Raw genomic sequence first — 64406 nt, 5'->3', positions numbered from 1 at the left:
CGAAAATAAAGACAAATAGAAAAGTAAAACCAGCTTAAAAAGCCCTCCATTTCCAGGGGTACCTGGTCTGGGAGATTGCGCCCCATGCGCACAGCCCTCCACAGTTTGGGAAATCCTCCCATGTTCCTCCTCAGCTTTCCCAGTATGCAACAGCTCTGCGGGGCCAGCCGGATAGAGAAATGCTTGTTTCTCAGATGGGGACACCGAGGCTCGGAGCGAGGTCGACATTGCCCAGGTCACCTGGCTGAAACCAAGGTACCCTGTCGGGTATCTGCTGGGACACGAGAAGGACTGAGAACCAGGGAGGAGCCCTGCAGAGCCGCCCCCGCAGGGATCCGCAGACGGAACCACTCAAGGTGTTACTCACGGCCAAGCCCATCTGGAAGCTATCGCGGCCCCTCGTCCTGGGCTGCAGAGGAGGGGTGGGCAGGGCCCCCGACTCTGGGTGCAGCTGTTCCTCATCAAGACTGGTGCTCCGGACCCGGCTCCAGCCCTGGAAATCTCATTTCCCAGCCGGGCCGGGCCACCCCCCCCAACAGCCACCCTCCCCACTGGGACCTGAGCAAGGTCCCCAGAACGGCAGGCGGTGGGTTTCCAGTTTCCGGCTCGAAGTGCCTTTACCTCTCCGAGTTTCAGGTTTCCCCGGTTGTAAGGATTCAAGAGGCCAGTTCATGCAGATGGCTTGGCACAGTTAGCACTCGACAGACACGAACTGCTGTGATCTTCTGATGTCCCTCCAGGCCGCACGGATAGGTGCCCAAATACCGTCAACAGCTCATGTGCCCAGCACTATCTGAAGCACTGAGCATAGACTAGCTCATCCAAACGTCACAACTGTCTGAGCTAGATGTTCCTATTGGTTCGGCTTTTCCGATAGCCCGGCTGAGACTCAGAGAGGTCGACTAACTTGCCCGCAGTCACACAGCCAGGGAAGGGCACAGCCAGGATTCGAACCTGGGCTACCTGTCTCTGGCAGCCCCGCTCCAAAGCCCTCCCTACCCTGCCTCTGTGGACCCGAACCTCTTCAGCCTGATTTCTGATTCCTGGGGGTGCCTGTGACGGTGGCCGTGGCCTCAAGTGCCCTCCGTGGTTTCCGTGGACGTGGCGGGACGAGCAGCAGGAGAGCCACGTGAGGGGATAGTGGGAGTCTGAAAGCCAAAGTCTTAGGGAGGGTCTGTCAAGGTGAGCCAGGCACTAGTCTAAGCGTGACATCTCCCATTACCACCCCCATTTTGCAGATGGAGAAATGGGAGCCTGAGGAGGGACCAGTGGGCTGCCCACCCCCTCACCCCCCCCACACCCAGCCTGAGCACCGGACCAGGAGCCTGAAGCCTGGCTGGTGATCCACTCTGGCCTCAGCTCCCTTGTCTGTAAGTCCGGTTCGAACTTGGATGAGGACAGCCAGCAGCCAGTGGCTGTTCAGCCAAGAAGGCTGGCAGCGATTAAGGCCCAGCCGCGTGTTTCAGACAAGGGCGCCTTCTGCATTTTCGTCAAGTGGGGCATCAGGAGACCTGCCCAGGGCGCTGCTCTCCGGTGGCCGGGGCAAGATGGGAGGGGGAGAAGGAGCATCCTCTCGGGAGAGCAGTGGGAAGGGGTAAGGATGGGATGGGAGCCAGGGTGAGGCGAGGAAGCACAAAGAATGTGGGGGAAGCAGGTCCCCTCCTGGACCCTGGTGAAGGCCAGGGGTAGCAGCTGGCCTTGGAGATCATCTCCATGTCCCCCACCCCGCCCCCTTCCCGCTCTCCCCAGGCTCTCCAAAAATTCTGCCCAAGTAGTCATTCAGGCCTCCGTGATGATTTCTGCTCCTGTCTTCTCCTCCCGTGGGAAGCCATCCTTTTCAAGGGAGGAAAGCTCGGGTCCCTGCTGAAGGGGGCCGGACCGGGAGAGCCACAAGGCAGAGAGGGATTGGGTCCATCCACGGGAGGGGACATCCAGCCCAGTCCCCAGCCCCGCTCCAGGCAGAGCATCGGTGAGGTCGGTGAATACTGTCCTTCGCGCTGGCCGAGGGGTAGAGGTTTAGGCAACAACGAAGCCAAGCTGAAAGCCGGAAGGGGCCTCGGGACAGATACCGGGTCAATGCTAACAGCAACAGTAACAAAAGCAATCAAATGGTAAAATGATGGTGATGGCTGTGACCGCTAGCAGTTATGAGCACCAGCTGCGTGCGGTACCTCTGGTCCACACCATAACCCCGGGACTGGGCCATCTTCACTGTGCAGATGAGGAAACTGAGGCACAGGAGGTTAAGTAGCTTGTCCAAGGACAGCGAGCTGGAAAGCAGGGGAGCCAGACCAGCCCCTTCCTCAAACAGAAGAGAAAAGGGAGGCCCAGAGACGGGCCGGGACCAGCCCCAGGTCACACAGCAAATTCGAGGCAGGGCAGGGGCTGCACGGGGCCCTTTCTCTCAGCGCTGTCTGTCCCTTGCCTCTGCTCCACGTCAGGCTCTCCAGGAGGGCAAGGGTGTGCCTCCGTCCTTCCAAGGGCCTGTGGACTCAAGCCTGGGCCTCATTCTCCCAAGGGATACAGCCTCCCCTTGTGCCAAAGAAAAGAGAGCGACGAGACGAGCGAGGAGAAGCACGGGAGTTAAATTTGGGCTGAGACCCTGTCTTCTTTCCTCCTTTGGACACTCTGTCCTGGTGCCCTCAGAACTGGCGCCCGGATGAATCCTGGTAAGGAAGTCCTCCACCCCTCCCGCCATTGCCCACCCAAACCTGTCCTTTGTCCCATCCCGGTCCCCTCTGCAGCCCTCACGCCCCGCCCCTCCCCCCTGCCCTGCCCTGCTCCGTTCCCGGATGACAAGCTCATTCCAGCTGCGGCACCTTTGTACTCACACTTGGCACATGCTATGCCCTCTGCCAGGAGCAGCCTTCGTCAGACCCTCGTGTGGCTCACTCCTTCCCCTCTCAGCTCAGCGTCAGGGGGGGTTCCTCCGACACCCCAATTCAAGGCACCACCCGGTCCCCTGGCCCACCCGCAGCTTCCTGATTTATCGCCTTCACGTTACTGGTCCTCATCTGAACCCCTCGTGTTTATGTGCCCACGTGTCCGGTGCCCACGTTCCCCGCTGGAACATCAGCTCCATGAGGCTGGGGATTTCCTCCTCCTCTGTTGGCCGCTGTGCCTGCAGCCCCCACCGTGATGCCGGGCGCATAGTGACATATGAAGGCACAGCCAAGAAACGGCAGAGGTTGTTCTCAGGGAAAGGCTGTTCCCCCAAAGATTCTGCCCTCGGGTCGCCTGGGTGGCCCAGTCCGTTAGACCGCGCGACTTCAGCTCAGGTCATGATCTCACGGTCTGTGGGTTCGAGCCCTGCGTCGGGCTCTGTGCTGACAGCTCGGAGCCTGGAGCCTGCTTCGGATGCTGTGTCTCCCTCTCTCTCTGCCCCTCCCCTGCTCATGCACTCTCTTTCTCTCTCTCTCTCTCTCTCATAAATAAACATTAAAAAAAAAAAAAGATTCCACCCTTTGGGAAGCATCCTCAGTTTTCTCATCCGTAAAATGAGGCCGAAACCAGCAGTGCCTTCCTGGCTGGGTCATCATGAGGAGTCGGTGAGAGAGACCAGGCCTCTGCAGGGATCAGCCCAGTGCCTGCCAAGTGGTAAGTGCTCTTGAATATTAGCAGCAACTCGCATTATTATTATTGCTTGTTAAACCATTTTGACAGAGAGAGAGAGAGAGAGAACGCACGTGCAAGTGCGGGGAAGGGCAGAGAGAGACGGAGAGAGAGAATCTGAAGCAGGCTCCAGGCTCAGCCTGGAGCCCGACGTGGGGCTCGATCTCACAACCCACTGTGAGATCACGATCTGAGCCAGAATCAAGAGTCAGACGCTTAACCGACGGAGCCACCCAGGCGCCCCCGTTAGGATTATTGTTGTTATTAGTCTCTTACCCTGACCCCAGGATTGATGTCACGGCCGCCGTCCGGTGGTCCAATGAGGAGGGCTCCAGGACGGTATCCTCACCCCCCACCGTCTGCCTTTGCTGACGCCCATATGGAGTGCCTTCCCTGACCGGACATCCCTTACCCATCCTGTGAGCCACCCCCGGGCAGTGGTTAATTTAGGGCAACGTTAGCAAGCCCAAAAGGTGAACGCACCCAACACCATAGAAGTTCGCTCCTCGCTCACCCAAAGTCCGACACAGGGGCGCTCAGGAAGCGAGAGGCTCGCTTCTCAAGCAATGATCCCAAGACCCAAGCTCCTTCCATCCCACAGCCCCGCCATCTTGCCCTGTGGCTCCGAGACCTCTATGCCTGTGTGCGCCAAGCCCAGGGAAGAGGGAGGTGTGCCGTGGAGTGGAACTCAGTCACGTGACCACTCCTACCCGCCAGGGAGGCTGAGGACTATGGCCCAGCCACACGTCTGGGTTTGCTCACCACCAGGTGGTTCACTCCTCAGGTGGGAGCCGACTTTCTACCTGGGATCCTCGGATCGTCCGGGAAGGGTTTGCAGAGAAGGTGTGGGCCAGACGCTTGGCCCGCTCTTTCTTGCACCGTCCTCCCCCGTGGAGGGTCCTTGTGTCCCCTCTGTTAGAGACGCAGGCGTAGGGAACCAAGATAACAGTCTGAAGCCGCCCACCTGCTTGACGGGTCGGAGGTGGGTTCCAACTCAAACCTGTGCGGAGCCAAAGTCTTACAGGAGAGGAGAGGACGGAGAAGGGGGAGGAGAGGTCTGTCTTCCTGTTCAGGGCGGCGAGGACTGAGAGGTGACAGGATGAGCTTAGGCAAGCTCGTGGCCTCAAGGACCCTGTGCACACTGCATTTAAAGCAGTCTTTGCGGCTTGTCCCCGATGCCCAGGAAGGTCCCCTAGCTGGACAGTTACCCGAGCCTCCCCTCCGCCTCCCCCGTGAAAAGCCCAAACAGTGAACAAGGCAAATGACAATGTGATGCCTCCGCAGGGTTTTCGTGGGGACTTGACAGAGATGTGTAGAAGCAGGAATGCTTTCGGCTACAAGTAACGCAAGAGTGAATGCCTGGGCTTAAACAGCAGAGGCTTATTTTTCTCTCTTAGGAAGGAGTCCAAAGATGGGGGTTCAGCAGCTTGCCCGGGTTAGGGATGATGACCCCCACCCCACCACACCCCCCGCTCCCTCATGGTTTGCAAGACTCTCCACCACCATGCTGTGTTCAAGACGAGATGAAGTGAGGAGGGGGGCAGCTCCAGCCACAGCCGGAACGAAACTCTCCTGCCGGACGACTTTAGTTTGTCTCCTCAGCTAGCGCTGGGTCAGGAGTCCCCCTTCCCCGGCTGTAGAAGAGCCTGGAAATTTCGGTCAGTATTTGGCCAATTGCGGGAGGAGGCTGATGCAAATGGGCGCTGGATTAGGCAACCCCAAGGCCTGCATTAGGACATTCTTTTTGCCCTCAAGACTTGGTTCTTTGAGGCTAATGGGGAGGGGAAGGGAGGGGAGGGCAGGCATTAAAGGCAACCTCTTGCCACCATGACTTGAGAGGTCCTCTGGTCATGGAGCCAATTCTACGATGTTGCTTGAGATCCTAGATCCAGCAGTGCCTGAAGGCTGATCTTCTTGGATATAGCTCATACATGAGCAAATAATAATAATAATAAACTGTTCCATTTATATTTTACATTTTCTGTAACTATAAAACATTAAATACAACTATATATTGTATTAAATACTTTGTGGAGTATCTTATATATAAAATGTCTATAATTTTATTTTATACAAAGCTATAGATATAGATTTTTGTTTGGGCCCCCCTAGGCCGGACTGAACTTCTTTCTCTTGAGCAAGAGGGGCCTCATGGAAGAGGAAATAGAACTCAGCTTAGTATGGGGCCGTCCAGGTTCCCATCCTGCTGCTGCCACGAGTTTGATTTGGGGGCGAGGCATCTCACCCTATGATTCATCTGCAAAATGGGCTCTTGTGAGGACCGAGCCAGATGTGAGATGCGAAAGGTCCTATCACGGCGTAGGCCCTCCACACACACTCACTGCCTCCCTCCTTCCTTCCGCTCACGTACGTGAAGTTTGAAGAAGCCAGACGCAGACTCCCCAGTGATGGCTTGCTGTGGCTTTGGTCAAAACCTCTCCTTCCTTTATGCCGAGTGCTCTTTGAGGCCAAGGACGGTGTCTGATTTATTTCCATATCCACAGCTCACAGACCATAGGTGCTCAGGAAACGTCTGAGTTAGGGCGTAGAGCACTTCACTCATCCACTTGAGTACTTATTGAGCACCTTCTGTGTGCCAGGTACGTTTTAGGCAACGGGGATGTGAATGGCTTGGAGACCGTCAGTGCCCTCAGGGGCTCACAATCTAATGGGAGAGACAGAGAGCACACAGGCACCTTTAAAACACAATGTCAGGTAGTCAAAGCACCACGAAGAAACCACAGTGGGGAAGGGGATAGAGTTTATTTTACAGGGTGCCCAGGGAAGACCTCTCTGAGGGCAGGTGTTTGAGCCTAGCTAGAATGCTAAGAAGGTGGCCACCGGGGGGAACAGTGATCCAGACGGAGGGAACAGCAAATACAAAGACCCTCAGCTCAGGCTGGCCTTACGTGACCCGTGTGTGGGAAATGCCTGAATAAATGAATGAGCCGAATATAGCAACTCCTAGGCCAAGAACATTCCTCTCACACCAGTGTGAAATGAAAAAATACCCCACTTAGAAAACTAGGCCGATTTGAGATTTTTCTGTCACCCGTCGAACTTCATCTTGCTGCCAACCCTCTGCGAAAGGTTTCTGCCAAGGATGTGAAATCGGGGGCGGGGGGGCAGGTAGGGAAACATGCTTGCCCTCCAGAACTTCCAGGCTTGGCCTTCTTGCCTCTACCTGCCCCATCAGCTCCACGGGGCACTAGGCCTTGGGCTCTGGCTTCCCATCCCCTTCCTCATCGATGCCCCCATGGCCCCTGTGGGGCAGGGACTATGTATGATCTCGGCTTCCAAAGGCAGACGCTGAGCTCAAGAAGGTGAAGTGGCTGGCCCAGGATCTCTCGGTGGGAAGGAGGAATGAGCCCCGGAGGTCCAAGGCCACACCCCGGCGAGCCTGGCGCCCCTCCCCCACCGTCAGTGTGCGCAGCCGTGCACCCTTGGGAGCTCAGAGTCTGCTCAGTGAGGGCCCAGGCCTCGGTGTCCCCGCATCTTCAATTCACTGCTAGTTTTGCCTGTCCCACCTGTGGGACCTGGAGCCCATCCCGTGGCTTTGCTGACACTCCGTTGTCCCAACCCGCAAAAAGGGCGCCAGAACACCTTGTCGCTCGTGTGGTCCCGGAGGCAGCGGCCTGGCCTTGGGGTGAGTCCTTGCTCAATGGCCCTTGTAGCAGCAACAGGAAGAATAGTGACAATTCATGCCCCGGATTAAGCCCTTGCTCTGAGCGCTAAGGATGATGTGTGTTGGTCTGAGATCATCCCCCAGCAACTGCATGAAGTAGGCCGATGCCATATTAAACCCATTTTGCAGATGAGGAAACTGAGGCTCAGAGAGGCCGGATGCAACTAACTCCAGAGTCTGTTTCCCACACCTCTCTATCTCCCTGCCAATGTCACGATTACTGGAGAGAGGGTGCTGCAGAGAGGGGGTCAGAAACGGCCTCTTGAAGGAGATCCCCCTGCTCACCACCTCCTGGTCAGCTGCTGCCCCCACCCCCCATCACAAAGGCAGCAGCATCACAGGGCCAATGAACTTGTGAAAAGCAGGTTTCTGGCCAAGGGCAGCTGCCAAGTTTACCTGAGCCGGAGGCAGGAAGCTCCGTGTCAGGAAGTACAACATACCCTTGGGCGTGAGGAAGGCCTCAGACAAAAGGGATTTGAATTGGGCTGTTCAGAGGTCTGGACAGGTTTCTAAGGGAAAGTTTCAGTTTTCAGTGTGGGGCGGTGGGGGAGGCCAGGGCCTAGGAGAGGGGGGGTGAGGCGGGGTCTCCTGTGGCCAAGATGACCAAACACCTGTGGCTTGCAGTCCAGGCTGGGCTCCCCCTGCTCTCAACCCCAGCTCCCGCACCAGGAGGGAAAGTCATTCATGCGAGGCGAACAGAGCTGGAAGAGACTGTGCAGCCAGCAAAGTGTTCCTTCTCCATGGCCCTTCCCTGCTCCGGGCCTTTGCCTGTGCCATGACCCTGGGCCTGAGTGACTCCGCACCACCCCTGAGGGCCACCTCAAACGGTCCTTTACCAAGGAAGGGTCTCCTGACCCTGACTGGCTTAAGACCCTGTTACACTGGCCCATGGTTCCCTGGAGCCCCCTTCCCAGCATTTGTCACACTGGAATTCATCTTCTGTCTACTGTTTGCTTGGTATCCTTTTCTTGCCCTAAAATGTAAGCCCACAGGATAGTACTTCTTCTTCTCTATTGCTGAATTCATAGGGTGGAGCACAGTGCTGATCACATAGACAGGTGCTGGATGCGTGGATGGGTGTGTGGATGGGTGCTTGGGTGCATGGATGGGTGTGTGGATGGGTGCATGGGTGCGTGGATGGATGAATGGGTGCATGGATGGGTGCTTGGGTGCGTGGATGGGCACGTGGATGGATGGATGGATGGATGGGTGCATGGATGGGTGCGTGGATGGGTGCTTGGGTGGTGGATGGATGCTTGGGTGTGTGGATGGGTGCATGGATGGGTGCATGGGTGAATGGATGGGTGCATGGATGGATGAATGGGTGCATGGATGGGTGCATGGATGGATAAATGGGTGCATGAATGGGTGCATGGATGGGTGCATGGGTGAATGGATGGGTGCATGGATGGATGAATGGGTGCGTGGATGGGTGCATGGATGGATGAATGGGTGCATGGATGGGTGCATGGATGGATGAATGGGTGCATGGATGGGTGCATGGATGGATGAATGGGTGCATGGATGGGTGCATGGGTGCATAGGTGCATGGATGGATGAATGGGTGCGTGGATGAGTGCATGGATGGATGCATGGATGCACGGATGGGTGCGTGGATGAATTCTCAGTAGATGGAGAGAGGATGCTAAGAACGCTTAAGGAAACTTACCCTTCTTTATGATTATTAAAAGTTACAATCATTACTGTCATGTACTATGATCTTTTGGGGTCTCTCCCTGAATCACTTCTAATGCTCACAAGGGACCGCACAATGAGGCAGGTGGTGATTCTTACTTGGTGAGGAGGTATAATGACTTGGACCTAGTCTTACAGGCAGGCAGTGGTCTGACACTTTGGTGATCACCAAGAGTCAACCATTTCCCTGAGACCTGATGTTGTTGTTGGTGTTTTAAAGTTTTTATTTCTTTATTTTGAGGGAGAGAGAGAGGGAGAGAGGGAGAATCCCAAGCAGGCTCCACACGGACCGCGTAGAGCCGACGTGGGGCTTGAACCCACAGAACCTCAAGATCATGACCTGCTCCAAAATCAAGAGTCGGATCGTTTAACTGACTGAGGGGCCCCAGATCTGTTATTGTTTTAATCAGTTTAATCTGTTATTGTCGTACTGAATACAATATAATTCATCCATTTTATGTTTATAATTTGTTGCATTGTAACAAATTTAACACACCCGTGTAGCTACCCCTCTGGTCTGGCAGAGAACGCTGGCTTCCGTCACCCTCCAAAAACTTCCTTTGTGTCTCTTCCCAGTCAAACCCTTCCCTTCAGCTTCCCGGCCCAGGTACCCACTGGTCTGCCCTCTGTCATTATAGATTAGATTTGCCTCTTCTAGAGTTTCGTATGATGGAACCACTCAGGAGGAACTCGTTTGCTTCCTTTACTTAGTATAAGGTTTTGAGACTCCTCTATGTTGTTCTTTGCATCTATCACTCACTCCTTTTTACGGCTGAGTAGTATTCCATCCACTTTGTTTATCCATTCACCTGTCAATGGGCATTTGGGTTGTTTCCTGTTTGGGGCAATTAGGAACAACGCTGTTCATAAGAATGTGCACACACATACAGGTGGACGTACATCTTTCATTTCTTTTCGATAAATACCTAGGAAGAGAATCACTGAGTTGTATGGTAAATATACGTTTAATTTCATAAGACACTGCCACATGGGTTTCCAAAATGGCTGTAGCATTCTGTATTCCCACCCGCCACGAATGAGAGTTTTAGTTGCTTCGAATCCTCACGGTACTCGTTGTCAATCTTTCTTATCATAGTCATTTCAGTGAATGTTGCTATCTCACTGCTTTTACATCTCCCTGACGACCAGTGATTCTGAATACCTTTTCGTGTGCTTCTGTGGCATTTCTGTCTTTTCTTATTTTTTTTTAATTTTTTAATGTTTATTTTTTGAGAGACAGAGACATGGCACGGGTGGGGGAGGGGCAGAGAGAGAGGGAGACACAGAATCCGAAGCGGGCTCCAGGCGCTGAGCTGTCAGCACAGAGCCCGACGCGGGGCTCGAACCCACCAACCGTGAGATCATGACCTGAGCCGAAGTTGGATGCTCAGCCGACTGAGTCACCCAGACGCCCCTTCTGTCTTTTCTTTTGGTGAGAATTGATTCACAATTTTTGCCCTTGTTTTTATTGGGTAATTTGAGAGCTTCTCTATATATCGTGGATAGAAGTCCTTGGTTAGATATGCATATTTTTTAAAGATTTTTATTATTTTTTTTCAACTTTTTTTTTGGGGGGAGGACAGAGAGAGACAGAGCATGAACGGGGGAGGGGCAGAGAGAGAGGGAGACACAGAATCGGAAACAGGCTCCAGGCTCTGAACCATCAGCCCAGAGCCCAACGCGGGGCTCGAACTCACGGACCGCGAGATCGTGACCTGGCTGAAGTCGGACGCTAACCGACTGCGCCACCCAGGCGCCCCGAGATTTTTATTATTTTTAAGTAATGTCTACATCCAACATGAGGCTCAAACTCACAACTCCGAGACCAAGAGTAGCACGCTCCTCAGACGGAGCCAGTCAGGGGCCCCTAGATACGTTTTGCAGACATTTTCTCCTAGTCTGTGACTTGCCTTCTCATTATCTTTTTTTTTTTTAATATAATTTATTGTCAAGTTGGCTAACATACAGTGTATACAGTGTGATCTTGGTTTTGGGGGTAGATTCCCATGATTCATCGCTCCCATACAACACCCAGTGTGTATCCCAACAAGTGCCCTCCTCACTGCCCATCACCCGTTTCCCCCCCTCCCCCGCTCACCTCCCATCAACCCTCAGTTTGTTCTCTGCGTTTAAGAGCCTTCTCATTATCTTAATCGTGCCTTTGGAAGAATAAAGGCCATACATCTCGATGAAGTTCAATTTGCCAGTATTTTCTCTTACGATTTCTGTATTGTGTCCTCTCTGAGAAATCTTGGCTAAAGCTGGTTTTTTTTTAATTTTTTTAATGTTTATTTATTTTTGAGACAGAGAGAGACAGAGCATGAATGGGGGAGGGGCAGAGAGAGAGGGAGACACAGAATCGGAAGCAGGCTCCAGGCTCTGGGCTGTCAGCACAGAGCCCGACGCGGGGCTCGAGCCCATGAACCGTGAGATCATGACCTGAGCCGAAGTCGGACGCTTAACCGACTGAGCCAACCAGGCGCCCCTAAAGCTTTTTTTTTTTTAACTCAACAACATATCACAAATCTCTTCCCCCTGCAATTTCATTTTTAATAGCGCCTTGATTTTCCAGCCCATGAACTTGGGTACTTGGGACTTGGTTTCCCATTCCCCTTCTGGAAGAGGAGTCCAGGCAGAAGGCCACTAAATCTTCAAGGCTGGACCTGTGGGGCCTCCTTCCGGTCTCTGTCCAAATTCCACCTTCTCGGTAAAGCCAAACACACATCCACGTGGCCATCCTGCTCAGTGTCTATCCCTCCAGCCCTGCCAGCCTGCCAGGGGGCCATTTGGTTCCCTGTGCTTCCCCAGGGCTTTAGAGGAAAGTGCCAGGGCACGTGGTTGGAACCCAATAAAGTAGAGGTAAACAATAAAGAACAAAAATGAGTGAAACGATATTGCACGTGGAGCGCTGGGCATTGAGCCTGGTGCATGCAGAGTGTCACTAAACGACACCGGGGTGACCGAAAGAGGTCGCCGTGGTCGACTGTTGCATCAGCCAAGGTACAGTCAGGGTATTCGTTTCCTGGGGCTGCCGTCACCAAGTCCGGAAGACTGGGTGGCTCACAACAACAGAAATGGATTCTCTCACAGCTCCGGAGGCATCGGCGTGGGCATGTGCCTTCTGAGACTCTGGGTAGAAGGCTCCCTTGGCCCTCCCTGGTTTCTGGTGATCGCTCCCAATCTTGCAGCTCCTTGGCTCGTGCCTGCATTGCTCCCATCCCTGCCTCTGTCCTCACATGGCACTCTGCCCTCGAATCGTCATGCCTTCCTCCTGCAAGGACACCAGGCGTGTTGGATGGTCTCAGCTTAACTAATTACCCTTTCTCCAGACAAGGCCGCATTCTGGGGGTTAGGATTTCCGCATGTGTTTGGGGGAACAGAGCTCAACCCAGAACAGTGGGGCTCTGCTGCTGTGACAACGGCCAGCACGATACAAGACGGAAAGTTTTTTCTTTCTCATGCATCTAGTCCAACGTGAGTCATCAGGGAAGCCCATCGAAACTTCACGGGGGACCCAGAATTTCGGGACCACGTGAGGTTGCCGCGCTCTTAGCACAGAGCTCCGGGTTCTCTGCGGTAGGGGAGGGAAGCACACGGCGCCACGCGACCGTTCTTCAAAGTTAACCGTTCACGGGGCACCTGTGTGGCGCAGTCGGTTAAGCGTCCGACTTCAGCCAGGTCACGATCTCGCGGTCAGTGAGTTCGAGCCCCGCGTCAGGCTCTGGGCTGATGGCTCGGAGCCTGGAGCCTGTTTCCGATTCTGTGTCTCCCTCTCTCCCTGCCCCTCCCCCGTTCATGCTCTGTCTCTCTCTGTCCCCAAAATAAATAAAAAACGTTGAAAAAAAATTAAAAAAAAAGTTACCGTTCACATTTGAGTGGTCAAAGTGAGTCACGTGGCCATGCCTGACTTCAAGAAGGAGTGTCTGCAGGGACCAGAGACCTGGAATCCAAGCACTAGAGATCTTCACACAACTGCCATTACATACTTGAGTCCGCACGATTATGTTTACATTTAAATGCTGATAGTTCCAGAAAACCTGAAGGATGAGTCCACTTGGGATACGGAGGGACGGTAGGGAGAACCAAGGGGAAACAGGATGAGTCACAAGTCACATTGCGACCACCAGGATGTGAAAGGGGATCCCCTGGATATTGAGTCCTGCCTGGGATGCTGACATAACATCTCCTTGCATCTTCGCAATGACTTTGAGGGATAAATAGCCCAACGTTCGTAGCAATTAGCTGAGCGAAAGAAAAGAGCCGACCTGAAGCTGCATCAGCTCTTCCTGTGTAACAAACCATTCTCGAGCTTCAGCGGCTTCAAGCAGCAAACCTGGATTATTCCCCATCTTTCGGTGGGTCGACTAGATGATTCTTCTCCTTTGGGCTGGGTGGTCCAGGATGGCCTGACCAGGCATCCGCGGTTGCTCCCACGTCAGCTGGAATGCCAGGATGACACGACCACCTGGGTCTCATCACCCCGCAGGCTAGCAAGGCTTGTTCCCACCCGGGTCCCCCAGGGTCCCAGGTGAGCCAGAGAGCAAGCCCCAGCCCACGGCCCCTTTCCAGCTGCCTCACATGGGAAAGGGTTGCATTGGCCAAAGCAAGTCACATGGGCAAACCCAGATTCAAGGGGCGGAGAAATAGACTCCGCCTCTTTGTGGGAGGAGCTGCAAAGTCACATTGCAAAGGAGCGTGCTCCCTCCCGGGGTGGGAGGAATCTACGGTCAGTTTTGCAATCTACCGTGAAAACAAAGCCCAGTGTCCCAACAACAAGGAATCGGTTAAGAAAATCCTGGCAGCGCTCCAGCAGCGGCTTTTGCTACCATTAAACATGTACTTATAAGAGAAATGTCTGCAGAGGAAAGTCGTTCATACTGTGCTGTTAGGTAGGAAAAGCCGGCTATAAAACAGGAGTATCATTTCACAGCCCTCGGATTCTACAGAGTGAAGCCTGATGACACCAAGGGGTGGCAAGAGTGTGGAGCAGAGAAACCCTCATGTCCTGCGAGCGGGGAGGTAACCTGGTGCAGCGGATTGAAAGCACAATTTGGCGATCTCTTCGTAGGCACACGGGCTGGTGGATAAGATAGCGGCAGGAGACTGGTTAGGAGTGACAGAGAATTGAATGGACCCACATGTCCATCCGCCAAGGGCTGGGGAAATAAAAAGTGATACAATTCTAGGCTGCAAAGCTGCATAGCAGTGAAAAGAAAATGACCTAGTCACAAGATCTGTATGTGTAATTTAATTTGGATAGATCTGGAAACCATAAGGTGCAGGCGGAAGACTACGTACATCTTACTGCCATATATTTTAATTCTGAAGGCACAGAAAGAGTGTATATTATTTCTGGACACGTATATATGTGCTGTCAGCACGGAGTCAGATGCGAGGCTCGAACTCAGAAACCGTGGGATTATGACCTGAGCGGAAATCAAGACCCAGACGCTTAACCGCCTGAGCCACCGAGGCGCCCTAATATTTTACTTCTTTACAAAATCCAGAACTGGGGCGCCTGGGTGGCTCAGGCGGTTAAGCGTCCGACTTCAGCTCAGGTCACGATCTCGCGGTCCGTGAGTTCGAGCCCGGCGTCGGGCTCTGGGCTGATGGCTCAGAGCCTGGAGCCTGCTTCAGATTCTGTGTCTCCCTCTCTCTCTGACCCTCCCCCGTTCATGCTCTGTCTCTCTCTGTCTCAAAAATAAATAAACGTTAAAAAAATTTAAAAAAAATAAAAAATAAAAAATCCGGAACAAACACGCAAAATGCTGGCATGTGCCCACTCGGAGTGATGGATAGATGGGGTTGTATTATATTACCCTGTGCACGTTTCTGGTTTGTTTTTTCAAAAGATAAATCCAAAATAAGTAAAATACAATGAAACACAATTTAAAGAAGATTCCAGTGTGTGTGTGTGTGTGTGTGTGTGTGTGTGTGTGCGTGTGTCTGTGCTAGAAAACCCACCCCCAAAATACACGCATCTATGTGGAGAGGGAAATGGTAAGTGGGAAATACTCCAAAACGTGAGCCATGGTTTTTGCCTCTAGCTGATGACAGCACAAGCTGTTTATTTTTTTCCTTTTGCTGACATGTATTTTCTGACTTTTCTATAAAGGACGTGCTGTGCTTGTCTGGTAAAAACAAACAAAATATATAGGGGCCTGTTGGTTCTCTGGGTCACAGGCTTTTCTGGACCTCCGCGGGGTCCCAGGTTCAAAAATAGATCTGCCCTCTGACCTGGCAGGCTCATTCTTCACATCCTGGAGCGAGTGCCAGACGCGGGCTCAGAGGCAGCCTGAGAAAAGAGGGGCAGGGTGGTGGCCCCGGCTGAGCAGCGCGGCCACAAGGAGGCCTGTCCTCTACCCTGGGCCCGTCAGCCTCTGGGGCGGCCGAACCAGGACACTCCCCTTGTTCAGAGGGGAAACTGAGGCCCGGGTGGTTGCCCCCGGGAGGGACAAGCGTTGCTAACCGCAGATGTAGCTGTATGTGACCCCATCTTGCCAGGACCACGCTAGGTGACTTTGGACAAATCCTGAAACATGTCTGGGCCAATTTCTTTGGCCGCCTCAATGGAAATAATCCATAAATATATATATTTAAAGTTTATTTATTTTGAGACAGAGAGAGAGAAAGGACGGGAGAGGGACAGAGAGAGAGGGAGAGAGAGAATCCCAAGCAGGCTCCTCACTGTCAGAGCAGAGCCCGATGCTGGGCTCGAACTCACAAACCCCGAAATCGGGAGTCGGCCGCTCTGAGCCATCAGAGGGTCTAAAGGACATTTTCATGCCAAGAGATGCTGGAACGATAGCAAGGATGATAACAGCTACCAACGCTTGGGCACTGACGTGCCAATTACTTAAACGGCGTTTTCTCATCCTACTCCTGCAGCTGCTGTCGAATGGAGTCGAGTCAAGCCGTCCCCACTGAACCCGGCCAAAATTGTACATATATGAGGGGCGCCTGGGTGACTCGGCCGGTTAAGCATCTGACTCTTGACTTAGGCTCAAGGTCATGATCTCGCGGTTTGCGGAATTGAGCTCCGCGTCAGGCTCTGCGACGACAGTACAGACAGAGCCTGCTTGGGATTCTCTCTCTCTCCCTCTCTCTCTCTCTCTCTGCCCCTCCCCTGCTCTCACACACACACGCTCTGTCTCTCTCAAAATTAAGTCACTGTAAAAAAATGTACATATGTGAATAAAATCGCACTGCCATTGTTTAAAACCGCGAAGTGTTAGCCGCGTGGTTAGAAACTGCTGGTAACTGGAACACAGCCTCGGCCCCGCCCCCAGACCACCCCCACCTTGCTAAGGAGGGACTGTTCTCCCTTTTCAAAGATGGGGAAACGGAGTCTCTCAAACAAAAGTGGAATCAAGATCCAGTGCCAGGAGTGAGGGGCTCGTAACTGATAGGCCTGGGCCACAGGAGTGACCTCAAAACCCAGCCTCAGGTCCCTACCGATTCATCAGTTGTGTTGTGGTTCTGGGTCCGGGGTGGCAGAAAGTGGAGGCAGGAAGCAGTTGACAAACAGACCATTGTCTTGAGTGGAAAGTCTTACAGAGACACCGCGATTCTTGCTGCACGAGATTCGCCCCCCCCACCCCTAGGGACGCTGACAGGCCGCCCCCGAGGTAGCCAGCAGCCCCCGAGCCCCCTGCCAGGACTTGCCGCACTGCCATAGTGGCCCCCACGAGGCGCCCAGGTGATGTCCTCGGGGCTGTGCACAGCACAGTGCGAGAGGCTTCAGGGGCGCCCCCAGGCTGCCCCGCTTGCCACCCTCGGTTATCACCCTGGGCGTTGACATGCAGGGAGCAGAAAAGGAAGGGGGCTGGGAAAGAGCTGGGTTGTGGGGATGAGGCCCAGAGTGGGAGACTCAGGCTAGTGGCTTTATCTTCTTCGGATCCAAGCCCTCGGGGAGCCCCAATTCGGCACGTGATTCTCCAGGAATGATCTCGTTCCCCCTGTCTTTGTTCCCAGGAGCGGGAAGATCAGTGTTTCCAGGAAAAGAGATTCCAGGGCTCGACTTGGGGCAAGTTGCCTCCTCCTCTGGGTGTGTTTTCTCACAAACTAAATGGGAGGTAAGGACGGGGGGGGGGGGGGGGGGGGCGGGGGGGGGGGCAATGGCGGCAGAGGAAACCAGTTCACTGGGCGAGTGGCCAGCACCTGCCTCCTTCTAGTCCCTCTACCCTAGAGTCCCTTGAGAAGCACCCTACCCCTCCCTCAATTCCTTTCGGTCCCATGAGGTTGACCCCACCCAAGGGCACCAGGGCTGGGCACATGGCCCAGCCTGACCAACCAGAGCATCTCAACCCTCTGGCTACAGTATTTGGTTCAGGAATGTCTGTGTGACCCAAGCCAGAACTTTCCCAAGAGCTATCAGGAAAGGGGCATTCTGCCTCAGGGCAGAGGGATTGCTAAGTTGAGAGACTGGAACCGTTGCCACCAATGACGGGGGTAAAGGTGGTGGGAACTGTCAGAGGATTAAGCCAACAGGAAAACAAGGGCTTAGAGCTGAGGAAGAAGAAAAAAGGAGGATTCCTAATAACATCTGAGCATCTGGATCCAGCTATGCCTGAAACTAGAAACCCCTGCGCTTTTCAGTTACGTCGGCCAACAAGTTCTCTTTTTGCCTAAGCCATTTGAGCAAAAGCCAAATTCTCCAGGTGGGCTGAAGGATTTTCTCCATGCTCTGGCTCCATGCTGACGACAGGTTAGCAGAGGGAAAATAAACTGGGGAGAGGGGGTGGTTGTTTCACATATTTGGAGACAAGACCCAAATAGACATACCCGAGACAGAAACTTCCTGTTGCCCCTGCCCTGGAAAGAGTGACTTCCTTAGCCTCCACTTTGGGACTCCAGATCCAGCCCCCACCCTAGAGTGGTGACTATTCATTCAACAAACGCTCGTGAGAGCCCACTATGAACCTGACCCTAGGCCAGGCAACAGACACAGAAATGGAAAGGTGGTCAGTGACCTGGAAGGGTTTTCAGACTAGAGGGGGACAAAAGTCTGCAAACAAGCCTTCATAATGCAGGGTGACGCTATGACGGGGGACACACAGGCAAGGAGCATGGGGATCCCAGAGTTAGAGGGCCTATTCCTACTGACGTAGGGAGGCCATGAAGGAAGGCTTCCCGGAGGAGGTGGTGAAGCCTGAGATAAGACCCAAAAGACAGGCAGAAGGAAAACCAGCGACTAAAGGTGGAAAGGATTGTCCAAGCAGAGGCAACCTGGAGAGTGACGGCGGGGACATGATGACATTACTGGGCTGCCATGGGTGGAGCACTTAGCATGTGCCAGGCTCCGTGTTAAGTCTTTTGCGGGGATCAGCTTTTTCGTCCTTTTGACAACCCTATCGGGTTACTAGCATCCACCCCATTTGACGGGAGCAGAAACTGAGCGACAGGCAGATTAAGCACACGTTTGGAGGCGAGAAAGCCAACATTCCAACCGAGACAGGCTGGCTCTGAAATGTCCAGAATAGCGAAGAGGGGGCAGGGGGAGAGAGAGTTACAGGATCACACTGGAAAAGCAAGTGTGATTGGTGGGGGAGGAGAGGGGGTGCGGGGGGGCAGGGGTTACGGGAGGCTCCTGTCCCCCGGCGAGACTGGCTACCTAGTTTGAGGGGTCCAGCGCAGAACGAAAGTGCCAGATCCTTCGTTCAGAATTTCCTAAGAATCTCCAGACAGTGACAGCAGAACATTACACAGAACATTACCCTTCCAAGCGTGGGCCCTGTGTGACCGCTGGGGTCACACGCCCACGAAGCCAGCCCTGCTCCCGGGTTTCCGTCCCGGGTGCCTGGCGAAGATTGGGCGGTTACCAGTGACCGAAGAGTCCAGAAGTCCGTTTGGGGCACCGTGGGGGGGAATAGAAAATGGGGAGTTCGGTTTGAGGCCTTGAGGTCCAAGTCCAGAAGGTGGATGGCTCGGGGTCTGGCGCTCACAGGTGAGGTGGGGGCCACGGGTCTGCGCGCAGTGCGCCCAGGATACCAAAGGCCCCTCCGGCTACAAAGTTCCGTGCTGCCTTCAGCAGCAGCACTTGCCAACGGACCCCAGATGATGTCTTTCCGGTTCCCTTTCCGGGTCCTGCCACCAGCTCCCTCCTGCAGCCACCCTGGCACCAGCTGCTTCTCCCGGGGATGGCTGGCTCCCATTTTCCTGAGGGCTGGGGGTTCCTTTTGTAAACCCTCGGCCTCCAGGCTAGATTTGTGTCCAACCTCCCTCAGACACCGGCCTTGGGGACCTGTGTTGAAAGATCCTCAGCAGCCTGGCAGTGTGTAAGCTTTCCCTGGAGCTCACCTCTGCGAGATCTCCGGGAGACGCGGGTAGGGTCTGTTGCACGCTCTCACCGTGAGGAGGAATCTGCAGCCCAAAGCGGTCAGCCACCTGCCCCCATGTCCGTGTCAGCCGGGCTTGCTGTGTCAGCGCAGCCCCGCGGAGGCTCCCTAGCGTCCCAGCCTCCTGCTCCACGTCGGCCGGACCCGGAGAACCCGGCCCAAGCACTGCCTTCATTCATTCACTCACCCTGTTCCTTTATTCGGCAGATTATTTCCTAAGAACATACTACGTGACAAACACTGGGGGCGAACAGAGAGAGATGAGTGGTTAGTGACGCAAGTAATTAACTTCTTAGCACCTTGAGAAGGGCTAACACAAAGGGTGGGACGGTGAAAGGGGGCGGTGAAAGGGGGCTCAGGGGCCGGGGTGGGGAGCGTGTGGCAGTCCCCTTGGCTGTAGCGTTTCCCAGCTGTGGCTATATCAATGCACCTCCTGTCCTGTGTGCTCTTCTTGGGACAGTGACCTCCGTCGAAGGGTGTGGTCTATGTTCCCTGCCTTGAACTGGACAGACACCGATAGAATACGCCAGAAGCTCCGCTCAATGACTTACCCAAGCCTAGGTCTTGTAGTGCAATGTGACTTCCACCTGGCCCTCTGGGGACAAGCGCCTTTGTAGCCCTGAGTGGCCCTGTCATGCTTTGGGTCATGAGAGACCCAAGCAGACGGCCCAGCTGAGCTGGTCCTGAATTCCTGACCCATAGAAACCCTGAGAGGTAATAAATGTTTGGGTTTTTTTTTTTTTTTTGACGTTTATTTATTATTGAGAGACAGAGAGACACAGAGCATGAGCAGGGGAGGGGTAGAGAGAGGGGGAGACACAGACTCTGAAGCAGGCTCCAGGCTCTGAGCTGTCAGCACAGAGCCCGACGCGGGGCTCGAACTCACAAACTGCGAGATCATGACCTGAGCCGCAAGTCAGTCGCTTAACTGACTGAGCCACCCAGGCACCCCCCCCCCCAGTTGTTATTTTTGTTTTAAGCCACTGAGTGTTGGTGTAATTGGTTGAGGGCCACAGTAACTGGAACACTGCTGAAAGGTGGGGGTGAGGGTGGGTGGACAGAGACAGCAGCATGTGCAAAGGCCCCGAGGTGAGAAGGAAGCACTGAAATGAAGGTGCAGAGGCTGCCAGGGCCATCTCCCAAGCTTTCCAGACTCTTCCTTTGATCCTACCCACATTTCTCCAGTAAACAGGTAATCCTGTTTCCTCTTCTGTACAGAGATCCATGAGCGTAATAAGGGGACCATGGGAAGAAAGTTACATCTCATGCAGTCATTCATTCTCTCCATCAGGAAGATTAAATGCACGAGCCTGCCCTCCTGCCCCAGCTCCAGGCCACGCATCTCCACGCTGTGTGACTTCGGGCAAACCACTCTCCTGCTCTGTAAAATGGGGATGATCGCGGCACCGGCCTTGTTGGGCTCGCACCGCGGGGCTCCACCAACACAAGACAGTCGCCCTGCACTCTGGGCTCGCCGGTGCCAGACGCCAGGATAAACCCGTGGCCGGCATTGACATGCGTCTTCCTCGCAAGGTCGGGGGTGGTGTGACCCCATTTACAGCCGAGACAACTGAGGCAGAGGTGGGCAAGCAGGGTCTGGAGCATGCAGGAAGTTCAGCGAATGCTGGTGGCTGATAACCAGCTGCCTTTCCTTTTCCTGCCAAAGCCCCACACACCTGGTTTAATGTCCTCAGTCCCCCGGATGCGCCCCTGGTTCCCCCTGCCCCCAAGCAGCCTGCCCCATTCAAAACTCCCTAGGATTTGGGAAAACAAAGGGGAAAAAACAATAGCAAACAGCTGGGGTGGGGGGGCGGTCCACTCTGGGAAAAGCAGCAGAGAAAGGCGGAAGGCGGTGCCCTGGAGAGAGATGCAGCCACTGCTGGGTACCTCTTGCCCTCCCCCACCCCCCCACCCCCGCCACGTCCCCACAAAACAAGTCTTGTCCTGCTCTCATGGGCGGTACATGCTGGTGGGTTGGGGGAGGGGAAGTACACAGTAACTATGACGCTGATAACAGCTATAGAAAGTATTTATGTAGCACTCACCCTCCGCCATCCCTGCTCAAACTCACTTAATTTTCACACTCTGTGAAGTGGGTGGTGTTATTTTCCTCGGTTGGCCAAGGGGAAACAGAAGCACAGAGAGGTTAAGCGACTCGCCCAAAGTCACACAGCTGGTCTAGCCAGGATTTAAACCAGGAAACAGGTAAACAAGCGAATCAGAAGGTCCTCAGTTTCCAGGCTGAGGACTCACATACATTCAAGAGATGGGGTCTACCCCGCTGGGGCAGGATGTGGACGCATAACATCGTCAGCCGGCCACCCAGGAGCCGGGGCGGGGGAGTCAGCCACCTCTGACCCCAGGGCTAGGAGAGACACTCTTCACCAGAAGGTATTCTCCAACCAATCCATTTCCTCCCCTCCAGCCAGAGGCAGTCCTAGAACAGTGTGCCCCGGGACAGGACAACCCCTCATTGCTGTCACATCTGCTGAGCAGGGCCACCCCAGGGCACAACATCCCCCAGGCCCCACGGGAGAAGGGAGGAAGGGAGCCAGCTCCCTGCGGGGCGCGCCGACATCCCTGGCCTCGCAAGGATTTTCTCTTTCTCTAGAAACAGATTGGACTCTCTGCCTCCTTCCAAGCCTCACCCCTCTGCCCCCCTCCTTTTGCTCTCTCCGGGGGTCACTTTGCTCATGTTCCAATGTTCCAAGCACTAACATGGAATCGGAGTGCGTGTGTGTGGGGGGGGGGGGGAAGGTAGAGGGGGAGAGGGAAGGGGAAGGGGGGCTGAAACTTGAGATCCCAGCCTTGGGGGCGGGGCGGGGGGGGGGGGTTGGAGAGAGACAGAGAGACAGACAGAGACAGGAAGAGAGGGTTCACCCGGGTTTGGTTTTCCGAAGCAGGCAGCTTTGGGGGTTTGGTGTTTGTGTGTGTGTGTGTGTGTGTGTGTGTGTGTGTGTGTGTGTTGTTTTCTTTCTCACAGGGAGGCCAGGCCTCCCCTGGATAGCAGATAACTCAGAGGCGAGGCCAAGCGGGGAGAGCAGGCCCGGTGCACGGGGACCTGCAGCCTCGGGCAGGAGTGAGGAGGAAGGAAGGGAAAGGGTTAGGGGGTGTCTGCGGGGGCGGGGAGCAGAGGCGGTGGGAGGAAGCCGCAAGTATAAATAGCTGCCCTGGCCAGAGCTCGGCCAAAACAGGGGTTTGCAGCTGCGGAGGCTCGGTGGTGGGCAGGCATCCCGGCCCGGAGCCGCCGGGCGGAGCGCCGGGGTGGGGGGGCCCCTGACCCGACACCCCTCACCATCGCCGCATCTCCGGATGCTCTCCCGGCCAGCCATGCTGTTGGGCGGCCTCCTCCTCGCCGCGGCCGCCGTGACTGTGGCCCAGCGGAGGGGGCAGGAGGCGGCCGGGCGCCGCCGGGCGCACCGCGTCCAGCACGGCCAGTGCAGCTACACCTTCGTGCTGCCCGAGCCTGAACCCTGCCCACCCGAACCCGAGGCCTTCGGGGGCTCCAACAGCCTCCAGAGGGACTCGCCCGCTGCCGCTGCACTGAACCTAGGGGACTGGCCGGCCCAGCGAGTGCGACAGCTGGAGAAGGTGCTGCAGAACAACACGCAGTGGCTGCAGAAGGTAAGGGCGGGGCCTACCCAGGGGGCGGTGGGCGGCACGGGGGCCTGTCCCCACGGACGGGGGGAGCGTCCTCCCCGGAGGCCTTCCCCGGCACAAAGGCCAGGCCCAGGCAGCCCTTGTCTCTGAAGTGTACAGATTGGGGTAGTGAGGAACAGAGAGGGGCAGGGATGGCCCTGGTGCCGCACAGCAAGGCTAGGCAGGGTCAGAGCTGGAAACCTGGCTCCCTCACAGCCATTCATTCGCTCATCCAATAGAAATCCACGGAGCTCCGATCACAGGCCTGGCCCATCCTGGGTGCGAGGCATGTTAACAGTAAACAGAACAATACGTCCCCTGCTGGACTGGTGGGGGAAAGAGGCCAGAAAGAGATGTGCAATAAAAATCTGCCATGTGAGACGGTGAAGGAAAATGAAGGAGGGAAGACGGCAAGCAGTGGTGGGGTGGCTATTTGAGGTCAGGTAATTCGAGAGGACTTCTCGGAGGAGGTGGCGTTTGAACCCAGAAAGCAAAGTAAGGTAACAGAGCGGCCCATGCAGGTACCTGCGGGGAGGGCGTTTGCTACAAAGGGAGCAGCAAAGGCTGTGAGGCGGGAATGCTGTCAGGGTGCCTGGGGAACCGGGGGGACCAGTGCTGCTGGAGCAGAGGACAGGAGAAAGGGGTGCACCAGGAGATCTGAGAGGGGAGGGGAGGCAGGTCGTGTCGGGCCTTGGGAGCCCCGGGGGGGACTCTGGCCCTCTCTTGCTGTGAGCATCAGAGCCAAGTGCATGGCTTTGAGCAGGGGAGACACCCCTGATTTGCTTTGAACAAAATACACTGTAGGGGGCAGAGGGCAGGGTGCATGCGGAGGAGAAGGCTGCTTAGCCACCAGGCAAGAGGTAAGAGGGGCCTGGAGCCGGACTGGGCCGGGAAGATGAGGATTTATTCTGACGGAGGAACATCGGTCCTGCTGATGAATTGGGTACTGGGTGGCAGAGCGTGAGGAGCTGCGGACACCCCTCGCTGTTTTGGCCCAAGGTCAGGGCCACTCTAGGGCCTTCTGCCTTCGTGCTTTCTGTCGACACTCAGCACCCACCGTGTGCCAAGCCTTCAACAAGGCACCGAGTACAGAGGCGAATGAGGCAGGCTTGGCCCTGCACAGGCATGGGGGCGGGAAAGGCGTCCGTGGGTTCCAAGATCAGGTTGGCAGGAGCCTTTAAGTGGCGGCAAGGAAGGGAGAGAATGAGCCCCGGGCCGCAGGTGCAGAAGACGGTCTGAGCAGTGGCACGGGGTGGAGGGAGGTAGACTGCTTCCTAGAGCCTTCAAACGGATTCAACAGTACACGGTGCCTCTGCAAGCATCAGTGCCTTCTTACTCCTTGGTGTCTAAATTGCTCAAAGCATGTGCCCAAGCAGCAAACAATGTCCACTCCCCTGATACGTGCATATTTACTTAATATTTTTGCGCATGTACCCATATTAATATACGTCCAGGGCATAAAACAAAATGAAATGGAACCTTCCATTTGCAAAAAGATGATGTATGAAATCACGTTCGTTGAAGTTCTGATAGTTTCCCCTGCTTTCCGAAGGATTGCCTTGAGCACACCCTGGGTTTATCTATCCCCAAGGTGGAGAGACTACCCTACACGTATCCAACCAAACTGCTTTGTGCATACTCACATATACACTCGTGTGCACCCACACTTAACCTCCTGTCTTATTCTTGCCCTAACCATCTAGCTCCTCAGCCCCCAACTCACCATCTTTTCCTTGTCCCTTGCCCACTTGCCCTCCCTCTCACCTGCCCTGTCGGCTTGCCACATCTCACCCCTAGATCCCTCCTGAGGGAGTTCTTGGCCTCACGCACTGGAGCCAACCCAGTGGGGGCTCCGTGCTGCTCTGAAATCTGTGTGTTTCTGGTTCCACGAGGGCCATTTCAAACCTCACCTCCTCCTCAAGCCTCCGTTTTTATTGTCCCCCACCCTCCCACCAGACCAATGACCCCCTGCTTCAATGAGAAATGAGGACAAAGGGAGAGCCACTCTTCAGCTGCCTGCCCCACACCTGCAGGTTCACCCGTACATCCACCAGTCCCCAGAGCCTTTCTCCAGCTCAGAGGGTAGGGGTTCCTCTATGGGCCAAGGTCACTCTTCCTTTCTAGGATGTAGATCCCATCCCCCTGCAGCCCCTGAACCTCCCCAAGCCAGCTGTCCCCTTCTGTACTCCCCCTCTGCTGATTCTTCCCCCTTCAGTGTTTAGTCCCATATAAGTATCTTCCATGGAAAAAAAAAAAAAAGAGAGAGAGAGAGAGAGAGAAGGAAGAGTAGAGCAAACAAGCCTCTTATCCAACCTACACTATCTGACTTCTGGCCTGGGTCTCAGAAGTCCACACAGTCTGCCTCCACTTCCTCACATCCCACTCACTCCTTCCCCCAAAAGTCACCTCCCACATCCAATGGCCATGGCTCGGTCTTCATCATACTTGATCTCCTGACAAATTCAATGTTGCTGACCAGCACCATCCTTCCAGAAACTGTCTCCATCAGCAAGCCCTCATCCACCAAGCATGCCTGCTCTGACCTACCTCCCTACCCCTTCCCCTACCTTGCCCCACTCTGGGCCACCTCCATCTCCTACCTGGGCAGTCATCATGGCAGCCGCCCTGGGCTCCCTGTTTCCACCCTGGCCCCCACAGTTCATTCATTCAGCAGACAGAGGGGTCCTAAGTTAGATCCTGTCCCTCCTCTGCTTAAAACCATCCTGGGACTCCCATCTCTTTGGAATAAAAAGAAAATCCTTAGTCCCTGGAACACTCCTCTCCCAGATGCCCACATGGCTCACCCAACCTCCCTCAGGTCTCTCCTTAAATGTCACCTCTTTAGAGAGGCCCTCCCTGTCCACTCCATTTAAAATAACCCTCTGTCACTCTGTATCCCCTCAACCTGGCTTTGGTGTTCTCTCTTAGCACTTATCACTACCCATTCTTAGAGCATTCCTGTTGGTCTGTGCCCTCCAGGAGGGCAAGGATCACATCTGCTTTGTTCACTACTGAGTTCCCAGAGCCCAGAACAGTGCCTGGCAGAGGGTAGGTGTTCCAAACGGCTGCGGAATGAATGAACATATGGGTGCGTGACCGTCCCTGAGTCCCTCCAGTCGCTCGGGCCCTCCCCCACCCTGAAATGCAGCGTCTCCCAGGACTCTGTCCCTGCTCCTCCTTTCCACTCACACTTCATGGCACTGCCCCCAGGGCTCCTGCAGCACCCTTTCCCACCTGCCCCATGATGATGCCAAACTGGCATCTGACGGGTTCCTGAACCCCAAATCCGTGACCCTGACCCTGCAGATGTCTCCCCTCCGAGAGCCCATGGTGCCTCAACCCTGAAGCTGCCTGACACTCAGCTCTTCCCTCCCTGCCCACCTGTCTCTGTTTAAGGCCTCCTGTGGCCCCGGGGATGCCCACCGGCCCCTAGGCAGAAGGACCCATCCATCCTGTGGCCTCCGCTTCTCTCCTCATGGTGTATCCTCCTGTCTTCCCAGCTGCCTCCCTACCTCGTGCAACCCCATCCCCTCCCTCCGGCTTCTCTACCCCAAGCCTCACCCTCCCATCCACCTTTGACTCCCCCGGGTGCCTGGTGCTCAGGCATCACTGGCTGAGCCAAAGGAAGCATTTAAACTGGTGACTTTCAGATCAGAAGGGCACCCAGCCCACCTCTTCCACCTGTGGCACAACGCCCTCTCCAGACGTCCATGGGGCGCTGTGGGGCAAAGAGCGCTGTTGCAGGAGGCAGGCTGACCTGAGTTCACATCCCGGTCTGGCATTTACTTGGCTGTGGATGAGCAAGCCTCAGTTTCCCTATCTGCAAAATGGGAACGTGTCAGGGGATGGCTGGGACGACCACGGCGACCGCTCCCACACCGCTCTCAGCCTGCTGCCCGACTAGAGCACGTGGTTCGTGAGGACACGGGGTAGCTTACCTGCGCCGGGGTGCAGTGGACCGATGGGCTTTTATTTAACTCACTCGTATCTCCAGTGTGAGCCCCGCACTGCTGGGTGAGGGCAGCGCACTTGGGGACGAGTCAGTCCAATGGTCCCCGTCCGATAGCCTTGGGGCTGGAAACATCACTTGTCCATGCTGGTGGGCCCCAGGAGGCCCCCAGTCCTGCCTGGTCTCTGCTGGGGTCCAAGCAGGTATCTGCTCTGCCCTCCCCTGGGTAAGGGCTCCTTGGGTTGAATGCCCCCTTCATGCCCCTTGGGCTGGGTGTATCTCAGAGTCTTTGAAACTCAAAGGCCTCTTCTTGGCTTCTGCGGTAACATCCCAGGAGTGGGGAAAAAAAAAAAAAAAAAAAAACGAGTCTCAAAATATTTTGATCTAGAAGCATCACTAATTACCACTACCGCCATTAGGGATTCCTGGGGATGAGCAGAGATGACCGGCTTCCCCAGACGGAGCTCTTGGCCAGATTCCCATCATCGGGGTGGCCGCAGAGGAGACCCTCTTTGCTGCAAGCGGCCAGCGGCCAGCCCCTGCTCAGTCCATGCCCCTGACTCCTGCCCCTGTCCCCACAGTGCACAGGTGAGGACACAGGCCTGGGAGGGGAAGGGACCTGCCAGAGTCACCCAGCCGTGACAGCCAGCCCAGGCCCTCCAAGCTCCAGGTCCTTTCTCCTGACTCTGGAGGGTGTCAAGGAAGTGAGGGAGGCAAGGATTCCCGAATCCCAGACACCCAGTTGTCTTCTCCCAGCATGGAGCTGGCCAGCTGGCCCGTGTCCTCCTAAACTCAGAGCACAGGGGGTGGCAGGGTGGGGGGGTGTTTGCGGGAAGGTCTGCTCCGTCTCCCCCTTCCTCGTTTCTCCACCCCCCCCTTACCCCACCCTTCTCCCTCTTTCTACTCTTCTCCCCTTCCTCCACCTCTCTCCCCTCCCCTCCTCCCCCCTCCCCCTGGAAAGCCTCTGCACTAATGACTCACGTCTGGAGTCTGCTATCTGTGGGCCGCTCCTGGCTCTGACCCACCCCCTCATCTGGGTGGAAAGCTGCAGCCAGGACTCTCGAGGGGGCGGGCGGACAGGCGGACAGCGCCAGCGGGTGGGGGGGGGGGGCAGGCTCCCCAGCAGGCCGTGCAGCCCAGTGGTGAGTCGTGTGGCTTGTGTGAGCCGGTGTGTGTGATGCGCTCAGGGCCTCGTCCGTGTGATGACAGAGTTTGACGTGGGCTTCAGAGCGGCAGAACCGGGCAAGCGTCTGCCCCCAGCAGGTGCCCAGCGAAGGGTCACTCTGGGCTGCTGTCACCCCATGAGCGGTGGCCCCAGTCCCCGCCAGGAGGTGCCCTACTCTGCCGTCTCCCACGCAGGACCCACTCTACACATGAGGAGAGTAGGAAACCCCGGGGCCACAGGCAAGGACGCAGGCTCCCCAACCCACCCCCGGCACCTGAGGGCAGCCCAGCTTCAAACCCCAGAAACGTGGGACCCTCCACTCTCCCTCCTGTACCAGTGACAGTCGGCCGTTTCTGCCCATCTCCCCACGTGTCTCTGCTTCCCCCTTTCTATCTCTGTGTCTCTCTGCTGCTGTGACTCTCTCTTCTGTCTGGCGGCATGTCCCTGAGGTCTCTCCCTGTCTGTCCCCAACCTCCCCGCCCTGCCCCGGCCCCGGGCCGGCTAGCCCTCCCATATCTACCTCCCTGGTTGTCCACACACTCTGTCCACCCCAGACAATTCAGGACACACAGGTCAGATGCCCAGGGCCCACCCCCCAGCCGGGGTGCTCAGCCGGGGCCACTCTCTCTTCCCTTTCTGCACCCAAAGCCAAGCCAGCAGGGGTGAGGGGCCGGATAGGATCCTCTCAACCTGGCCCTGCCCCCAGCCTCTGCTGCTCGCTCCAGGCCCCTGACGCCAGACCTCAGAACAACTCAAGCCCTCAGCCCAGCGGTTGGATGCGGGTCAACAGCGCATCCAGCGGAGCGCAGCGTGGGGTCCTGGCCCAGCCCAGGACCCTCCCAAACTGGCCCGGGACTCCCAGCTGCCCCAGCCCCCCCAGGCTGCCCGTAAATTCTTGGCATTTTCAGCCTTCGGCTATCCAAACAAGAAATGAATCTCAGTTGCCGAACAGAACGTCTTGGGGTTTGATTTCCTAACCTCACCGCTGGCTGCTTTCTAAGCAGTTTGGGGCTGAGGGGGTTGGGTGGGGAGAAGAGCATATGCTTCTTAGAGAAATGGGGTTATTTTCCCAAGAAAGGAGCCTAGAAATGGCCGGCACAGATGCCCTTGACCTAGGGATGACTCAGGGAGCCCCAGGGCCAGCGGCCCCGCAAGAGGCATCCCCCAGAGGGACGGGTTTATTTTTTCAAGCACCTCGGCCAGGCCAGCCCATGGGGGCAGGGCTCTGAGTTTCTGGTACTTTCTTCCTAGGCCCCACAGCTCAGCTGGGCTGGGATGTACCCAGACCCTCTCCTCCTTGTCTCCTAGGGCAGGAAATGTGAGAAAACAGACCCCAGGCCTGCCCCCTAAGTCTGCACCTCCACCCAGACTCTGGCCTCAGAGCGTTTGCTTAACCTCAGAGTCAGTTCTGAAATTTCTGGAATGGACCCAGAGTCGGGGGTGGGGGGGGGGGGGTCACGTCCCAGCGGTGCCACTGACCAGCTGGGGAAGCCACCTGCGTCAACTGGTTCCTCTGTAAAGCGGAACTCAAAACACTCGCTGCCTCCTAGAGAGCGTGTAGGATAAAAGAAAGATAGGTCTCATGGCCAGCAAGGGGGAGGTGAGGTTTACTCTCAGGCTGGCTGCTGCCAGAACCCACGCTCTCAGCCCTGAGGCCAGTCTCCTGGCTAATAAGCAAGACGTGTCCCTTGTGGCCTGGTCCCTGGAGACCCAGCCGGGACCTGCAGAACAGACAGAGCGCTGGCCAGTGAAAGGAAAACTCACGGAGGCTAGATTTTTCCCTTCCCCCACGGGGCCTTTAGCCAATGAGCCTTCTTGAAGGCTCTTCCGCCAGCATGGGCAGCTCTTGAAAAGTTGAGGGGACCCAGAGCCCCCACTTGAGTGTCCTCATCATTATGTCCCCCCTCCCCCCCCCGCCCTTGGCCAGGGCCTGGGGTGAATCCCACAGAGGCACAGCACGGGCCGTGGAGCCCACCCGACTCAACTCGACTCCCAGCGTCTCCGCTGCTCGTGGGCTGTGTGGCCTCAACCGCTGGGCCGCTCCGTGCTTCGGTTTTCTTATCTGAGAGGCGAGGAAAGTGATAGAAGCCGCTTTGCAGGTTAGGGTGATTCGACAAGTTAGTGCGCACAGGGCGGGGCACAGCGTCAGGTGAGTGTCAGGGAGGGATGGCATACTTGGGACGCGTGGCCCAGCAAGGGAATCCGCCGTGGTGGCAGCCCGGGAATTCGACAGCGGCTTCTCCACACCTTGCCTCGTGTGAGCTCAGCAAAGTCCCTTTGCCTCCTGCCCCGGCCTCAGTGTCCTCATCTGCAAAATAAGGACCATGGAAACAACGACCTCGGATGAGGACAAAATAGGGCAAAACGTATGCAGTGATGTGGTGGGTGAGGGGGTGCCCACAGACCCTGCAGGAGGCTCCCCTCCCCTCCCCTCCCCTCTCCTCCCCTACAGAGGAGCAGAACTTCTGAAGCTTAAGCCGGCAGAGCCTCGTGACCCTTCATTCCCGTCTCCAGTCCATCACTCTTGGGTCTTTCCCGACGTTTGGTGCAAACGCTGGGAATTGGGGAAGCACGTGAAGACACGGAGGGGGAAAAAAAAAATCAGTGGTCTTCCCAGTTCCCTAGTCATCTCCCAGTTAACTTCCTTGCAATTCGTTCTATGCATTTTTTTTTTTAATTTTGCCTTCCTTTCTTTAGTTTATTTACCTGTTTTCAGAGAGAGAGTGAGAAAGTACAGGCACAAGCGGGAGCGGGAGCAGGGGGAGGGGCAGACAGAGAGAGGGAGGGAGAGAGAGAATCCCAAGCAGGCTCCGCACTGTCAGTGCGGCGTCCGATGCGGGGCTCGAACCCACGAACCTCGAGATCGTGACCTGAGCGGAATCCAAGAGTCGGACGCGTAACTGACCGAGCCACCCAGGCGCCCCTGTTCTGTGCGTTTTAAAATTTTACTGAGATGGTTTGGAAGTATGAAGAGATAGAAACAAATCTAATAAAATTCCTTGTTCCCACAACCCAGCTGAAGAGACCGTTTAGCTCCTGCCCCTCTCCTGTTTCCTTCCCCCAGGAGAGACAGCTACCGTGAGTTCGGTGTTGGTAACCTTTTACCCCGTGTCTATCCCTCCCCAACCAATTCATAATATTGGTTTCCTATATAAACAGTGTCATGCCATTTTCATTTTTCTGCGGTTTGCTTCTGTTCACCCAATCTTATAGCTGTGAGGTTTGTAGCTCTGCAAAGGCAGGAAAGGCCGGAGCCTCAGCTTTTCCCTCTGTAAACTGGGGACAGAGGTACGCTCATGCCTGGGTTGGCCGTGAGGCCCAAATGACGAGCGCCCGCCAAGGTCTGCGCGTGTATCTGGTGCTGCTTCAACTCACGGGGAAGTAGGAGGTGCCGTTTCGGTTTCTTCTCTCTTCTGGGGTGAACGTGCTGCTGGGGCTTTCTGTGTGCCAGGCACTGCTGTGCATGTCCTACAAACATCGGTCCCTGAGATTTCACAACATCCTAAAAGGTGAGGACTGTTGCGATCCCCTTTTGTTATGGGGAAACTGAGGCCCAGAGAGTTCACGGGGCTAGGAAGCGAGGGAGGTGGCTTCGAACCCAGGCAGGGGCTGGGTCCAGACCTCATACTTAACCACCACACGGATTGCCTCTCTGTGCCCCTTCCCGATTGTACAGACGGGTACCCTGACCCTGGGCACGGGGAGTGACTCAACTACATTCACCCCAGAGCCCGTGGCAGGGGTCGGGTCAGAACTCGGGCTTCCTGAATCCCAGCTGAAGTCATCTGTGTCTCCTCCCCTGTAGCAACAGGATGCACCGTGTGTCACGAACCTCATGGAAAATTAACGCATCCTTACGGTTATTAAGTTCTGGGGTTGCATGCAGGCAGCTACGAGCAGGCGCATGCACGCGCGCACACACACACACACACGCACACACACACAGGTGAGAACATTCATGTCTCCATTTACTCCATCACCCCTCCCACCGACGTCTATTGAGAACTTTCGGTGTTAGGCACCGTGCGGGGCTGAGAATTCAGCAGTGAGCGAGAGAGACTCAATCCCTCCCCTCCAGGAGCAGCGGGAGAGACACCAACCTGGCGATTTCTCATGTGTCATGATCAACCATGATAGGCACTGTGAGGAAGTCCCCACCTGTTCTAGGGATAGATAACGGGGGCCGGGGGGGGGGGGGCACGGATGCTTGACCGTGATGGAGGAAAGGCACCAGGAGGAAGGACGGAGCTGAGCTCTGAAAGGTAGACTGGTCCTTCTCAGGCAAAGAAGGGAAAGGAAAAGCATTCCAGGCATAGGGAACGGCAAGTGGGAAGGCCCTGAGGGAGAACGAACGAGGTGATTTGGAGGAAGTGAGAAGCGTTCCTTGTGGCCGAAGCCTGGAGAGCCAGGAGAGTGTGGCCAGGCTGAGACTGGAGTGCTCATCAGGGGCCATACCAGACCTCTCTGGGCCTGACCCTGCTCTCAGGAATCTTAGGTGTTGGGAACCATCGTAGCCACGGGGGAGAATAAGGGCTCATCACATAGGCCCCGTTGCAGACACACCTTCCAAGATCAAGGCTGAGACGCAGACGACTACAAAGGGATAGCGGGGCCTTGGGAGGCCGAAGGCCCTGGTAGCCGGTTCACATCCGAGAAGCACCCCAAGTTCAGACAGAAAATGCAGGCCTAGCTCCCCTCACTCTATTCCCCATACCCCTCGTCTTCCTGTGGCTTCTTTGCCTTGGACAGACACCCACCACCCGAGAGCAACACACACGCACACACACACACACACCCTCAGACAAGGTGAGGCTCAGAGGGTAAGACAGCCACAAACGTTCCACAGATAACGGTGCACCTACTATGTGCCGGGCACTGCGCTAGGCCCCGGGGCTACGCCAGTGAACAAGACGGAAGAATCCCAGCCCCCGGGGAAGCACAGATTCCAGCAGTCGCTTCCTTCATGCCCCTGGCCCCTGTGCCAAGAGGAACCAATGCGCCCCGTTTTCCATCGAGGCCCCCGAGGCCCAGAGAAGCCCCATCACTGGCACAGAAAGGGAGTGGCAATGCTGTGACTGAACCAGTGCCTGACTCGGGGCTGCCGCTGAGGTTGGGAGAAGCCCGGCCTGTGCCGGGAATCGTGGGCCGAGCTGAGAGCTGAACGGCACACCCCTCCACAACAGCCCGCTGGTCCCTGACACGCTCCACCCCTGGCTCCCTGCCCACTCGCTCGGCTCTCTCTGAGCCCTGACCCAGAAGGAGAGCAACAGCGGGGCAAAGAGCCAGGAAGGCTGGGCCTAGCAGCTCAGAGCCGCGGGGTCAGGGCCTGGGTGGGCCCGGAGGGGGTGGGAAGGGGGCTGGGACCAGGCAGAGGAGGAAGGGCCAACCCTTGGCCGTGGGGCTCGAGGCCACAGAGTCAGCCCCGTTGGAGAGGTGGGGAAACTGAGGCATGGGGATGGTGTGGCAGGGATGCGATGTGTCTGGGGGAGGGGCGCGGGACCTGGAAGCAAGAGGGTCTGGCCTCTGTAACCCCCACAAAAGTCTTATCTGCTGTGGCATAACAAATGACCCCAGAACATTTAGCAGCTTCTAATAGCCACAAACAATTCTGTCTCAGTTTCTGAGAGTCCAGAATTCAGGAGCAGCTTAGCAAGGTAGCTCTGACTCGGGTTTTCTCATGTGGTTGTTCTCGGATATCAGCCGGGGCTGTGGTCGTCTGTAGGCTCCACCCGGGGCTGAAGGATCAGCCTCTCGGCGACCCGCTCCCGGGGCTGGTAGGCAGGTGCTGGCTGGCGGCGGGGGTGACGGGCTCCGTTTCTCTCCCGATGGGCCCCTCTGCAGGGCTGCTCGAGGGGCCTCAGGACGTGGTGGCCAGTTCCTGTCAAGCAAGAGGGCCAAGAGGGGACAAAGCAGGAGCCGAAACGTAATGACGTGGCCATGAAAGTCACACTCCAACATTTCTACGATGTGCCACAGTCACGGTGGCCGATCTCAGCCCAGCGAGGGACAGACTATGGGGACAGACTATGCATGACATGCATACCAGGAGATGGGATCCGTGGGGCCATCTTGGAGTCTGGCTGCCTCAAGGCGCCCACTGAGGGTGAAGGGTGTGGTCTTGGGAGCCCGAAGGCCCGAGTTCCAAGCCGGTCGTGCTCACCAGCTGTGTGACGTGGGCAACAGGCTCAGCTTCTCTGTGCTTCTTTCCCTCATCTGTAAAATGGGGATGATGAGCAAGCCAACGACTAAATGGGCTACATTTGTAAGGCCCTCAGGGCCATGCCCCTTCGGAAGCGCTGAGCTCGAGCAGGAGCGAAGCCTGCTCTCTCCCCGGGGCCGGGCTACATCTGAGCAAGTCTGTTGAGTGGATGAAGGAGTACTGAGACCCTGTCGTGGTCATTTTTAGCACATTTCTCCTGAAGACACCCCAGTTTCAACAAATCTTTCCTGAGTACCTCTCCCGCGCCTGGGGCCGCTGGCTCGAGGCCTGGAGGACGTGGCTGAGAACTTGGTGGCCCAGAGCTACCTTGCTAAGCTGCTCCTGAATGGCGGCCCTGCATTCCTGCATTTCTCCTGGGGAGAAAACGGAGGCTTCAGATGGGTGAAGGGCTGTGGGAAAAACAAAACAAAACAAACCAAACCCCCCCCCCCCCCCCCCCGGCAGTCACAGTGGGAGGAGTAGGGCAGGGGGCTTGGTGTCTACCCTCGATGGGGTGGCCAAGGAATGCTTCCCGGGGGAGGTGACGTTCGTGGGGAGATCCAAAAGTCAGAAAGAGGCTGACGAGGTGGTCCTGAGATCAAGGGTGTGGGTGTGTGGGGGGAGGATTCGGGTAGGCAATGCTCTGGGTAGGCAATGCTCTGGCTCCCGTGGCCCCTGCTGCAGCCCCCAGGGCCCCTCCTCCCAAACCAGTGTGGAAACCGCAGACACATCACGAGGGTACACACCCCTGAACTAGGCAGTTCTGCGTCAAGGGGTTTATCCCTGACGCAGCCTTGCGGGAGAGCTAAGTGACACGTGGGCGAGCATATTCCCAGCAGCCCTGGTGTGATGGCCCTGGCTGGAAATGAGCTCAGCTATTGGGGACCCGCTGGGCAAACAGTGACGGCCACAGACAGAATCCCATGTGGCTATTAAAGCAGCGAGGCCGGTCTGTCGGGCTGAATGTGGAGTGACCTCCAAGGTTGACGCTGCGCGAGAAGCAGCAAGGTGCGGAATGGGCGCTGACCTTGTGTTTGCCAAAGAAGCGCTGGGGGGAGGGGGGGGGTGTGAGCACAATCACCGCTGGCACACGCGTCGTGTCCCTGGAAGTAAACCCAGCACATCCTTCAGTGGCCCGTGGGGATGGGAACTGGGGCAGGTCTGGGTTAGCGCTCCACAGCCTCTGATTCCTTGGACTTCCGAACCATGTGCTCGCGTCACCCGTTCCCAAAAAATTTTAAAGTACAAAAATTTACATCTAAATGGAAGCAAGCACGCAAAGCTGTCAGAGTCCTGTTCTTCCAGATTTTCACGGGGCCGGCCACACTGGGCCACCAGCTCCTGTGTGCAGCCTCCTACAAATGGCTTTCCAGATCGGGGCCTCAGTTTCCCCTTGTGGGAAACAGGGCTGGCTGTGTGGTCCCTGCTAGTCTTTTGAGCTCCCATATCCCTCCCGCCCAGGCTTGGGTCCCTGTGGGGGGGAGGGGGGCTGCTTCCCCCTTCATCATCAGGCCAGGCTCTGATTTCCCCCGCCCTGCACCCTGGAGCCTGGTTTCAGCCTGGCTGGCTTTGCCCTAATTCCCACCCCACCTCCAGTGCGGCGCAGTTTGGACCCTGCTCTATGGGGCAGTTTTGCCCGTTTCCAAAGACTTTGTGTTTTCTCTCCTGGAAAGGAATTTACCAAAAAGCCTGGGCTCTAAGTGACAGCAGAGTCTGGAGCAGAAGGTGCTATGACCGGGCTTAGGTGTGCTGGGTTCTCTCTGGCTGCTGTGTGGGGCACGGACTGGGGCTGGGGAGCATGTGCAGAAGCTGAAGGCACAGCCTGGGTGGGGGGTGGCAGGGAGGCGGGGGGCAGCTGGGAAGCCCACAAGAGATGATGGGGGCTGGGGAGGCTTCGAGGGGTGGAAGTGATGGGGCTGGGGGAGGGAAAGTGGTCGGATTCTGCACATGGCCCCAGAGTAGAGACCACAGATTGGATGTGGGGGAGGGGTGAAGGGGGAGGGAAGAAGGTTTCCAAGGGGTCGGGCCTGAGCCATTAGAAGGATGGTGTTAGCTCAGAGATGAAATCATTTACCCAAAGCCATGGAGCTCGGAGCTGGGGAGCAGAGACCAGAAACCGTGCTCCCCGCTGCCTCGTTGCGGTCTCATGGGGGTTGTTTTGGGGGAATCCTTGGCCTTTCTGCACCTCGACACCACCCCAGCTCGCGGAAACCCCTGGTTCTCCTTCGGTCTGATTCAGGCACAAGCCTGGACAGGGGACCCAGAAACGCAGGCAACAGGCAGAAGCCAACATGAGGGCTCACCTGGGCTCACTCAGTCTCTGGGCTCACGGGCTGGAAGGCTAAAACCCCGTCCCGCGCGGGGTGAGGGGGACACGGTTTCCACCTGCTTAGCTCCTGCCCTGACCCTCCTGTGCCCACTGGACCTGACCTTCTGGTCTCCAAAATCAGCAGACCTGGGTAGGAATCTAGGATCTGTCAGCTTGATGGGGGACCTCAGGGAAGCCACTCTGTGTCTGAGCCTTCATTTGCTTATCCATAAAGTGGGATCAATGGCAGAGCCTCCATGCAGGGGATAAGTGGCTATTTCTTTTTTTCTTTTTTTGTTTTTTAAGTTTTATGTATTTATTTAGTGGGGGGGAGGGACAGAGAGAGAAGAAGAGAGAGAATCCCAAACAGGCTCTGCACCATCAGTGCAGAACCCGGTGCAGGGCTCGAACTCACAAACCACGAGATCGTGACCCGAGCCGAAACCAAGAGTCGGACGCTTAACCGACTGAGCCGCCCGGGCGCCCCGCTAAGAGGCTATCTCTAAGGCACCCAAGCACACCTGGCCATCATGGGGTGCCATAAGGAGTTACCAGGACAACTGCCATCCCCCAAGGGCCCGCAACGTCTGCCCCCACTCTCACTCCTGGCAAAGTCCCACCAGCAAAGGACAGAGGGACCAGAGGCCAGGACAAACATTCTACACCAGGACAGAGCCTCGGCTTTCCAAGGCGTGCCAGCCCCAGCCTGCGCTGCAGGTGGAGTTGTGTGGCAGAACTTACAGCCGTCCCAGCAGCAACAACAATAACAATTGCCAAAGTTACTGTGCACCCGGCATGCGCCAGGCACGGCCTCACTGAACAGCCGCGGTCCCGTTGAACCCCGCGACAACCTCAAGGAGCAAATGCCTTGAGCTGCAGATACCAAATTTTTTTCAAACAGGTTGGCAATACAGTCGTGTATTGCTGTGGCATTCATGCATTAAGTAACAAAATCTGACTAAGGGTGGATCTAGTCCCTACTACTGTGCCCATCTTACAGCTGGGGAAACGGAGACTCTGAGAGACCACACCTCCAGGAGGCCTCACAGCTGGGTATAAAACAGAGGCCCTCTCCAGGCCCGCAGAAAACAGGTACCGTTAAAGCCAGATGAACTTTCCAGAACCTCTTCAGGGGTGATGCAGGGGACACCTGCTCCGTGCCAGGCGCCCCCCTCTGGATCTTTATCCAAGTGTCCTTTGCACTAATCCCCAAAAGAGTGGGTTCATGTGCCCTGGGGCCCCCCGGGGCCCCATCTGACAGCTAAGGAAATCGAGGCTTGGAGCAAAGATGCCGGACTTGGGTCCTGCAGCCAGTTAGTGGAGACGTTGGGATTTAAACCCAGAGCCTCAAGTTCTCGTGCTAGAAGCCTTGCCAGCCTCTGGAGAGATTCCTGCCAAGTCTCTTTCTCCTCCGGTGTTCGTTCTTCCCACCCGGGGGGCCAGGCCCGCACCCTCTTGATGAGGTCCCACCTGCAGTGATCCAGAGCTAGACGCCGTGAAGAGATGCCCTTGACTCCCAGAGGGTCCCACAAATGTGGTGGGGACCCCAGCCACCCTCTCCAGTGTGGCTCCAGCCAACGGGGGTCATGACCGTGGGCTCTGCCCTACTGGCCTCCCCGCCTCCCCCAGCATCCTTGACCGGACACGCTCCAAGCACCTCCACCTCCACCCCTTCTCACCTCAACCCCACAGAGTGGCACCGTCACCCCCACCTGTAGATGGGGGAAACGGAGGCACAAAGGCTGCAAGCAACAAACCCATTCGGCAGCTTGGGCTGGACTTCATTTTCTGTAAGCGCGTTTCTTTCCTCACCTGTTGCTCTGTTTCCCAGCGGCTGCAGCATAGAACCATCTGGTGTCATGTATCTCAAAGCTAATTCTTCCAGGAGGGGAGGTGTTCGAATCCGTCCGTTCGTTCAACGAAACGAATATCCGTGGAGCACCTGAGAATCGCCAGACACCCTTCCAACCTCCAGAAGAAAAGGCAGGCGAGGCCCCCGCCCTCTTGGAGCGGATGGTCCACCGAGGGGGCACCAGTGAGGAGGGATTTTCAGAGGCCTGCACCCTCCGTCTCTCCAGCATCCGTCAAAGCTCTGGAGCCTCTCTCAGAAAAAAGATTATTTCAAACAAGGAATTAAATGCACGTATTTGCAAAGGAGGCTAACGCCTTGAGCAGACCCGGACATGGGGCTCGAACTCACGGACTGCAAGATCATGACCCGAGCCGAAGACAGACGTTTAACCGACTGAGCCACCCAGGCGCCCCTAGATTCCGAGTTTTTTAAAAAACAGATATGCGATGCAATCGCATAGTGTTCCTGCGTTAATACATTAAATAACAGCATCTCAGGCGCTTTACGGAAAGATAGCGCCAGGAACCTTCCCTGCGACCCAGAGATAGGAGCCATGATCACCCCCATTCTAGAGAACAGGCCCAGACAGGTAGAGGTATCCGCCCAAGGTCACACAGCCCCTAAGCTAAGAGTTTTGATGCGAACCCAGGCTCGTCTGATACAATACACTAACTACTCTTCCCTCGTTGGTTTCTATCCGTAGTTGACAAAACGCTCTTTCCAAATATGAACCATACGCGCCATTTTCCAAGGAAGAGACAGGCAGGGCCTATCACCGGTATTGATCTTCTCCCTGATTCTCAAATACACCAGACACACTCACATCTTAGAGCGTTTGCATTTGCCTTTCCCTTCGTCTAGAACTCCCGTCCTCCTGTCTTTCCCACAGCTGGCTCCTTCGCACCCTCTCAGCTCAGGCAGCTCCCTCCAGTGAGGGTTTCCCTGCCACTCTGGCCACACTTGCCCCCGACCCCACTCACTACCGTGTCTCATTTCCCTGCATGGCACTCATCACTATTGGAATTTAACTAATGAGTTCGTGGAACTGCCCTGGAATCAGAAAACTTGCCAATTCTGTTCACTCTTAATTTCCCAGTCCCTAGTACAGCGCCTAGCACATAATAGGTGCTCAAGAAATTCCTGAGTGGGGTGGGGGTGGGGCGCGCCTGGGTGGCTCAGTCAGTGAAGCGTCCAACTCTTGATTTCAGCTCAGGTCATGATCTCACAGGTCATGAGATCAAGCCCCACGCTGAGCTCTAGAGTGACAGCCCAGAGCCTGCTTGGAATGCTCTCTCTTCTCTCTGCCTCTCTCTCTGCCCCTGTGTCTCTCTCTCTCAAAATAAATAAAAATAAACTTAAAAAAAAAAAAAAGAAAACCCTGAGTGAATACACAAATGACACTCCGAGGGTGAGGGATTAGCGTAAGAAAATATATTTGTCATTATAATACATACTTTTATATGGGCTATTTTATAGAATCTGGTTTTGGCGGGTTTGTTTTTTACTGTGTGTGTTTTTTACTTCTAACCTACAGGTTTTGTTGGGTTTTTTTTTTTTTTTAATGTTTACGCTTGTTATTTATTTATTTTGAGAGAGAGAGGAGCACGAGAGCAAGAGGGAGATTGAGCAGGGGAGGGGTGGAGAGAGGGAGAGGGAGAATCCCAAGCAGGCTCCACACTGCCAGCCCAGAGCCCGATGCCGGGCTCGATCTCGTGAACGCTGAGATCACGACCGGGGCTGAAACCGAGAGTCAGGCGCTCAATGGACTGAGCCACCCGGGGCGTTTCTGTGAGCACTGACAAATATACACGCTCAGTCATGACACAGAACATTGCCAACACCCCCAGAAAGTTCCCCTATGACCTTTCTCTGTCCATTCCCACCACAGACCCAGTCCTTGGCAACACCATGGATTCTGGCTTTTCCAGAAGGTCACATACATGGAATCCTGCAGACTCTCTTTGAGTCTTATTATTGTGTGGATCACTAACTCCTTTCTTTTCTTTGTTGAGTAGAGTCCACTGGATGGACGGACCATGGTTGCTTATCCATTCCCCAGCTGCAGTCTTTTTTTAGGTAAACGATGTGGGAGAAAAGCAGGCTTGAGGGGACCTCCTGGGCCACGAAGACTGTTCATCCCTTTCGATGCTCATCTGTGGTCTGTCCAGAATACCCTCCTTGCTCAACCGGCCCCCTGCCCGTCTAAACTCCTTTCCTTTCCCTCGAGTCCCTTTTCAGCCGCCCTCTCCCCAACAAGGAGCAAGGTTTCCTGTCCTCGTGTCACAGATCAATAAAGTGAGGCTCAGAGGCACGTAGCCCTCGAGTACTAAAGACCCACAGTTGGAGTGTCATAGAGCCAAAACTCAAACCCGGGGCCAAAGGGAGAGGGTTGATACCCCAAAGGCCAGAGATCAGCCCCTTTGCAGGCTGGAGAGGTGGTGGCAGGTCAGGCCCCTGCCCCCCCATCTCAACCCTGAGAATCTGCAGCATGAGGGTGACAAGGAAGGGGCAGGTCCAATCCTATGGGGGGACGTGGGGGGCTCCTTCATTGGGACCCCTCCCCCATCCTTCCAGCCTGTGCCTGGGCCCTAGACCAGACCCAGCCCCCACCACACATGCCAACATTACTCACCAGAGTCCAGCATGGCCATAATGGGCCCATCTGGCCCACATTACCCATCCTAGGACCCATGCTGGTGGGCGGGTGTGGTAAATTGGGTGATGGGCCCCAGCTGTGGGTGGCCTTTGCCCCACCCAGCCACTCGCAGCCACAGGACAAGTGTGGGACCAGTGCGGGTACTTAGGGAACTCCTGTCACTTGAGATGACCCCAAGCTACCGTGAGTCCCCAGCTCAGCTCTGCAGGCCCGAAGAAGGCCCTGGGCCAGGAGTCAGGGAACCTAGACCACCAGGTAGTGACCTTGGGCCAGTCTTCCGGGCGTCAGTTTGTCCGTCTGCAAATGAGAGGCTTGAGGGGAGACTCCCGAGAAAGTCTGAACTGGCTCTTTATCTGCCTGGAGCTGAAGCTCAGGGTCTGGTCGTCTGCGTTTGAAACCAGGGTCCCCGAGGTCTGTGACTCGTGGGAGAGTGCGTGTGAGAGCAGCCTCAGGATAGCTCGGCCCCGTCTACGCACTCTGGGGTTCCCCAGCAGCCATGCATCAGCAATCCCAGGCGATAGAGGCAAGGCGGGGAAGCTGACCGGTGGGGAAGCAAGCAGATTCCAAACTCGCATTGGGATCGCGGTAGCCAGAACCCACTAGGGGACTGACTGCAGCAGACGAGAAAAAGAAGCGAGGAGGAGGAGGTCTGGGTTTGAGGCCAGCTGCCAAGATGGGAAAGATGGCGAAGGGGGGCGGGGGGCGGGGGGGGTCGCTTGCAGAGGGGAGTGGTGGGGGATGCCGAGACAGGGCAGTGGGGGCTGAGGGACCGAGGGTTCCACGGCGGGTGTTTTTGCTTGAGATGCTCGTTAGAAGCCCGCGTGGGGACGGTGAGCTGGTGGCACACAGAGGGGAGAAGTCTGGGGGGGAGACGGAGCCAGTGTCGTCGGCACATGACTGTCCCGGGCCCAGCCAGAGCACCTGCAGCAGGCACTGAGGCTCCTGGGGCCCCGTCTGCTTTGACATCTGGTCTTGGGTGAAGCTAACGGATCCCTTTTCAGAGCGATACTTTATTTATTTATTTATTTATTTTATTATTTTTTTTTAATTTTTTTTTTTTAATGTTTATTTAGTTTTGAGAGAGACAGAGACAGAGCATGAGCAGGGGAGGGGCAGAGAGAGAGGGAGACACAGACTCCGAAGCAGGCTCCAGGCTCTGAGCCATCAGCACAGAGCCCGACGCGGGGCTCGAACTCACAGACCGTGAGATCATGACCTGAGGTGAAGTCGGACGCTCAACCGACTGAGCCACCCAGGCGCCCCCAGAGCGATACTTTTAAATGCATAAAATAAAAGTGTCCGAACGCCCAACGATCTTGCCATTGCGGTCAAAATACTCAATATTAGATCTGTGCTACGGTTGTAGCTTTGTCCAGTGGTGGGTCCGAGGATGTCCGTCATTCTGAGGTCCCGATGAGCAGAAACAGAATAAGATACTGTACCGCCTGCACTGTGGTATGGAAATACTGGTGATTTCTAGGGGTTAATGGAGGGGAGGGATGAGCTAAGAGTGCTATGGTTTGTGGCCCACGTTCATCATCGAAGGAAATGCCAAATTTTACTTACAGGTTAGCAAAGTTCGTGGGCCCCCCTGAATTCTCTTTGCAGACCCTGTGGTCCCCACTAAGGACCCCTGACCTAGGGAGAGAACATGCAGAGAGACTAAGGCCCAGAACTGGGCTGAGAGCCCCCAACATGTAGAAGCCTGGTAAAGGAGGGGGCAGAGCGGGGGTGACCACGGATAGGAGGACAGCTAGGAGACAGGAGCATCTGGAAAGTGTTTCCAGGACGCGGGTGTGGCCATCTGGGCTAACTACTGCTGAGGGGGAGAGTCAGAGGCCATGGAAGGGTCCCTCCATCCAGGAGACGATGACCAGGCGGGTTAAGGAGGGAAGGGGGAGGGAGGGCAGAGAGCACCGAAGTCTACAGTCTGGGTTATATTTGTTTTTCTTGAACATGGCAGACACACAGACTGCCTTATATTATTCCTTGAGCTTTCTTGTATGCACACCATAATAATATTGTTAATGTTTTTAGAGGCGAGGGTGGTCATGGAGGCAAGGAAACGGAGGAGCTTGTTGAAGAAGTTTTGCTGTTGAGGGGACCGGAGAAATTGGAGACGCAGTTGGAGGGACTGTGGGGTCAAGAATTTGTTTTTCGATGGAAGCGGTTGGATCACGCTTGTGTGTTACAGGGAACAGTGGGGCGGGGCGGGGTGGGGGTGGGGTGCTGATGATGCAGGGAAGGAAGGAACGGGCCAATATGACGAAGACTTGAGAGGCTCCCATGTCTCCCTGGTCCTCAGTCCCTTTTGTGACTGCCACCCCAGTTCTCACACTTGAGCAGCAGATTCACCTGGGCGGCTGGGCGCCACCCCAGAGTGTCTGACTCGGTAGGTCTGGGGTGGGACCTAGAAATTTGCATTTTTAACAAGCTCCAAGGGCCACACTTTGAGAAGCCCTGCTGTAGTCAATACCAGCACCACCCACATGCGCCCCCTCCAGGATCTGATGTTGCACTACAAGGGCACACACTCCAAATGATCACAGTGGGGAGGGGGGGGGATTGGGAAGGGGGGAGAGCAAAAGAGGGGGGCGGCAGGGGGCTGGGGGCAGGGAAAGGGGCAGACTGTTAAGATGCAAGAGGGGAGAAGAGACCGAGGAGGAAGCAGCCAGAGCCTGCCTGCCCCCACTCCAGCCAAGGTCACCACCCCTCCCTGGGGAATGCCTGTCTTCCCAGGGATCCTGGGAGCTGCCCTGCCAGACCTCCTGGAAGACTAAGTGAGAGGGCAAGGGACGGAGCCAGGGCCAGGGGGTAGGGATGATGGCCAGAGGCCAGGATGTGTGCAGAATGGAGAGGGAATAGAGGAGGGGCGCCAGCTCTCTGCCTGCGGGCACCGAGCCCTGAGAACACGCTGTACACCTTTGCAACTTGATCCTGGTCTCATGCCAGACCAGCTTCAACTGCTCTTGGGAAAGAGATTGGCCCGTGGGATCCCAGAACATCCTAGCTGAGAGAACCCTTGGAGACTGTCCGGTTCAGCCCATTTGGCAGATGGAGGGGAGCAGAAAATAGAAAAGTCCAGCTTGATGGATAGACCTGCAAACTCTCCTGCAGGGAAGGATACATCCCCACTCCCTGATGGCTGGGCAATGGGCATGACATTGAGGGCTATTCTCTGACCCTTGTAGCTCCCCTTTTTCTATCAATTCATTGAACTCATATTTATTGAGCGCCTACTGTGCGCTAAGCATTGTGCTAGACACAGAGATAATGGTTGAGAAAGACCAAGTCTCCAGCTTCATGGAATTGACATTCCAAGGGTAAAGCAGACAACTGACAGATAAATATGTAATACAAAGTCAGGGAGTCGTAAGTGGTAGAAAGAGACCTGAAATGACACGAGGGAGTGAGGCATGCAGATGGGGATGAGATGGAGGGAGTTTCCAGGCAGAGGGAACAGCATGTGCAAAGGCCCTGAGGCAGGGGTATGCTTGCTGTGTTGGAGGGGTGTCACAGAGGCCAGTGATCTGGAGCAGGGTGAGGGAGAGGACTGGGAGACGAAATCAGAGCGGGAACAGAAGGCTGGATCATGGAGGAAGCTGAAGTCATAGGGAGGACTTTGGCTTTTCCTCTAAGATAGGAATTCTGAGAGGGTTTCTTTCTAGCCGAGGAGGATTTCGATTTGACTTAGGTTTAACAAGATGCCTCTGGCTGCTGAGTAGAGGATGGCTTGTGCATGGGACCAGGGTGGAGGCAGAGAGGCCAGGGAGGAAGCTACTGGGATGGTCCAGGTGAGAGGTTAGGGTGGCCCGGCCTGGCAGAGAGGCCTCCCCTGGTTGCTCTTTGCCCTTCATGGAGACGCAGGAAGGGACAGGAGCCTTCCTCCAGCCCTTACCCATGACCCCGGCCCACGGTCTCCCCACAGCTAGAAAGGTACATCCAGATGAACTTGAGGTCAGAGCTGGCACAGGTCCAACAGCACATGGTCCAGAACCAGACGGCCACCATGCTGGAGCTAGGCACCAGCCTCTTGAACCAGACCACGGCCCAGACCCGCAAGCTGACTGATGTGGAGGCTCAGGTATGGAGGGCGAGCAGGTGGCGTGGGGGGAGGGGGAGGGGGGAGGCTGTGGCCAGCCGGGCCGGCTCACAGCCCAGGTCATCTTGCCTCAGCCTCTATCCCTGGCTCAGGTCTGGACCTCCTCTGGGCCTGTAGCACCCTGGGCCCCTTCCCTGATGACCCGATTACATGAGCACCAGGCCACGAGCCCTGGGGGCAGACACCGGATGTGGTGCTTCTGCCTCTGTGACTCCAGGGACACTCCAGGTCTGCGCTGGGCACTGGGATGAGCCCTCAGGGGGCTCAGAGGGCTCCCGGGGAGAGATGGCTAATAAACAATTCGCTCAACCTCAAGAGCAACGGAAGGGGAGGGAGGGAGCAAACACATAAACGAACGGGAGGGTGAGTAAGTGAATGGATAAAAAGATTGAATGACAAATAGGCATGTGTCCGTTGAATCCCTACTATGTGCAGGCACTGTTGGAGATGCCCGGTTCCGGGTTATAGCAGTAAATGAAACAGGCATGCATCCCGACCCTTGTGGACCTCCCTTTCCAATGACCACCAGGGAAATGAACAGGAAGAATAACTTGCACGTGTCAGGGGGTGACCGTGTCCAGGAGAAAACAGCCTGGGCAGGAGAGAGGGAGGGCGCGCTAGGGTGCAGGGATGGCTTGCAAGTTTAGACAGTGAAGCTAGGAAGGCACTGCGGAGAAGGTAGGATGGGAGCCAGGCTTACTCAGAGTAGGCCCAGTGGTGGGACTGGGCCGGCAAGCTCCAGGAACATCAGGGTGGTCAGTGTGGCTGGAACGACCAGGGGGAGAGGGGTGAGCAAGGGTGCAGAGAGAGGCACTGGGGGCAGACGACAGCACGGGGCACTGAAGGCCATGATGGCCATCTGGAAGGTGGATCTGACAGGACTTGGTGATAGATTAGATTGGGGTGGGGAGGGGGTGCTCAAGGGCGACTCCTCCTGGGGCCTGAGCAGCCAGAAGAACGGAACTGTCATGCGCAGTGATGGGGAAGAGCAAACTCAGAAGACAGATCATAAACTCAGGGCCTGTGAGTGAGCGAGTGAGCGACCGTAGAAACTAACTGCAGGGAGGATAGAAATAAGTCAGCGAGTTTCTGGAATGGCAGAGCCCCCGGGCAGGTGGACGGCGGCGGAGGCGCGTTCCCGCAGGGCTCGCGCAGCCCCCTACCCCTTCCTGTTTGCCGGGACAGGTCCTGAACCAGACGTCGCGCATGGAGATCCAGCTCCTGGAGACTTCGCTGTCCACCAACAAGCTGGAGAAACAGCTGCTACTGCAGGGTCACGAGCTGCACCGGCTGCAGGGCCGCAACAAGTGGGCACAAGCATCCTGGCACGGGGCCGGGGACAGGGCTGGGGGGCGAGGGCCAGCCCGGGACCCACGTGGGGTTGGGACCCAGGGTGGGCGCTGGGGCCGGGGCCGGGGCGGGGGCCAGGGTTGGAAGCTGGACTTGGGCTAGTACCTTGGACAGGGGCGGGGGCCAGAGCTGGGGCCCCGGGGTTAGGGCTGACATGAGGGAACACTTGGGAGGCTCAGGCTGGAGGCAGAGCTGGGGTAAGGACGGAAACCAGGGTTGGAGTCCAGACTGAAGCTGGGAGAAAAGGTGGGCCCTGGGGCTGGGCTGAGGTTGGGCTGGGCCCAGCAAGCACCCCTGGGTGGAGACGGGAGACAGGCATATCCCTGGGGGCTCAGGACGCCCTGATTCTTTCTCCGTTCCTTCCTTTTTTTCCTTTCCTTCTCCCTTCCTTCCTTCCTTCCTTAGGCAGAGAAACTGGCATCTGAGGCTGATTTCATCTTGGTTTCGAGCTGAGTGGAGAAAAACTGTCAAGGTCAGGGTGCCGGAGGAGGCAAAACCCACACACTGACGCAGCCACCCCCTTCTGTACAGGGGGAGATGTTACAGTGTTACAGTTGCTCGCACGCCGGTCACAATAAGGACCTAAGGCTCATCCGGGTCTCTCTGATCCGCGTACAGCTAATGCTAGTTTGTCCACCTTCTTATTCCTACTCCGCCACTCCAAGGTGGGGCAGGCCAGGGACTGGGACAGTCTGAATGGGCACTGTCTAGAAATCCGTGTAGAGGGAGGTTATCACCAATATGCTATTGGCCCATGAAGACAGCTAAATTTCTAGAATGCAAGTGTGCCCCTGTTTTTTTTCTCTTCCTATGGCATACTTTGGGGTTCAGGGGGGGAATTCCTTCTGCCTCGGCTAGACTCATTGTGCTAGTCTGGAGAATGGGTTGGCGTAACCTTACAGATAGGAGAATGTCTCCCTCCTATCCCCATCCCTTAGCCAGCCACCCACCCACGGCAGAGGTAACCGCTCTCCCTGGCTGTGTGTGTGTGTGTGTGTGTGTGTGTGTGTGTGTGCATCCTTTCATTCATTCAATCACCAATCGTTTTTTTGAGCTCTTACCACATGTGAGACACTGTTTGAGACACTGGGGGGTACAGAAGTGAACACCAGACAGAAATCCCTGTCCCCCAGCGGACATCCTGTAAGCTGACGTTCAGGGGTTTCTTATGCATATGTAAACAAATATGTCCCTTTTTTTATCCTTCTTGATCCCAAATGGAGCGTCCAGCTTTTTTTTCCAAGTATCCCGGAAGCTGTTCCGTCATTGCATGTTGCTCGTTCTTTTCTCCAACTGGATAACCTTCCACCCCATGGCTGTGCCCACCCTAATTTTCCCGGCGTCCCCAGCGAATGGGCAGTAAGGTTGTTGTTTCCTGTCTTTCTCTACTCTTCAACGTGAGGCGGTGAATAATGTCCCCGTACCTCGCTGCACACACACACGTGAGCCAGCCTGCAGGCGAAAATGCCAGAAGTGGAAGAGTTGAGTCAAAAGCGTTTTTCTTTTTTTAAAACTCTTTTTTTTTTTTAAACTCGTGCCAAAAACGCTCCGCGCTTATTATATCGCCAGACAATAGAGACCCGTATAAAATGAAAGGGAAAGTCGGTTCCCCCCACCCGCCTCCCCTCTTCCTCCTCTCCATCACCATCCACTCCAGCCCGCTCGCTCGCTCGCTCGCTCGGCAGGAGCAACAATGCTTCGTGGATTTTCTTTCACTTTCTCTGCAAACACAGGCACCACCGTGTCCTTCCACGTGCCTCTCTAAGCCTTTTCCTATAAGTTCACGGGTCTCCCTCTGCATTTACAGCAATACCTTTTTCCTTCCTCTGTTTGGTCACCCACACGTGGGGCTGGACGAGAGGCACTCGTGTCCAGAGTGCAGCCCCGCTTAGGTCCTGGGCATCTTTCCAATTCCGCCCAGATGCGCTCTGCCTCCAGAGCATTTCCAGGGACGCGGAGACAGCACAGGCTCAGCCGGCCCTGGCTGCTGGGCATTCAGGCCCTTCCTTTTTCTCTATTATAACCGATCCCCCAAGGGGCACTCTTGCCCATGCTCCCTAGAGGTTATCTCCTGGGAGCGGACTGCTAGGTCAAAGGGCAGGCATACTGTGGACTTGATAAGGACATCCTTATCAAGGCTGGCATTGATATCAAAAGCTTTGATATCAAAGCTATTATTCCTGGCACATCCTTCCACCCCCACCTCTCTCTCTCTCTCTTTATTTCAATTTTATTTCGTATTTCTTTATTTTGAGAGAGAGAGCAGGGGAGGGGCAGACAGACAGGGAGAGAGAGGGAATCCCAAGCAGGCTCCAGCGCAGTGCAGAGCCCCACGAGGGGCTGGATCCCAGGAACCCGGTGATCGTGACCTGAGCAGAGATCAAGAGTCAGGGGCTTAAGGACTGAGCCACCCAGGCGCCCCCGCCACCACCACCCCTCTATGGACCCCGATCCATCCATCTTCTTCCAGAGCCAGGTCTCCGGTCTCTCTTGCCTCCCCTCCTCGCTCTCTGCTGCCGGGGGACACGCCCCCCCCCCCCCACCTCCCCGGGGCTGTGTAACTCTGGGCAGGCGCCCCACCTCTCTGAGCCTCCTTACCGATCTGTTAGGGGAGTGCCCCCCGCCCCCGGGGCCCCGGGGACGAGCCCTCGAGTGTGACCTTGTGGTGGGGACAGCGGGCTGACGCGCGTGCGCCCCCCCCTCCCCCGCCCCGCAGCGCGCTGGAGACGAGGGTGCAGGCCCTGGAGACGCAACAGCAGGCGGAGCTGGCTTCTCTCCGCGGCGAGAAGGAGCGGCTGCGGCGGCTGCTGGGCCGCCAGAGCGGCGCCCTCGCGGGCCTGGAGCGCAGCCTGCGCGCCGCCAGCAGCAACTCCAGCCTCCTGCAGCGCCAACAGCGCCAACTGCTGGAGTCCGTGCAGCGCCTGGTGCGCGTCGTGGCCCAGGGCCCGGGTGAGCGAGGGCGCGCCTGGTGCGGTGCGGGAGGAGGGCAGGGGAGGGGAGGGAGATCCTGCTTACCCTCCCGCTTCGCTGGAAGCCTCTGCGGGCAAGGCCCGTCCCCTCTCCCGGCACCTGGGAGATAGAAACGACAACGAAGACTAACAACGAGGAGGACCAGCGTCCTAGGAGAAGCCAATGCAGGCGCCACCCCCTAACTCCATGAGTGACCTTGGGCATGTCCCTCTCTTGGCCTCAGTTTCGCCATCTATTTGTGAAAGTGATAACAATAAGGGGTCCCCCCCGGCCCAGACGCATAAGTTTGGGTTCCAGGATCCACCCGACATCCTCCCTTGCTTCGGCTTGCCCCACCCTTCCCCCAGCCTCAGTGTCCCTATCTGTAGAGTGGAGAGATTGGACTCAGTGTTCCCCAAGGCCTTCTCTCGCCCTGTTGCCCTCGTCCCTAAACCCAGGAGAGTCCCACAGAAGTGAGGAGGCATCTCTGGCCCTGGATGCTGAGAGGGGAGATCAAGGCCGGGGTCGGTTCTCACTGACTCCTTCTGAGGGGGCCCGCTTGGGGTGGCCGAGGCCTTGCTGGTTTCAGCTTGAGTCAGTCAGCAGAACCCTAACTGAACACCCACTGTGTGCCAGCAATGCAGCTGATATTTCCAGACCACAGAAGACCTAAAAGTCAGGGCTGAGGAGAAAGAACACCAACCTGAGGACAGTCAGGAGCGGTGGGAAGGTTTTTACACCCAGGGGGACTATGTTTTGGGAAGCTCAGTTGGAACCGGGCAGTGGAGAACGCCTGGGTGGGAGGGAAAGACGGAGGAACGTGTTTCTACTCCTTGCAGGATCAGCACGGCAGGAGGCGGGGAAGCCTTTAAGGCACAAGGAATCCAGCCGGAGTGACGCGTTCCAGGCACTAAGGCTGGCAGGGATTTAGGGCCAGAGGATGGCACCAGGGCTCTAAGTGGGGCAGGCGCTGCTGGGTTTGAGGGATGTGAGGCCCCAAGGAAGCCACAGGCAGAAGTGGAGTCCTTCCAAACCATGAGATATGGAGGGACCTGAACGCATCACTGGCTTGTGCCATAGCCCTGGCAGTGACACTGCCTAAATTAGTCCCATGTGTGGGTCTGTTGTAGCTCAGCCCCAGATGCAGACCCGGGCCCGGCGCCTCTGCCCGCAGGCTCACCGCTAACCCAGTCTCCAGCTGTGATCCCGTGTCTGCTCGCCAGGCTGGGTAGGAGGTTGTGCTGGGCGCCTGGCCTCAGGCACCCTTTGCCCAAACGCCCCGTGCCCCTGCCCTGCTGTCACCAGGGAAGGGCACCGTGGGGTTGTGCCTCCTACCAAAGGGTGCTCTAAGGACTCCTTCGTAAGACCTAGAGACAGGGAAGGCTCTGCCCGTGCCCCCAGCTATGTGCCCTTGACCCAGCCCTCGGTTGAGGGGGACGTGCCTCACCGGGGTTCCGACCCCAGTTACCTCTCCCGGAAGACCTTAGCAGCCTCATCTGCGGCCTTCCTGGTTTGAGTCTTATCCCCTGCAGTCTCCGTTCCACGCTTTAGCCGGAGCCCTCTTCCTCCGCACAGTCTGGGTTCCTTCCTCACCCTGGCATCCGAGGCTGACCTGGCACCTGCTGAAACTCAACCTCATTTCTCGTTCCTCTCTGAACGTCCCTGTGCCAGCCTCACCCTGCTCCCGTCAAGTTCGTCAGACAGCCAGAGCTCTCTCTGGCTCAGCTCTGGTCTCATGGTGTGGGTCATTTCGCCTCCCTGGCCTCCACCACTTTCCCACACCACCCCATCCCTGGCACACGCCAGGACTGTTCCCACCTTGGAGCCCCCACACGCTCTGTTCCCTCTGCCTGGAACATTTTCCCCTTCTCCTAGGTGATCCTGCTCCTTATCCAGACCCCAGCTCGCTCACCTCCTCTAGGAAACTTTCTCAGGTCTGATACCTCTCCCTGTCCCCAGCATCTCCCAACCCGGAACCCGGCAGGAAGTAGGGCTCACCTGGCCCCTTCCCTCTCTCCTTAGCTTACCTCCAATTGCTTTTGTGTTGTCACATTGCAGCCTCCGTGAGGGCAGCTGAGCAGGTGTTCCAGGACTGTGCAGAGATCCAACGCTTCGGGGCCAATGCCAGTGGCGTCTACACCATCCACGTGGCCAATATGACGGAGCCCAGGAAGGTTAGGGGACTCCCTGGGGGCTGAGGCTAGCGGAGGGTGTTGAGCCAAGGGGCTCCCCGACAGGTCACCGCCTCCCCCCGCCCCAGTCAGCTTCAGGCCTTGTCCAACATCTGAGATACCAGAGAAGGTGGGATGACCCTACCTTCGGGAGCCTCCAAGGGAGTCAGAGGTCAGAATGTGGGGGTTAAAGCAGAAGTTCCCAGAGCTGGAAGTACATCCTTCTGCATCTTCTCCAGAGATGCTTTTAGTTGGAATGACAGAAAACAGTTCTGTGTTGGTTAAGGTCATGCTGGCTGTGGGGCGCCTGGGTGGCTCAGCTGGTCATAAGCATCCGACTTCAGCTCAGGTCATGATCTCACAGTTCTGAGTTCAAGCCCCACGTCGGGCTCTGTGCGGACAGCTCGGAGCCTGGAGCCTGCTTCGGATTCTGTGTCTCCCTCTCTCTCTCTGCCACGTCCCCGTTCGCACTCTGTCCCTCTCTCTCTATCTCTCTCAAAAATAAACAAACATCAAAAAAATTTTTAATTGAAAAAAAAAGGTAATGCTGGCTGAAACAGCAAACAAACGTTGAAAATCCAGGGGCTTAACACAAAGAAGTTTATTTCTAGTTCAAAAAAAAATTTTTTAATGCTTATTTTTGAGAGAGAGAGCGAGAGCGAGCAGGGGTGGGGAGGGGGAGAGAGCGAGGGAGACACAGAATCTGAAGCAGGCTCCAGGCTCTGAGCTGTCCGCACAGAGCCCAAGGTGGGGCTCAAACCCACAAACCGTGAGATCATGACCTGAGCAGAAGTCGGGTGCTTAACTGACTGAGTCACCCAAGCGCCCCACAAAGAGGTTTATTTCTAATTTACATATAGTCCAATTGAATGCAGGTGTGGGGGCTCTGCTGCACGTGGGAAATGAGGGACCAGGGCCAATAGAGACCCCACCATCTCCAGTGAGTGTCTTCAGTGAATGTTGCCCTGGGCTTTTGGAGGTCCACTTATGAGATGGATGAGGGGTCAAGGGGAAGTGTGGGTATCAGGAGGGAGGGTTTGGAGGCCAGGCCCAGAAGTAAAAGAGTATGGAGAACAAGTATCCAGTCTTTGCTCTTCCTAATTCCCTTTTCAATTTTCTTTGACTTCCTATAATATATATGTTTGTTTCCAGGCCGTCTTTAACACTTCACACACACCTGCTAAACTCCTCTTTTAACAAAGAGATCAGGCCCTCGATGTCTAGCTAGAATTTCATGTTTTCGTTACATTTATTTTTACAATTATTTGACTAAAAGCAAGTGTTACTAGTGTTCGACTTGTGGTACTGGTAAGATTTCCTTCTAAAATACATTTCACCTAAGTATTTAAGTGTTTTTTTTTTAAGGGACACTACTTTTTAAGTAAATATTCTATATGAAATTAGGTTCACTCTATAGGAAATTCAGCTATGGTGAAATTCTGTGAGGCAAAAGAGCTGGGCTCAGACCTCAGCGTAATTTAGTCTCACTTGCCTCGAGAAAGCCCCTTCTCCTCTCTGGACCTCAGTTTCCCTTACTGTACCCTCTGCTACTCCCGCAACAAATGCCACTGTCTCCTCTCCCTGAGCAGGCTTCTACTTTCTCAGAGCCGCTCCCTCCACTGCCATTTCCACTTGTCTGCCTGTCACATCATCATCCAAAGCCCTGTTCCAATGCTACCTCCTCTGAGAAGCCTTCCGGGGTTGCCCAGTGACTCCTTCTTAGGAGCTCTTCTTGGCTGCCCGAATGTTCATAACCAATAGTCTGCCTGCCCCATGATAGCAGCCAGGCATATCCTCCAGACCAAGCCAGCCCTGAGGGTTGATTGATCTCTGACGTGTCTCTGTCACCTACTATGGGACCAGGGACCAAGTGTGTCTTCACTGAACATTGAACATGTACTGAACCGGCTGGAAGAATAGTACGAACAAAGATTAGGCTGAAAGAAGAGATTATGATGGATGGTGAGCTCTTTGAGAGAAAGACTCTTTCTGTCTTATCCATAGTGACACCTCCCATACTTTGAATGGAGCTTGGTATATAGCAGGTGCTCAGAAAACATTTGCCCGCTGAATGTAATAACATTTCCTGAGTCTACGCCATGTGCCAAGCATGTTACCCCTGTCAGCATTTAATCCTTACCACAACCTTGCAATAATAGCGGGGGAAAAGGCTCCATTTACTTAGTTCCCAATATGCCCAGACTCTTTTCTTTGGATGACTCATTATACATAGTTCTTGCGTCGAGCCAACTTGCAGGTGAGAAACTGAGGCACAAAGAGGTTAAGGTTTTAACACTTACATTTTACAAACGCGGAAAGGAAGGCTCTGAGAGGACATCACTTGTCCACGACTTTAGAAAAAATGATGACACTAAGTGGGAAATGTGAACCTGGATATTTCTGATGCCCTTGACCACCAGGCTCACCTGTTGCTCTGTGAAACTGTCAGCCAAATCAAAATGGGGCTGGTCCAGAGCTGCTTCTGACATCTTCCAAGGGCTTCCAACTCCCCCCCGCCCCCCACCACTACCACCCAATTCCTTCCAGGTGTTCTGTGACATGGAGGCCAATGGAGGCGGGTGGACTCTCATCCAGCGCCGTGAGAATGGCAGTGTGAATTTCCAGCGCAACTGGAGAGATTACAAACAGGTAACACTGCTGAAGGGGCTTTTCAGCCCTTAAACTGGGGCAGGGGGCTTGTAGGCAGGGCACTCGTTTGCCTTCAACCCTCCCCGGGGGAGGGGGGAATCAACCCACCTAAAACCAACCACCTTCAAACAGATTTTCCTAGTGCACATTCACTGTCAGGGACTCCCTCACCTGAAATTGAACCTTCTTTTTGCAGGTTCTGACATCTATCCTAAAAATAAAAGTTTAACTTTATTTTTTTTATTTGTGTAAAGATTATACATACAAATTTTTTTTAAGAATACAAAAATGGAACAGAAAAAAGTAGTCTCCCCTGCCTACCCATGACTGCGTTGCTTAAATGAATGTCCTTATCTTTGCACACATATATAATCACATTTTCAGGAGAGATTCTTTAATGTGGAATTGCTGGCTCAAAGACCCAGTGCATTTTACAAGATGAGAAGTAGTGCCCTAGTGTCTTCCAAATTGTAAATTAACTTTTGAGTAAAGAACTTTTAGCAAGCTGGCTTAAAAGCTCTTAAAGTTTCCACAAGCAAAAGAAATAGAAGAAGGTGTGTGGAAATGCAACAATATCATTAGTTGTGGCTGCGTACTGTTCATTCGACCAACACTTAAAAATAAATACCAAATTAAGATATGAGTGTCCTTGAGCCAATTGAGTTTTAAACAAGTATTAAAATGGCAAAAAAGAAAGGGGATGCTCGGACACAGAAATACCCAAGAGCACTGAATACTAACAGACTAATCGGCAGCGAGGCAGGACGGAAGTGGGGAGTGGGGTTTAGGTGTGCCCCTGTCCTTGGTGCTGAATTATTATTCAGGCCGAGGACAAGTTTCTCATCACCCTAGGACACTAACGCGCTTAGCTTTGCATTTCTGTGTTGTTGAAATTTTGCAGGAGTTGCCATGCCACCCAACAAAGGTCGCTCTACAATTTATGCCCCCGATTAAAATCTTTTAATGTTTTGTTGCGGCCCAACACACATGCAGCTAAGTACACAAATCTTAGAAGCGGAAGATACTCAGTGGGTTTTTACCTATGTGTTCACTGACGTGCCCACCATTCAAAGCTGGATATACAGCACTGCCAGCACCGCAGAAGCCCCTCTGGTGCCCCCCTGTGCCTCCTTGTGCCCCAGTCAATACTCCCCCAAAAGGTAGTTGCCATGCTGCCTTCTAGCACGACGGATTCATTTTGCCTGTTCTGAAACTCCACAGAAATGTGATTTCAATTATTTTTAACAGAATTTACCCAGTTTTACAAAAATCTTGGGGTTTTGTTGTTGTTGTTGTTTTTTGTTTTTTTGTTTTTTTTTTTGCTCTAGGAGGTGGAGAACTCCCATCCCCAGGCCTGCCCACACTGTACTTTATGGACTTGGTCGTTAGGCAAAGTGGTTTTGGATTAAGTGGCCCTGGAGCCCGGCCCAGCCCAGCTCCTCGGCCAGGGGCACGGCCTCCCATCGCAGCATGAAGCCCACCCCCACCCTTCGCTCCCCACAGGGCTTCGGCGACCCGGCAGGGGAGCACTGGCTGGGCAATGAGGTGATGCACCAGCTCACCGGCCGGACAGCCTACTCCCTGCGTGTGGAGCTGCAAGACTGGGAAGGCAACGAGGCCTACGCTCAGTATGAGCATTTCCAGCTGGGCAGCGAGGGGCAGCTGTACAGGTGGGCTCGGGGCCCAGGCTGGTGGGCGGGCTGGGGTCCCGGGCTAGTGGCTGTAGAGTCCGCACCAAGGGTCAATCCCTGGGCGTCTCCTGTTCCTACCATCTGTCCCCCATTTGGGCGCACGTCACGGGATCTGGAGGAGGCCGGTTAACACTCAGCACGTCCCGGCCACTGGGTGGGGTGGAGAGACTGTCGCTGACGCTGCCATCCCAGGAGCAGGAAAGGGCCTTCTCAGGTCAGTCACCCCGAGGCAGCCATATTCCTGAGGTCCAGAGCGGGGAGCCCAGCCTGTCCCATGCCGTGGGGTAAGGTAGAAAGGTCCCTGGGCTACAAATCAGGGAACCTGAGCTCCTTCTGGCTCTGTTCCAGCTCGCTTTGTCAATTTGGGCAAGTCAATATTCTGGCTTGTCTGGACTTCCGCTTCTTAACTGCGGGATGGGCTTAAATATGAGCGTAATGTGAAATCATCAAGGTCTCCCACACCTCCCTCGGCTCGGTTCTTGGCTCTATTTTGGAAGAGAAATGAGCACTTACTGAGCACCTACTCTGTTCCAGGCATATTACTCCATTTAATCCTCCCACAACACGCTGAGGTAAGCATTGCCGCACCTGCTTTACTGATGTGGAAACTGAGGCACACAGCTTAAGTATCCTGCCCCAAGTTACAAGTTAGGTAGAGCTTAGAGTTGAACTCAGGTCTCTCTGCTACCGACACCCAGGGTGTTTCTACTACATGATGTTGCCTCTCTGAGAAACTCAAGGTTCTTGAAGATACGACTGGGTCCTGGCTATCTTTGAACCAGGACAGGATTGAAACCATAGACTCCCACTCACAAGTCTGCAAAGGACGTCACCTGTCGCCTGGGGCTTCATGTGATGCTAGCACATATGCCCCAGCCACCAGCCAGCCAGGCTGGGATGCCTCCACTGACAGGGAAGTCGCTTCCTCCAAAGGAATCGGATGATTCTCCGTCTTCCTGCACTTTAGGTCTAATTCCATCTCAGGGAGCTTTTCGATACTATGCTCCACCCACTCCTTTCTCTTCTTATTAGACGCCCTGGATCCTCCAGCTAAGTTGTTCTGACATCCTCCTTACAGGACCCACCCCAATCTGATAATAGTCCTCCTTAAACAGCCAGGTTCAGAGCTGAATGAACCATGCCCTGGGTCTGGGCGAGGCAAGGGTTAAGCTGGATGGTCCTCTCCCCGCTACTCCTCGAGCTGACCAGGGAGTAACCACAACACGCTGCCGACTCCTAGTCAAGCCACTAAAGCCAAGGCTGAAGTCCTGACTCCATCCCTGTCTCCCTCAGTGATCCCGAAGAAATGCCTCCACTTTCTCATCTGTAAAATGGGTGCCCTAGGTGTACCTACCTTATTCAAAGTGCTATGAAGCTCAAATGAGACACTGCACACCGAGCATTAACACAGTGCCTGGTACTTAGTAAATGCTCAGCAAAGAATATAATTGCTGACCCCGAGGCAGCTGTTCACACACTTGGCTCGCCTGCTGTGTGTGAGTTCACCGCTCTTCCTATCCCCGTTGCTTCGTTCATAGTCGTGGGTCCTGTGCGTCTGGGGGTGAGCACGTCCACAGGCAGTCCCACATTCCCGGGAAGACAGCAGCTGCCTGTGGGGAACACACAGGGGCATAGAGATGCTTGTGCGAACAGGGAGGACTCCTTGGAGGAGGTAATGCCTATAAAGGGTGGGCATCCTCCAGACAAAGAGAGAATAGGAAGGGCACCCCCAGGCGGTGGGGATGTTTTGAAAAAAGGCAGAGAGGGGGTTCCTTCCATCCAGCTGGCCACGGATACCCCAAACCTGAGCAAGTCTCCTTCAAGATCATAAGGAAGAGTCCCTGCTCTTTCAGGAAAGGCTTGGGAGTCTGGGGGGGAACAAAGGTGGGCGGGGCAGCACGGAGATCCTAGAAAACAGAGGGAGATGTGGAAACTGCCAGAGAAGAGCCAAGGGGAGAGTGACAGAACAGATGCTGGTCCCCGTGTCCCCACCGTAGGGTCAGCTGGCGGCTGAGGTGGGGAGGATCCCCACAGGGAAGCCCAGAGGCAGGGAAGCATAGGCATCAGGGGCAGGAAGGCCACCCTTATTTGTCAGACACAATAATGAGGGCCTTCTAGAGCCTGACTAAGGCACATGCATAAGCCTACAAGAGAAAGTGGCCCACAGGGAGGGAGGAAGCAGGAGGCACGGCCAAGGCACAGGCACATGCCCCCCAGAGATGCCCACACACCCAGATCTGATTACAAGTGCGAGATACACACAGAGATACGCAAGGGCGGGCACAGACATACGTGCACATGTGGAGGGGCTTGCCACACCTCTGGGGCACACACGTAGGCCTACAGAGCGCACAGACTCACACAAGCGCATCGCTACACAAGCAAGCACAGACACACGTGCAGCGGTGCTTTGCAGAAGCCCTCACAGGTAACACACGCGCAATTCCAGACACAAAGGCAGATTCCACCATAGATACTGATACACAGACTCAGAACACACACACACATATGCGCGCAGGCACGAACAACAGCATCCAAACGCTCGCAACTGTAGATGCACAGACCCACCCACAGATCCACGGACACGTGGAAAACACACCTTGTGTGCCTAACTTGGGGATACCCGGAGGCCTGTGTGTTTGGGTTCCCCAGGCTTGAGCCATGCACATGTTCGAGATGTGTCTCAGCACTGAGTCACGTGGGGCATCCTGGTCCCCGACTTGAGAGTTCCCCGGGGGTCACAAGATCCCCATTCTGGCACCCACGGGGGAGGGGAAGGGAGGCAGAGACTGAGCTGAGGACTTGGAGACAGTAGGGAGGCCAGTGCTGCTGGAGTAACCCCCGTGAGGCCCATCGGCTTTGTCCAGCCCTGATTCTACCCAGCTCAGACTGAATGTCACCCCGAACGTCAGCCAGAGCCCCAAGCCTGACCTTGAACTGACATCGCTGAAGCCTCAAGGGGAGCCTATAATAGCCACAAAGAGAAGCTGGGACTATATGAAGCCATGGGCCAACCTGTCTGTCCCCACCCCTGAGAGCCCTGGCCAGATGGGCCTCTTTCCGGGGTGGGGGGGGGGGGGCTACAACACCAGTCAGGCGAGCCCTGGGTTGCATGTTTAAGGGCACAGTTAGAGCTTCACGGTTAGAGCATCTGGCCCCAAGGGCCATGCCCCTGCCTCACCACAGACAGGCAGAGCCCATGGTGGGAGGTGCAGGGACCGAGCCAGGCCACGTGCCCAAGCCCCACATTTCCTCCTGATCCCACAGGGGGGCATCTCCCAGGCCCTGCCCTGGGGGAACCAGAGCTTCCCTGAGCTTCCCTGGCCGCCTCTGGTGTCCATTTTCCTCCACCCGTAGGACCTTCTTCATCGTCCTCAGACCAGGTCCCCACCTGCGTTGCCTGTGCTACAAGCACGCAATACTCTCTCCAACCAGGCTGAGCAGGAGCCCGCTCCAGCCACATGCCAAGGGCTGGGAACGCAGGGACACATGACAGCCAGCCCTCAACGTGCTATTTACTGCGTGCCCGCCCTGCTCTGCACTCATCACACGCCGAAGTCATGGGACCACAATAACCAGACCAGGGCGCCACTGTTAATATTACCGTTATTAGCATTTTAGCAGATGATGAAGCTGAAGCTGACAGGTGACGCAGGCTGCCCAAGGTCATGCCGCCGGAGAATGACAGAGCGGGGATTCAAACCTAGGCATTCTGTCCCCCAGAGCTCATGGTCGTAATCACCATGCAGGCCTGGACATGCCCAAGAGGATCTCACAGCCTGGCAGAGAAATAGAAACCCTCCCCAGCGGGCTGTGGATGTGCAAGTCACAGGGCTGGGGCTGCCCCGGGGCACAGAGCCGTGTGGGCTGGTGTGGTCAGGGAAGGCTTCCTGAAGGTGGCAGGGCGGTCAGCTGGCGAGGGAAATGCACGCAGCTCCCAAGGCAGGCCACACCGGGCTGGCATCTGGCTCTCACCCTCTTCCGTTCTGAGGCCCGGGGCAGGCTCCTCAGGTTCTTGGGCTCTGTTTCTTCGTCTGTAAACTGGAACCAATAATAGGGTGTTGCGAGGACTGAGCAAGAATGAGTTAACCCACGTGAAGCGCTTGGAACGATGCCCAGGGCATAGTAGCCGTTCAAAAAAAACGTTAGCCATCACCTTCATTCTCGTCGTTATTTTGATCCCTCTCACTCTTGTCCGAGACTCGGGGTCAGTGAGATGAGGGAGGCCTGGCCCACAGTGGGTGCTCTGTTCCCGGGGAGGCAGCAGGCAGGGAGGGTAATCCAGGGACAGGGATGGCCGAAGCACCCTAGGCTGGGGCGCCCCTCACCCCAGAACAACCGGAGAGGTGCCCCCGCCTAGGACCAAGCCTCGTGGGGGAGGTCGTTCTTTAACCAGCCCCATCCTCACTCTGGACCCCTCTCCCATCACCACCTCCCGGTGGCCTCCAGGCTTTCTCTGAGCGGATACAGCGGCTCAGCAGGGCGCCAGAGCAGCCTGGTCCTGCAAGGCACCAACTTCAGCACCCGTGATGCAGACAATGACAACTGCCTCTGCAAGTGTGCCCAGATGCTGTCTGGAGGTGGGTGCCAGTGGGCCGAAGCCCCGCTCACCCACAGGCTCACTTGGCTGGACACCCCCATTTCCTCCCCACCCCTGGGCGGGCCTGGCTGTGCCCTATCCGCCCCTTCCCCCACCAAGTCCTCAAGGTTCCCTCAGGGTCTTGCCTCATCCTGACACAGGCACCACCAGTTTTCTCCTGAGACTGGGGGGTGGGGTCCCAACCCCAGGCCTGAGAACCCACTCCCCCCCAGGCCGAGCAGGACCAAGATGGGAAGACGTGGGCAGAGGGACAAGAGGGGCAGCTCCCCACCAATGCCCGGCTCAGGCAGTGCTCCTGGGCATGGGGGACACAGGTCAGAAAGCAGGAGATGGGGTGAGTAGGAGGGGCAGAGAGAGGAGGAGAGACCTCCTGGGACGCAGAGACAGAGATAAGAGAGACATCAGGACATAGAGACACAGAGCAGTGAACACAGAGAGTCCCACGGGAACAGAAGTCCAGAGGGAGAGATGGAGAGACGATGTGCAGACCACAGAAAGACAGACGGACACGCTGTGTGAGAGACAGACCCCGAAAGGCAGGGCAACAGAGACCAAAGGGAGAGACAGAGACACCAGAGCCCCGCAGGACACAAGCTCAGGGACCATCAAGGTGCCGTCCCCCAGAGGCCACGGGCTGAGCGGAAGGTCCGGGACTCTCCCTCCCACCCCGGTGCCCCTCCCACCCTGTCCATCTCCTGCCAGCTGGCTCCCTGGAGGAGGCAGCAGCCCTGATCGGTCCCCGGGGTAGAGGGCTGCCCTCGGGCCCCTGGCTGGCCCCTATCTCCCCAAAGCGTCTTCCTCTCCCTCCACCAGGATGGTGGTTTGATGCCTGCGGCCTCTCAAATCTCAATGGTATCTACTACGCGGCTCACCATCACGTGCGCAAGCTCAACGGCATCCGCTGGCACTACTTTCAAGGCCCCAGCTACTCGCTGCGGGCCACCCGCATGATGGTGCGTCCCGTGGGCGTCTAATAAGCAGCGACACCCGGACGCTGGACCCACAGGAAGAGCCGGGACTCGGTATTCCCTGAACGAGCTGGATCCAAACACGGGACACAGTGCCAGGGTATGGTCCTGGACACCCGGGCCCCCCCTGGGCCAGGCCTCCTTGCCTAGGAGTCCAGAGGATCTGCTGCCTCCCTGTTCCCCTCAAGTTGTGACACGGTGGGTGGCGGCGGGGGCGGGGGGGATCTGACTCTATAGTATCCCTCTTTCCTCTTCCCTTCTGTCTCCGGCAGAGGTCCCCTGCCAGCTTGAGGGTCACAATACCCTGAATGAGCGGAGAGCAAACTTAACTTAGGTCCTCAAAGAAATATACAAGCACAGTCCACTTCTCCCAGGCCCCAGCATCTGAAGGCCAGACCTGGCCTCTCGGGGGCTTCAGAAGATCTAAGGGGCATTCCTTTACCGCCAGCATGTCCTCGAATATGTTCCAGAGAGAATATCTCAGGCGCCCCTCAAAAAGTACCTGGGGTCAAGGGAGGGAGGGAAACACCCAGTTAAATCAATGTGAACAGGCATTCTTAGCTGCAGGACCCGTCAGGGCCTTTAATGTGGTCATATGCCTTTTGACTGCCTGTGAAGGAGTTAGAATGGGCAGCTTTCTCCAAATGTCCTTATTTGAAAACAGGCCCTGTTGATCGCAGAGCATCTCTCGGGGCTGCGGATGCCCTTGGGAAAAGTTGGTCAAACGTGACAGGATGGAGACCCCGAGCTCCACCGCTGCACCCCCGCCTGCACCCACTCTTTCTGGCTACAAGAGCCACGGCAATGGCCCCGAACAGCCCTTAAAAACAACCGGAAGCAGCTTTGGGTCAAAGAAGACACACTCCACCCCCGAAGAAGGGTCTAGAACGAAGTTCCCCATCTGTGCTCTGGGCCGGGGTCCTGCCAGGCTCCGTCTGGTCCTTGAAAGCCAGATTTCTGCCTGGAGGCTGCCCTCTCAGCACTCCCTGTCACCCTAGCTCACCTCAGCTCACGTTCAGGGGCTGTTGGGGACCGTCCACTCCGCCTTGAGCGGGACCCCAATCTTCAGGTCCAGATCCTTCCAGCCTCCAAGCTGAGACCCTAACCCTCTCCTCCCACCTGGTCCAACAGTGCTGCCACCCGCAGCTAGGGGGTGGCGGGAGGTTGGGGGTGGGGGGCAGAGCAAGCCTTCGCCTGGGTCCGGGAGACCAGGGGCTCCTCATGAACTTCCTTCGGAGGACAGGGTCAGAGAGGGGGTGGGGAAGGACGGCGGGCAGGGTGCTGCTCAGAAGCCTCACGTGGCCTTACACAGCATTTGCTCGGTAGGCCTTTGTTTAACATCCGCTGTGGGCAGGGCCCTGGAGTGGGAGGGACCTGCTCCAGCTCTTGGACTTGAGGCCAGTGGCTCAGCCTCTCGAGGCCTCGGTTATCTTGTCTGTGAAACGGAGATGAAGCTCCCTCCTGGCTGGGCTGTGGCAAGGAGGCGATGAAAGGATGTACGTCAACTTTGTAACAGAGCCTGGCACGAGCAGGTGCCTAATAAACGTTAGTTCCCAGAGAGGTAAACGGGGTGAGGAAATCCACCCCTAGGGTGGGCCCCCGCTCCTTCCGGGCCCAGGCAAGGTGAGCATGTGTTCCTGAATCCATGGCATTTATTTGTGTACTGCTGAGCTTAGCGGCTAGGTGTGCTGGAGACGGGGTGGAGGCAAAGCTGTGAGCCCCACGGACAGACTCTGGGGTGGTGAAGGCCCACATCGCCGTCTACACTCGCTTTCTGAAAAAGGCCAGGCTGATTTAGGTTACCCTCAGATACCTGTTCTTAAATATTCATGCTTCCTTCCTACCTTCCTCCCTCCTCCATGCCAGCTGTCTGTTCAGCCCTGCACCGTTGACTTCACTCTCAGTCAGGTTTTCTCCTGACAGGTGGCTCCAGCAGTGCTGGGCTGGTGGCCTCCCAGCTGAGCATCCCTAAGACAGAGAGTTGCCCTGTCCCCGTGATTCCAGCAAGGGCATGATTTTCTCCAACCAGGACTGGTCCTTTCGTGCCCATCTTTGTACTTATCACTGTGAGTCTGATTGACCAGACCTGGGGCACCCAATCAGGCCTGGAACCAGGGCTGGGGTCAGTGCCACCCAAGTCATGTGGACTAGCAGTTTCCAGGCACTGTTTCCGGAAGCAGCGATGCTGGACAGGCCAGAACCAGCGATCACTTTTCCACCACCCATCTCTCTGACTCCCATTTCCCTTCTCTCCATCTCTGCCCCCCTCCTGGCCCCCCTCCCCCCAACGCCTGGTCCCAGGCTCCATCTCATCCCCGGGTTGGCCCAGGACACAGCTGTGTCCCGCCCGGGGTTGTCAGACCTTGGTTCGCTGTCCTGGCTGTGTCCCTGGAGCAGAGTCTCTGGCCCTCTCTGAGCCTCTGTTTCCCATTTGTACCATAAGGACAGAGGACCTGCCGACCTCTAGAAGTCCCCTGACAGCGATGCTGACCCACAGTGTCCTGTCCTGCAGACGGGACCAATGGAAGGACACTGGGCAGCCCAAGGGCCCTATGGGGGCATGGCTGGTGTGGCCCTGGCCCTGGCTGGATCTCCTGGGGGCCACCACTCATAGGAACTGGCTTCGGGGATACCTGAATCTGCATTCATAGGGCCCTTGAATTCAGATTCTGATCCTATGCAGAATCATATCCAGAATCACCTCTTCCTACATCAGATCGGCATTCTCCCCATCTTAGTCATGAGGAAATTAGAGCCCAGAGAGGGAAAGGATTTCATCCAAGGTGGCACAGCCAATCACCACCTCCAGTGCACCTTCCACCTATGAGC

The 64406-nt window shown here is 55.9% G+C and overlaps 1 protein-coding gene across 2 annotated transcripts; it reads left to right on the top strand.

Moving 5' to 3' along the window:
• Positions 1-22462: 22462 nt before the first annotated feature.
• On the top strand, positions 22463-62828 carry ANGPT4 (angiopoietin 4). 2 transcript variants are annotated; one of them, XM_027069754.2, is made up of 9 exons: positions 22467-22953; positions 45026-45181; positions 46385-46506; positions 49266-49498; positions 51557-51672; positions 54217-54318; positions 55822-55988; positions 60459-60589; positions 61423-62828. In XM_027069754.2, exons 1-9 carry the CDS (start codon positions 22642-22644, stop codon positions 61581-61583), a joined length of 1500 nt encoding a protein of 499 aa, XP_026925555.1. In that variant the 5' UTR covers positions 22467-22641; the 3' UTR covers positions 61584-62828. The 2 variants fall into 2 exon arrangements, with proteins under 2 accessions (XP_053056111.1, XP_026925555.1); XM_053200136.1 differs by lacking the exon at positions 45026-45181 and having other exon boundaries at positions 22463-22953.
• Positions 62829-64406: the final 1578 nt, after the last annotated feature.

The sequence above is a fragment of the Acinonyx jubatus genome, chromosome A3 (assembly GCF_027475565.1).
Source record: "Acinonyx jubatus isolate Ajub_Pintada_27869175 chromosome A3, VMU_Ajub_asm_v1.0, whole genome shotgun sequence".
Taxonomy (NCBI): Eukaryota; Metazoa; Chordata; class Mammalia; order Carnivora; family Felidae; genus Acinonyx; species Acinonyx jubatus.
Note: the sequence above shows the minus strand (reverse complement) of the source record. Positions and strands in the feature narration are given on the sequence as shown.

Bases quoted from the DNA above. Each gene is read 5' to 3' on its own strand.
- ANGPT4 (XM_027069754.2), top strand. From the start codon at position 22,642: ATGCTCTCCCGGCCAGCCATGCTGTTGGGCGGCCTCCTCCTCGCCGCG. The intron at 45,182-46,384 runs GTATGGAGGGCG...TTGCCGGGACAG, and splicing joins TGACTGATGTGGAGGCTCAG to GTCCTGAACCAGACGTCGCG. The intron at 46,507-49,265 runs GTGGGCACAAGC...CCCGCCCCGCAG, and splicing joins CGGCTGCAGGGCCGCAACAA to CGCGCTGGAGACGAGGGTGC.